The 72,089-nt window shown below is 38.6% G+C and overlaps 2 protein-coding genes across 2 annotated transcripts; both read left to right on the forward strand.

Annotated features, from left to right (window-relative positions):
- Positions 1 to 19,372: 19,372 nt before the first annotated feature.
- Positions 19,373 to 21,812, forward strand: LOC110900653. The gene is made up of 4 exons (XM_022147533.1): positions 19,373 to 19,403; positions 19,485 to 19,568; positions 20,957 to 21,379; positions 21,454 to 21,812. The coding sequence occupies exons 1-4, from the start codon at positions 19,373 to 19,375 to the stop codon at positions 21,810 to 21,812; spliced, it is 897 nt and encodes a 298-aa protein (XP_022003225.1).
- Positions 21,813 to 28,421: 6,609 nt separating this feature from the next.
- Positions 28,422 to 31,325, forward strand: LOC110897619 (transcription factor MYB58). Its single transcript, XM_022144382.2, has 3 exons — positions 28,422 to 28,639; positions 28,747 to 28,876; positions 30,394 to 31,325. Exons 1-3 carry the CDS (start codon positions 28,507 to 28,509, stop codon positions 31,214 to 31,216), a joined length of 1,086 nt encoding a protein of 361 aa, XP_022000074.1. The 5' UTR covers positions 28,422 to 28,506; the 3' UTR covers positions 31,217 to 31,325.
- Positions 31,326 to 72,089: the final 40,764 nt, after the last annotated feature.

Consider the following 72,089-nt stretch of genomic DNA (forward strand, 5'->3'; position numbering starts at 1 on the left):
AAGTTTTGGCTTAGATTTTCCGATAATCAGAGACTGCAAAAGTGGGGTTGCAGGTTCAAAACCCTACCCTCCGCCATCCTTGCCGCGCCATCGTCAGTTTTTTTTTTTTTTTTTTTTTTTTTTTTTGCGTCATCACAGCCGATTCAAAAAGGCACCAGATTCAACCGATTCAAATATTCAAAACCCACATATCAAAACCCACAAATCAAACATTCAAAACCCACAGATCAAACATTCAAAACCCACAGATCAAGAACACAGGCCAAGATTCAACCGATTCAAACATTCAAAACCTAGAAAAATCAAGAACACATACCAAAAATTCAACAGATCAAGAACACAGGCCAAGATTCAACAGATCAACACCTACAAATCAAACATTCAAAACCCAGATTCAACCGATTCAAACATTCAAAACCCACAGATCAAACATTCAAAACCCACAGATCAAGAACACATATCAAGAACACATGCCAAGAAATTACTAGAAAAATCAAAGTAAACCCAGAAAAATCAAGAAAACCCGAAAAAATCAAGAACACATACCAAAAATACCATCGGTATCAGCATCATTCATTCAAGAACACATATCAAAAATACCAGCCACTACCCACTGTTAGAACCACCGCCGCCGACCAACCACCACCGTAACCGTATAACCCACAAGACAAACCCACAAGATTCAAAACCCCCGTAACCGTATAACCCACAACCACCACCGTTAGAACCATCGCTGCCGCCGACCACAACCACCGTCGCCATCAAACCCACCACCACCGACATCAAATGTGGAGAGAGAAAGGGACGTTGGAGTCTGCATCTTCAGCGGTGGTGGTGTTTACCGGAGTAGGAGTCTGCATCTTGTCGGAAAAAACCCCACCCCCACAGCCATCGCGACACGACGGTTTGAGGGTTGTTATCCGGAGTTGGAGTCTGCATCTTCAGCGGTGGCGGCGGTGAAAGGGACGTTGGGTGTCGGCTTGTTTGTCGGAGGAGGGTGTGATACTGAGAGATTAGGTGTTGAACGATTTTAGAGAGAGAGAGAGAGAGAGAGAGATATTAAGGGGTGAAGGTTATTTAAGAGAGAAAGATGAGAGATCACAAAGGTTTTGCTTTTGATAGAGGATGAAGATGGCTTCATCAAAATCTTCATCAGGGGTGAGTTTCAAAGAATGAGGAGAGAGAGACAAAAATGGGTTTTAATAAAAGGGGTCTGACAATTTAAAAAGCTGGTTGTATTTAATTTGGAGAGAGATAAGATTTAACAATTGGGGTAATTGACCAAATTACCCTTTTTGTTGGCATAATATGATTGGTGGATAGTGGTTCTCACGGTTCTTACAACTGGGAGTGGTTTTCATTTTAGCGGCTCCCTATGTATGTATGTATATATATATATATATTGTAAAACCCGTGAGGATCTCTTACATTCTCCAGTTCTTTAGTCACCTCACACAATTTTTCTTTGACTATCATGAGTTGGGCTGTAGCTACACTGACATCGTCCTTGAGTTGAACAATGTCCTTACGCTGAGCTTCGATTTTCTCTTTGAAAAGTTTTTCATTTTTAGTTAAAGTGAAATTTTTCCGTTTAATTTCATTATAATCTTCGATTAGCTCAGCGTTGTGAATTCTATAAGCCTCAACTCGTTCCCTACATTCAGGAGTGCAGAAAACTGAAATTACCTCTTCTTTGGTGAGACCTTTGACAGGTGCTGACAGAATTTGAGTCATGAAAGCAAAATTGTTAGCTGCAGTCTCTTCCTCTGGCTTAGGGTCATGCTCGCTTGAGGTCATGAAAGCAATGTTAGAAGTAGCAGTTTGATTCTCTGGAGCTGATATGTTCAGACGCTCAATTTCCGAAGACCAATCAAAGTTGACGTTGGGCTGCACCACCAGTGCTTGTGCTAATCCTTGCGGCTGTGGACTTCCATAAGCGGCAGCATCTGCTATACTTGTAGTGGTCACAAGAGCCCTTTCTCGATTAGGAGTAGCTGGTTGAGCAGGAGTTGCAGGAGTTTGATCTCTGTTCACAAGTGGCTTCGGGCAGTTTCGAGCATAGTGTCCTTCCTCATGACAGTTGAAACATCGAAGATTGAAGGGCACTTTAGCAGCTCCATTCCAAGAATTACCCCACCTGTTTTTACCTGTTCTCTTCACAAACTTTTGGGCTCTGAATGCCGCCATTGCCATCTGCCAGGTAATGTCCATTTCTTCAACATCGTCTTGATGAATCTGTGACAGATCATCAGGACTCCACTTTGGTGGATCAAGCTTCCCTGCAATAAAAGCATTCAAACAGTTGATCACTGAAGCTGCTATGTCTAGCTTTTCCTTTGACTGATTTGCGAAGAAAGCCATCATTTCATTGTTTGTAGAGTGGGCGGAAGCAGGAGCAACAGTAGAGACGTTTCCAGCATTTTGAACTGAAGCAGGAGAAGCTGGAGAGACGATTTGATTTGAGGATCCAGATGCGTGCACCTTTCCTGAAGTTTGAGAGACGGAGGAAGTATTGCGAAACATCTGAAAACCTCCTTGTGACAGAAGAGCTGTGTTACTGTCGCTAGATGTGGTGGGAGCAATTGAGAAACCTGCAGCCAGCATGCTATTCTTGTAGTTAGTCTCTCTCTGCTTATCATCCAATTCACAAGCTTTGATATGTGAGATCATCTCTGACAGGGTACATCTTGCAAGATCTTTGGTTTTCTTGATCATGGCTACATGATGATCCCAACTCTTGGGCAGTGCATTAAGGAGTTGTCTGTTGGTGGATGCGTTTGTGGTATGAATTTCTTCCATTTGCATTTGAGTCACCAGTTTGACAAACCTTTGAATCTGATTATCTACCGTTTCACCATAAATATGGTTGAAATTGTTGAAGTTTTGTTGCAGCAAATTCCTTCGGCTCTCTTTCATATCTTCGTTTCCTTCATATACTTCGACCAGAGAATCCCACAATTCTTTGGCAGATTTGCAGGTGCGAAAACCAATAGCAATATTAGGACCCAAACCCATGGTCAAGTAGGAAAGAGCTCGATCATCTTCTTCAACAATGAGCACATCATCTTCAGTATACAGTTCTCGAGGCTTCTTTATTTTGACATCTGGTTCTGTAGGGCTTTCCATCATAATCTCCCTAGGTCCTCTCAAGATGCTGCGCCATAGCTTGTAATCTTTAACCTTCAGATGCTGTTCAAAGCGCCACTTCCACTCGGGAAAGTCATTAGCATCAGTTAACCTCGGAATACGTGTTGTGGTTCCAAGCTTTAAGTCCAGTTCTTGTTGTTGAGTTAGGGCAGACAGTTCACTGTTGTTCGATGACATGGTTAATTAATCAGTTAATTAATTAATTAATTTTATTAAGTCCAAAGTCAACAGTCCAAAAGTCCGTAAAACAATGTCGTTGCGAGTCGAAACTGATGAGGTTGCGAGTCAAATCTTCAGTGATTACGAGTCGTAACTGGAAAGGTTGCGAGTCGTAACAAAACAGAATAAGCCGAAACCAAGGTTGCGAGTCGTAATGTCTTTGATTGCGAGTGGAGACCAATCTTCTGGTTGCGAGTCGCAATTGAAGCAGGATGAACCGAAACCAAGGATGGTTGCGAGTCGTAACTGGAGCGTGATGAGCCGCAACTGGATGATTGCGAGTCGTGACCTGCAAAACAATAAGTGATAAGATCTGTTTACTCGCAATCCCGACTTTTCAGCAATTTCCAAAATTCAAAGATATTGTAATCTTTGAATCTGTTGACCACCAATTTCCCGAAAATTCAGCAAACACCAAAGACTGAAATCAACAAACCAAAATCAGTGTTTTTTCGATGATTCTGTCAAGAACAGATGATAAATATTTCTGCAAAACACTCAACAAAAACGGATCAGTAGCATATGAAAATTCTTGAATCCGAATGATATCAAAACCGAGCCCTTGAATGGCTTCAATGGCTCTGATACCAATTGTAAGTCCCGTTTAACCGGATCTTTCAATGATATCAAACAACACCAAGTTTGTGCGGAATCCAAACTTGATGTGATTCAAGAACAAATCGAAAAATATGAAAATACGAACCGAAGATATGGAAACGAAGAACAAACCGAATCACCTTCAAACTTGCACACGATTCTATTACTTTGACAAGCAAAATCGTCTGGTACAAGTTCACCACCAATTGCCTCTCTCTAACTAGAGAAATTGTAACTATTAATGTCCAACCCTAAAACAAGTAGAAAACTTGTTTATATACTAACTTAAGCCCAAGTCCCTACATGGGCTCCCCTTGGGCCTGCTTGGCCCACATGGCCTAAAGCTTGGCCCAAGTGACCTATAAAGGTCCACAACCTAATATAAACTAACCCGGTAAAGCCCAGTTCGTAACCATAGCCCGTTGGATTAATTTGATGCGTCAGTCTCACACTTTAGGGCCTAACATATATATATATATATATATATATATATATAGAAACGAGATCAGGATAAAACGCTCAAAAGTGTGAGAACGGTGAGAACGCATCCTGGCCCAACACGTGGCGCGCGATATAATTAGGGCTATGGTTTTTTTGTTGTCATTTTATCTTCTGCTTTTCCAGTTCCGCTTTTCACAGTATTGTTTTATTTTTGCGGTTTAAGATTTTTGGCGTTAACCAAATTCAATAATTAATGGCGTTTAATGGTTTCATTGTATTAACATTTTGGCGTTTATGGCATTTTTCAAATCGTATGCCGTTGGAACCCCAGGGGTCAGGAAATCTATCTGAATGGCGTTTTTCAAGGCGTTTTAAACAAGATGGCCCATTGCTCTATTATTTTTATATACATTTTGGCGTTTGTGGTATCTTGGCGTTTTATAATTGTAAAAATTATATTACAACCACAGGGAAAAAAATAGAAGCGAAGAAAATAAATTAAAAATCCTAATCGGATCTCTCCTCACAATCTACACTGTCATCAATCTCTCTCTTCTTTAATAGTACAAGAACTGTCACCAAATATATGGGGTTTTATGTAAAACTTAACAAACCCATCAGTTTGATTATTTTTCCTGCTCGTCTGCTAAAGTGGCTTTTTGTGTATGTTTGGGGACATAGATATATGGCGTGTGGGTGGGTTTTTCGCTTTTTCTTCATCTTGATCTTCATCTTTATAATCATCCCACTCTTCAGTGTCATTGATATCTTCTCCTCATCCAAGCCTTATTCAAGAACAAAGAAGACAAAATGACATTCGATTGTCATCAGTATCTTTTTCTTGAAGATTTGTCCATCTCATGCAGCAAAATCTTACTGAGTTACTCCCCTCACCTAACAATCTATTCAGTGAAACTTCACGAAAAACAATACTAAATTTCCAAGAAAGCATATTAGCTATCTTAGATTTTTTTTATTTTTTGGCGTTTTACAGTTAGTGGTATTTAGTAGTATTGGCGTTTGTTTATTTGGTTTGATTAAATGGAAGTTGCTGAGAGGTATTATTTTATAGGATTTCTTTTGGCGGCGTAGGTTAGGCGGTGCATTATTATAATAAACTATTCGTCGTTTCAGTTACTTTATAATTATTGTTTTTGATAAGCTTTTATCTCTGAAGTCTGTAGCACGTCCCGTCTTTCAAGTTTGGCGTTTTAGATTCTAATATAATAAATTTTCCGTCTCTTCATTTTTACTGTTTTGTAGTTACTGTTTCTAGTTACATTTTCAAGTTTGGTTTTTATTTTTTTTATTTTTTGGGTTTTTTATAATACTTTTCCAAAGTAATTTTATTATAGTTTGGGAGTTTTTTGGGCGTTTTACGACATGATAGCGTTTTAACAAGCATTTGGCTGTCTGGCGTTTTTACTATATATGGCATTTTTTATTATATAACAATCAACTGAAAAAGAAAATTAAAAAAAAAAGAATATATAAACAATTGATCTTCCAAATATTCACTGAAAAAGAAAATTAAACAATTGATCTTCCAAATATTCACTGGCGTTTTTACTATATATGGCATTTTTTATTATATAACAATCAACTGAAAAAGAAAATTAAATGGCTAGTATATATATATATATATATATATATATATATATATATATATATATATATATATATATATATATATATATATATATATAGGGCTGCTAGAATGAAAACCACCTCGATTTGTAAGAACCGCGAGAACTACACCCCACGGGTGGGCGTTCACCACGATTTTTTTTACAACTAGATGTGTAAATTATAAACACAGCCGTAAAAAAAAATTTTAAACGCCGTGGCCGAGGGGGTAGTTTTTTACACCACAAGTTTGGTGTTTTTAATTTTTTTTTTCTTTTTTTTTCACCAAACTTGTGGTGTAAAAAACTACCCCCCCGGCCGCGGCGTTTAAAATTTTTTTTTACGGCTGTGTTTATAATTTACACATCTAGTTGTAAAAAAAAATCATGGTGAACGTCCACCCGTGGGGTGTAGTTCTCGCGGTTCTTACAACTCGAGGTGATTTTCATTCTAGCGGCTCCCTATATATATATATATATATATATATATATATATATATATATATATATATATATATATATATATATATATATATATATATATAGGGGTTGGTTTAAATGAGAACACTAAATATCGCGAGAACCGTGAGAACGAATGAAAAAACCACAAAACCTTGGTAAAAAACATTTCAAATTCAAAATTTCTTTTTATACTTATCATTATTATTCGAATACAATGTTAGAAATTTAATTAACACATTTAAATTTACATGTATTCGTAAATATTGAAAATTAACACGTGTAAAAAATATAATAAGAGTGATTTTGAGAGAATAAATAAATAATTTGATGTTGTCACTTCTTTTTTTAATGTTGTATCTTAATTACAATGGGTTTTGTATTAAAAAAAATGGTTTTGATTGGTTTTCTTATTCGTTCTCACGGTTCTCGCAATATTTAGCGTTTCTCAATATAACCCTCCCGTATATATATATATATATATATATATATATATATGGGGATCGCTAAAATGAAAACCACCTCTAGTTGTAAGAACCATGAGAACCACTTTCTGGCCCTTAGATCAACTAGATGGATGGATGTGATTAAAAGTAGTTAATATTAATATTAAAAGTTTTTTGCCTTATTATCTCTTTAATATTATAATCCAAAAGGGTATTTAAGTAAAATCACTCTATTTTGTCTTTTTATGTATATTAATTTTAAATTACCTTTTTTTGTCCTATTCATTAATTAGTTTTTGACTTAATTATTTTTTATTTATAAACATATTTTTTTTTTGTAAAACAATTTTTTGAAATCAACTTTTTATTATAATTTTTTTTAATTTTTAAGATTTTTACGCCCGGCCTTTTCACGCCTCGTTTTTTGACCCGTCGTTTTTTCGCCCGGCTTTTTCACGCGTCGTTTTTTCAACACCCCGTTTTTACGTTTTACGCCCCGGTTTTTTACGTTAACGTTTTTTACACGCGCCGGTTTTTTACGTTAACGTCATTTACGTTTTACGCGCCGGTTTTTTGCGTTTTACGTCCCGTTTTTTACGTCAACGTTTTTTTACGTTTTACGCGCCGGTTTTTTATGTTAACGTTTTTTTACGTTTTACGCGCCGGTTTTTTACGTTAACGTTATTTACGTTTTACGCGCCGGTTTTTTACGTTTAACGCCCCAGTTTTTACGTTACCGTTCTTTTACGTTTTACGCGCCGGTTTTTTGCGTTTACCACCCCGGTTTTTTACGTTGCCGTTTTTTACGTTTTACGCGCCGGTTTTTTACGTTAATATTTTTTTACGTTTTACGCGCCGGCTTTTTACGTTAACGTTATTTACGTTTTACACGCCGGTTTTTTTCGTTTAACGCCCCAGTTTTTTACGTTACCGTTTTTGTACGTTTTACGCGCCGGTTTTTTGCCTTTAATGCCCCAGTTTTTACGTTACCGTTTTTTTACGTTTTACGCGCCGGTTTTTTTACGTTAACTTTTTTACATTTTACTAAAAAAATTTACGTTTTACGATTTACCTAAAAACTTTTAACGTTTCACGGAAAACTTTTTACGCTTTACGTAAAAACTTTTTTATTTTACATTTTTACGTTAAAAAGTTTACGGTTTAACTTTTTTTTTTACAAAAACGTTTTTACGCAAAAACTAACGCACCCAAAAAATCACACACTCGGGATGTGTCTCAGATATATTGTTATCATCATCGACGCCTAAAATTAAAAAAAAAACCCAACAAACAAAAATCAAAAGAACGAGTGGATTCTAGAAAAAAAAAACAAAGTTTTGGCTTAGATTTTCCGATAATCAGAGACTGCAAAAGTGGGGTTGCAGGTTCAAAACCCTACCCTCCGCCATCCTTGCCGCGCCATCGTCAGTTTTTTTTTTTTTTTTTTTTTTTTTTTGCGTCATCACAGCCGATTCAAAAAGGCACCAGATTCAACCGATTCAAATATTCAAAACCCACATATCAAAACCCACAAATCAAACATTCAAAACCCACAGATCAAACATTCAAAACCCACAGATCAAGAACACAGGCCAAGATTCAACCGATTCAAACATTCAAAACCTAGAAAAATCAAGAACACATACCAAAAATTCAACAGATCAAGAACACAGGCCAAGATTCAACAGATCAACACCTACAAATCAAACATTCAAAACCCAGATTCAACCGATTCAAACATTCAAAACCCACAGATCAAACATTCAAAACCCACAGATCAAGAACACATATCAAGAACACATGCCAAGAAATTACTAGAAAAATCAAAGTAAACCCAGAAAAATCAAGAAAACCCGAAAAAATCAAGAACACATACCAAAAATACCATCGGTATCAGCATCATTCATTCAAGAACACATATCAAAAATACCAGCCACTACCCACTGTTAGAACCACCGCCGCCGACCAACCACCACCGTAACCGTATAACCCACAAGACAAACCCACAAGATTCAAAACCCCCGTAACCGTATAACCCACAACCACCACCGTTAGAACCATCGCCGCCGCCGACCACAACCACCGTCGCCATCAAACCCACCACCACCGACATCAAATGTGGAGAGAGAAAGGGACGTTGGAGTCTGCATCTTCAGCGGTGGTGGTGTTTACCGGAGTAGGAGTCTGCATCTTGTCGGAAAAAACCCCACCCCCACAGCCATCGCGACACGACGGTTTGAGGGTTGTTATCCGGAGTTGGAGTCTGCATCTTCAGCGGTGGCGGCGGCGAAAGGGACGTTGGGTGTCGGCTTGTTTGTCGGAGGAGGGTGTGATACTGAGAGATTAGGTGTTGAACGATTTTAGAGAGAGAGAGAGAGAGAGATATTAAGGGGTGAAGGTTATTTAAGAGAGAAAGATGAGAGATCACAAAGGTTTTGCTTTTGATAGAGGATGAAGATGGCTTCATCAAAATCTTCATCAGGGGTGAGTTTCAAAGAATGAGGAGAGAGAGACAAAAATGGGTTTTAATAAAAGGGGTCTGACAATTTAAAAAGCTGGTTGTATTTAATTTGGAGAGAGATAAGATTTAACAATTGGGGTAATTGACCAAATTACCCTTTTTGTTGGCATAATATGATTGGTGGATAGTGGTTCTCACGGTTCTTACAACTGGGAGTGGTTTTCATTTTAGCGGCTCCCTATGTATGTATGTATATATATATATATATATATTGTAAAACCCGTGAGGATCTCTTACATTCTCCAGTTCTTTAGTCACCTCACACAATTTTTCTTTGACTATCATGAGTTGGGCTGTAGCTACACTGACATCGTCCTTGAGTTGAACAATGTCCTTACGCTGAGCTTCGATTTTCTCTTTGAAAAGTTTTTCATTTTTAGTTAAAGTGAAATTTTTCCGTTTAATTTCATTATAATCTTCGATTAGCTCAGCGTTGTGAATTCTATAAGCCTCAACTCGTTCCCTACATTCAGGAGTGCAGAAAACTGAAATTACCTCTTCTTTGGTGAGACCTTTGACAGGTGCTGACAGAATTTGAGTCATGAAAGCAAAATTGTTAGCTGCAGTCTCTTCCTCTGGCTTAGGGTCATGCTCGCTTGAGGTCATGAAAGCAATGTTAGAAGTAGCAGTTTGATTCTCTGGAGCTGATATGTTCAGACGCTCAATTTCCGAAGACCAATCAAAGTTGACGTTGGGCTGCACCACCAGTGCTTGTGCTAATCCTTGCGGCTGTGGACTTCCATAAGCGGCAGCATCTGCTATACTTGTAGTGGTCACAAGAGCCCTTTCTCGATTAGGAGTAGCTGGTTGAGCAGGAGTTGCAGGAGTTTGATCTCTGTTCACAAGTGGCTTCGGGCAGTTTCGAGCATAGTGTCCTTCCTCATGACAGTTGAAACATCGAAGATTGAAGGGCACTTTAGCAGCTCCATTCCAAGAATTACCCCACCTGTTTTTACCTGTTCTCTTCACAAACTTTTGGGCTCTGAATGCCGCCATTGCCATCTGCCAGGTAATGTCCATTTCTTCAACATCGTCTTGATGAATCTGTGACAGATCATCAGGACTCCACTTTGGTGGATCAAGCTTCCCTGCAATAAAAGCATTCAAACAGTTGATCACTGAAGCTGCTATGTCTAGCTTTTCCTTTGACTGATTTGCGAAGAAAGCCATCATTTCATTGTTTGTAGAGTGGGCGGAAGCAGGAGCAACAGTAGAGACGTTTCCAGCATTTTGAACTGAAGCAGGAGAAGCTGGAGAGACGATTTGATTTGAGGATCCAGATGCGTGCACCTTTCCTGAAGTTTGAGAGACGGAGGAAGTATTGCGAAACATCTGAAAACCTCCTTGTGACAGAAGAGCTGTGTTACTATCGCTAGATGTGGTGGGAGCAATTGAGAAACCTGCAGCCAGCATGCTATTCTTGTAGTTAGTCTCTCTCTGCTTATCATCCAATTCACAAGCTTTGATATGTGAGATCATCTCTGACAGGGTACATCTTGCAAGATCTTTGGTTTTCTTGATCATGGCTACATGATGATCCCAACTCTTGGGCAGTGCATTAAGGAGTTGTCTGTTGGTGGATGCGTTTGTGGTATGAATTTCTTCCATTTGCATTTGAGTCACCAGTTTGACAAACCTTTGAATCTGATTATCTACCGTTTCACCATAAATATGGTTGAAATTGTTGAAGTTTTGTTGCAGCAAATTCCTTCGGCTCTCTTTCATATCTTCGTTTCCTTCATATACTTCGACCAGAGAATCCCACAATTCTTTGGCAGATTTGCAGGTGCGAAAACCAATAGCAATATTAGGACCCAAACCCATGGTCAAGTAGGAAAGAGCTCGATCATCTTCTTCAACAATGAGCACATCATCTTCAGTATACAGTTCTCGAGGCTTCTTTATTTTGACATCTGGTTCTGTAGGGCTTTCCATCATAATCTCCCTAGGTCCTCTCAAGATGCTGCGCCATAGCTTGTAATCTTTAACCTTCAGATGCTGTTCAAAGCGCCACTTCCACTCGGGAAAGTCATTAGCATCAGTTAACCTCGGAATACGTGTTGTGGTTCCAAGCTTTGAGTCCAGTTCTTGTTGTTGAGTTAGGGCAGACAGTTCACTGTTGTTCGATGACATGGTTAATTAATCAGTTAATTAATTAATTAATTTTATTAAGTCCAAAGTCAACAGTCCAAAAGTCCGTAAAACAATGTCGTTGCGAGTCGAAACTGATGAGGTTGCGAGTCAAATCTTCAGTGATTACGAGTCGTAACTGGAAAGGTTGCGAGTCGTAACAAAACAGAATAAGCCGAAACCAAGGTTGCGAGTCGTAATGTCTTTGATTGCGAGTGGAGACCAATCTTCTGGTTGCGAGTCGCAATTGAAGCAGGATGAACCGAAACCAAGGATGGTTGCGAGTCGTAACTGGAGCGTGATGAGCCGCAACTGGATGATTGCGAGTCGTGACCTGCAAAACAATAAGTGATAAGATCTGTTTACTCGCAATCCCGACTTTTCAGCAATTTCCAAAATTCAAAGATATTGTAATCTTTGAATCTGTTGACCACCAATTTCCCGAAAATTCAGCAAACACCAAAGACTGAAATCAACAAACCAAAATCAGTGTTTTTTCGATGATTCTGTCAAGAACAGATGATAAATATTTCTGCAAAACACTCAACAAAAACGGATCAGTAGCATATGAAAATTCTTGAATCCGAATGATATCAAAACCGAGCCCTTGAATGGCTTCAATGGCTCTGATACCAATTGTAAGTCCCGTTTAACCGGATCTTTCAATGATATCAAACAACACCAAGTTTGTGCGGAATCCAAACTTGATGTGATTCAAGAACAAATCGAAAAATATGAAAATACGAACCGAAGATATGGAAACGAAGAACAAACCGAATCACCTTCAAACTTGCACACGATTCTATTACTTTGACAAGCAAAATCGTCTGGTACAAGTTCACCACCAATTGCCTCTCTCTAACTAGAGAAATTGTAACTATTAATGTCCAACCCTAAAACAAGTAGAAAACTTGTTTATATACTAACTTAAGCCCAAGTCCCTACATGGGCTCCCCTTGGGCCTGCTTGGCCCACATGGCCTAAAGCTTGGCCCAAGTGACCTATAAAGGTCCACAACCTAATATAAACTAACCCGGTAAAGCCCAGTTCGTAACCATAGCCCGTTGGATTAATTTGATGCGTCAGTCTCACACTTTAGGGCCTAACATATATATATATATATATATATATATATATATATATATATATATATATATATAGAAACGAGATCAGGATAAAACGCTCAAAAGTGTGAGAACGGTGAGAACGCATCCTGGCCCAACACGTGGCGCGCGATATAATTAGGGCTATGGTTTTTTTGTTGTCATTTTATCTTCTGCTTTTCCAGTTCCGCTTTTCACAGTATTGTTTTATTTTTGCGGTTTAAGATTTTTGGCGTTAACCAAATTCAATAATTAATGGCGTTTAATGGTTTCATTGTATTAACATTTTGGCGTTTATGGCATTTTTCAAATCGTATGCCGTTGGAACCCCAGGGGTCAGGAAATCTATCTGAATGGCGTTTTTCAAGGCGTTTTAAACAAGATGGCCCATTGCTCTATTATTTTTATATACATTTTGGCGTTTGTGGTATCTTGGCGTTTTATAATTGTAAAAATTATATTACAACCACAGGGAAAAAAATAGAAGCGAAGAAAATAAATTAAAAATCCTAATCGGATCTCTCCTCACAATCTACACTGTCATCAATCTCTCTCTTCTTTAATAGTACAAGAACTGTCACCAAATATATGGGGTTTTATGTAAAACTTAACAAACCCATCAGTTTGATTATTTTTCCTGCTCGTCTGCTAAAGTGGCTTTTTGTGTATGTTTGGGGACATAGATATATGGCGTGTGGGTGGGTTTTTCGCTTTTTCTTCATCTTGATCTTCATCTTTATAATCATCCCACTCTTCAGTGTCATTGATATCTTCTCCTCATCCAAGCCTTATTCAAGAACAAAGAAGACAAAATGACATTCGATTGTCATCAGTATCTTTTTCTTGAAGATTTGTCCATCTCATGCAGCAAAATCTTACTGAGTTACTCCCCTCACCTAACAATCTATTCAGTGAAACTTCACGAAAAACAATACTAAATTTCCAAGAAAGCATATTAGCTATCTTAGATTTTTTTTTTATTTTTTGGCGTTTTACAGTTAGTGGTATTTAGTAGTATTGGCGTTTGTTTATTTGGTTTGATTAAATGGAAGTTGCTGAGAGGTATTATTTTATAGGATTTCTTTTGGCGGCGTAGGTTAGGCGGTGCATTATTATAATAAACTATTCGTCGTTTCAGTTACTTTATAATTATTGTTTTTGATAAGCTTTTATCTCTGAAGTCTGTAGCACGTCCCGTCTTTCAAGTTTGGCGTTTTAGATTCTAATATAATAAATTTTCCGTCTCTTCATTTTTACTGTTTTGTAGTTACTGTTTCTAGTTACATTTTCAAGTTTGGTTTTTATTTTTTTTATTTTTTGGGTTTTTTATAATACTTTTCCAAAGTAATTTTATTATAGTTTGGGAGTTTTTTGGGCGTTTTACGACATGATAGCGTTTTAACAAGCATTTGGCTGTCTGGCGTTTTTACTATATATGGCATTTTTTATTATATAACAATCAACTGAAAAAGAAAATTAAAAAAAAAAGAATATATAAACAATTGATCTTCCAAATATTCACTGTCACCGGTCTCTTTCTTCTTTTTTGAATCATCTTAACTGGCTGTTTCGAATTTCATATGATTCATTTTGTTTTTTGTTTATTTTTCAAGTAGTTTTTTTGTCGCTGTTTGGATGCACAAAGTCTGATATCAGCATCTTTTTCTTGAAGATTTGTCAATCTCATGCAATAAAATGTTATTAAGTTTACACCCTTCAGCCAACAATCTTGAATTTTCCAATGAACGATGTTTGATTTTTTAATTTTGGCGTTTTACCGATAAAAAGAACGCCATTAAATAAAAGCACCTTAAACCTCAAAATTTGATCATGCTAAAATCCATAATGTTTTGCTGTATGAGATGGACAACATTGTTAATCCTCGGTTAAGAAAGATATCTGACAATGTTGTCCACCCCATACAGCTAAACTTTATTGACAACAAACCTCAATAATGCTTTTGTATGTTTTGGCGTTATAAATTGGATGGAAGTTGAGGATAAAGTCAATAAGATTTTACTCAATGAAATGGACAATATCCTCACTTAAGGATTTTTGTCCATTACATTGAGTGAAACCTTATAGACAACCAAACTGAATTTCGAATAAACGTTTTGGTTTAGAAGATATTTGGTGTTTGGGTTTTTTGGCGTTTCTAAGACGAATGGTATATATTAAATATGGCGTTTGGGGTTTTGTGTGTTTTTTAATTGAAGGTCTGAGATGTTGTATATATAGGATTTTTTTGGCGGCTTTTTAGGCGGGATTTTATTATAATTAAGTTTGGCATTTTATATCTAATGGCGTTTTAGTTAGAATGGTGTGTGCTATTTGTTTGGTGTTTTATTTCATGAGATGGCGTTTTGTGTGGAGAAGTCAAAAGACTTTTTTACCCTTAATGAAGCGCGTCCACGTAATAAAATTGATGTTATTTACGAAAACGCCACCGCGCCAATCTAGTCCATAGATTGTTTTGATCGGACGATTCATAAGTGTTCTCAACGTTCTCACACTTTCCACCATTTTCTCTAAATCCTGACTCTGTGTATATATATATATATATATATATATATATATATATATATATATATATATATATATATATAGGAGAAGGATCCGTTAGGAACCACACTTTATTGCGAGAACCAATGTGAACACAACAAAAAAATACCTAAAAAACACCCAATTTTTTTTTTTACTATTTTTTTTTTGGAAAAATCGCTATATTTCGTCAATAATAAATTTTTTTTTCGAGTAACAGTTATCCATGCACATGTGCATTTGTATCATTTTTTTGACAAATTCCGTAATTCATTACAAATATCAGACAATTGCACTTTTATTAACACTACCATTCATAATACACTACGTTTTACATTAACAATAATAGAAATGCACATGTGCATCTATATGTATGAACTTGTTATAACATTAACAACACTAGAAATGCACACATGCATCTATATATATAAAGATGTTATAACGTGTTTTAGTACACCACTTTGAATACACATTCTCTTTCATCTATCATACCATTCATACTACACTACCATTACCTCATACCATCCATAATGCAATACCATTGCTTTTGACCATCTATAATACAATATTATTACCAATATTTCACTTTATTATATGTACATCAACACCCTTTATACCATCCAAACAACATATTACAACATAAAGTGACAAATATAATCAAACCATCAACCACTAGATATAACTAACCAAAACACATGTATATGGGCCAACTTCATCATTTAAAATCACAAACTTTTTGTACGAAAACACCTTATTTCATATTGATACATATAGATGCACATGTACATTTCTAATATTGGTAATATAAAAACTAGTGTATTACACATGGTAGTGTAAATGAAAGTGCACTTTTCTACTACTGGTAATATATTATGGACTTTGTCCAAGAAATGATACATATGCACATGGTGCATCCATAACTGTTACTTGAAAAAAAAAATGTTTTTTTTGTAACAAAATATAGCGATTTTTATTACAAAAATATTAAAAAAAAATTTGTAGGTTTTTTGGATTTTTTTAGTTTTTTTTTTGTGTTCACATTGGTTCTCGCGGTTCTCGCAATAAGGGTGGTTCTCAAATGAACCTTACCCTCTATATATATATATATGTATATATATATATATATATATATTATTTGAGTATGACCAGTCATAAGAATATTATATTATATATACAAATATTTATCATCCTGCTTTTACATAAACAAATATCCCATCAAGTTCTTCTTTTCTTACAAACATATGATCACTTCTCACTCATCAAGTTAATTTATAAAAATGTCTTTTACCATAAACATTTATAATTTATGATAGTTCTTACAAATTATTATTAACTGAAGTTAAAATACAAACATGCATACGGTATTATCCACAAATATCATAGTAAATAGCCAAATATGATAAAATTAATAATGTTAGAGATCACACGTACAAAATTAAATTTAATGATTATTCATAACTAATATAGATTAATTCAAATCTTTCAAATATATCAAATATATTTTGTATAAATGATATTATAATAATAATCTTTTGTATATATGATATTATAATAATAACTAACCTATAATATTTTAAAATATTTTGTGGGCTTTTCTGGTCTAATAAAAAGAATCAACAAATCAATTTGTAAGCTAAAATATATCATGAATAATAGTTTCGTCTTCATGCGATATTCAAGATTTTGATCTTTCAATTTTCTCAATGTCACTCTACTTGTAATATTTTAATAACATATACTCGTTTATAACTTTCAAATAAAGAATTACAATAATTTATTATTTCTGTTTCACATATACAATATATCGAGTAGGTTCTGTTAGTTAGCAACGATATCTTTTCCCCCACATACATTTCATATATTCAGATCTTATACATTCATTTATTATTATAAAACACAATAACATATGCAAATAGCATAGTAAATAAAATATGATAATATCAATTAATTTAGAACCAATTTATAGATCTTGCTATAACCGATCAGTGGATGCATTAATTATATTAACATCACAAGACTCGCATCACTTTATATAAAATACACTATCAGATATAACTTTATCAGTTTATCATACATTATTATATTATATCATTAATATATATCATATATTACCCCATACCATACACAGGAACGAAGTCCCTAGAAAACACCACACGTGATGCTTAAATATGCTTTTATCTTGAAATAATTAAAAAGAAAACGAAGCTCCAATTTATTTATTTATGTTTGTACCACTTTAGAGAAAGAAGTTTGCATAGAAACAAAGTGATGGTTTAAATAATTCTAAAGAAAACGAAGCTCCAAATTATTTAATTATGTTGGTACCACTTTAGAGGAAGAAGTTTGCATACAAACAAAGTGGTGGTAGGTGGATATCAAGAATAAAATGTTATTGATATTAGTCTTCAGTTTTGATCAAAAATGGATTTCTTTTATGATATACAAAAGCTTGTGTTCAGTACCAATAAATTATAAAAGAGTAATAAACAATAGATCTTATAACATAAAATAGAAATTACTTGTAGGAACGTGTGATTGAACATACTTCGATGAAACAACTACAAATCACTGGTGAGAACGATAAATCACGGAAGGCGACTAGGGTTTTGGTGAGAACACTTTCTTGCCGATAACGTGCTGTGAAACTAGCCTAATAGCACAATTATAAGAGAAGAACAATAGAGAGAAACTATAATATTTCATTGAATGAGATGTATATTACAAGAAATACAAAAGACTATATATAACTGAGGAAAACTTGTGGAACAAGCCTAATCTATTTTAGGTGTCAATAACCACACTAATAAACAACAACAATAATAATAACAAGGGGAGGCTCTAAGGAGGGGCAATGTCGACCGGGGCACGTTTTCTTCAAGGGGCACAAGAATTTTAAAAAAATCTGGTTATATATAGATGCGAATAATCATTTGTTAAAACTTAGACGGTTTTCTTTTGTGTCTAACGTGTTCAAAGTGAAAAAGATATATAAAAATAAGATAGGTTGATTCTTGATTTACAGTGACATATATGATAGGTTGGATTTCGACTAGCTATTAGCCTATTATGGTATGTCAAACACTCATTCTAATATCATGATTTTGCTAATTTCTATGTTTAACTTTAATGGTCGTTTAAAAAAATAGTTTAGATTATTTAATTTGTTAAGGCCTTAGGGTAATGGTCATATTTTTTTTATATCAACAGGAGCACCTAAATCCTCAGGACTGTCTCTGATGATGATGATGATGATGATGATGATGATGATGATGATGATGATGATGATGATGATGATGATAATAATAATAATTATAATAATAACTGTTTAAGTTTGCAAGTGCTTTATTGTATTATAACATAATTTATAGAGTACCTTTTGGGTTGAAATAATATGCTTCGTGTCTCCATAAACTCCACAAGATTGTATTATAATATAATTTATAGAGTACTTTTGAATTGTAAAAAGGGTTAAAATAAGGGTTGTATTATTTGCACACTTTGCAAAATTAAATCGACACCACCAATACGGGTCGTATAGGCCTATACGACCCGTATTAGGGTAAATTCAATTTTCAAGGTCTGTCAAAGGCTGACGCTGTCTTCACATTCCTACCTAATACGCATCGTATAGGCATATACGATGCGTACTGTAAAAGGTTGTCTATCAACTCTGATAGATAGGGTTCACATGCAAACCCTACTCGTATTGATATGTGAATTTGCATCTTGTTTAGCCTTTATAAATGAGGAAGACGAAGGCGATTCGCATTCTCTTCGTTTTTTCTTTATATTCGATTCCACCATGTCTTGGTTCAACCGTAATTATATTTTTGGCAAGTCGTCCAACACAAACACGAGCACATTTATTTCGGAAAGCAGTATGGTATAGCATTTTTTAACTTTTTTTTTGTTTATTAAATACTTAGCACACCGTTTGTATTAGGAAGAGCCTATTGTCCTTGATTCTTAAAATGGGTGAGGAAATGATGATCACGTAGACGAGGTCGTGTCCGGCTTCCGTCCCTATCATAATGAATCGTTGTTGCCAGACCTCAACGAGGTAAGTATTTATTTACTTTTTTTCTATTTAGCGTTAAATTTACCATTACCTTTTACCCATTGGCTTTTTTAGTTTCTTGAGCCATGCCAACCGTTGTTGCCAGATCTGAACGAGGTAAAAGTATATTTACTCATTATTAAGAAGGCTTTTAGATGCGCCGTTATCATTTAACCATTGAGTGTCTGAATTATGAAGCCGGTTACGGTGCCTCGTACGTTCAAGAAGAATATGACAATAACTTTTTCAATAGTGGTGCCTCGGGCGTACAACAAGACGTTGGTGAGCCTTCTTACGCGCAAGAGTCATTGGGGTGACGAGCAACCCATTTACCCTGAAGTTTCGTACAAAATGATCAGGTATGAATGATATATATTTTGTTAAAAATATTACTATAAACGCTATATATTTTAAAAATTTATTATGAATATTATATTTTTCTGTTAAAAAATTATTATAAATGTTATATATTTTTTAAAATGTATTATAAATGTTATATATTTTTTTTGTTAAAAAAATATTATAAATGTTATATATATTTTTCACTTAGGATTTTATATCCCGCAATGAGTTGGAAGGTTGCGTAAAAAGAAGGGGTTTAGCCAACGAATACGTTATTGTTATTAGACGGTCCAAGGATCACTGGACATGGCTCCAATGTTGTCATAGTGGTGAGCATGAGGGTAAGGCCACGGTTAGGAAAACCAGCAGCAAAATGCCCTTTTATGGTGATAGGTCGTCTCGACCAAAGTCGTCGAACTTAGCGGATAGATTATCTGCAAAAAAAAAAAAATTATCGAGAAGCATAACCACGGCCCTGCTGAACATCTGGAAGGTTACGCATATGCCAAGAGACTTATTCCTAATGAGTTTAGACTGGTGCAAGAGCTGACAAATCAAGACATACAGCCCCATACAATCTGGAAAGCCGTAACCGAACAGAACCCTGAAAACAAATGTGTTCCGAAGGATATACACAACGCTCGCCAAAAGATTTGGGCCCACAAAGTTCGATAAAAAACGACTCCCATGCAGAGATTGGAACAAATACTCCAGGAAAAAAGATGACCTATTACATACAAGCGGAACCTTTCACCAATGTCTTTCAGAATATATTTTTCTATCACAACAAGTCCTTTGAAACGTGGCAGGCATTCCCGCATGTGCTTATGGTCGACGCGACCTACAAAACTAACATGTACAATCTTCCATTTTTGCAAGTTTTGGGTATTACGCCGACAAACAAAACCTTTTGTGTTGCGCATGCGTTTCTTTCAAACGAGCAGGAGGTAACGTACGCCTGGGTCCTAGAGAGGATCAGGTCCATGCTGCATGAGTGCCTGGAGCTGTGTGTAATTCTTACGGACAGAGACCAAGCACTGATAAACGTGTGTAAAAAATATTCCCTGCCACACACAGATATCTTTGCAGGTTCCACATCTTACAAAATATTGTAAAGCATTGCAAGAATTCATTACTCCACCTTATTGGGAGGACTTTGTTCTTCAATGGAAAACAGTGTGTGATTCTGCTAACGAGGAGTTATACAATTATAACCTCACCAACCTTCATAGACACCTTCTCAGTCAACAAAGCAAACGTACGGTTTCTCTTAAGTTAATACATTCATTGAAATAGATATATAATTTGAATACGTTTATATTTTTCAGATGTTTTTAATTATCCGTGGGATAACTGGTTAAACACATCCCGCTATAAATTTGTATCTGCATGGACCAATCAAACAAATAAAACTGAAGGCGCACATGCTGCATTAAAGAAACAGCTCAACACACCAAAATGCAGTCTAGAAACCCTGGAGAAGAAGGTGGACACCTTGGTACTAAAACAATATATGCAAATAAAGAAATGTTTGGAAGAAAGTCACACCAAGCGAATGAACAGCCACCTTGAGATTCCTTTGTTTCGCAACCTACTTTGTAAAGTTTCCATCCATGCTCTTAACCTACTAGAAAACGAGCTAACACGGAGACTATCAACGTTGCGGTCATTTGGATCAACATGTGGCTGCCAGCTGTACACGGGTTGTAGGTTGTTATGTGCCTGTTGTTTGGAGAGATTGCAAAATACAGGTACTTATAGACTTATAAAAATTGTTTATTGTATTAATTTAATATGCTTGTGTAATGCTTCTTTTGTTTTGCAGAACATATTCAGCTTGATGGTATAGACATTTTCTGGAGAAAACTTGACCTGAATCCACCAACTTTTGATGATGAAGAGATTGATGTAGAAAAAGAATTCGAAGATGTGAGACAGAAAATGTGTACCAAACCCCCGCAAGTGAAGAAAAGCATCATATCGAATATCAATGCGGTGTTAAACCCATTTATGAGCGACAAAAAACCGCATGTCGTACAAGAAAACACTCACGGTTGGCCAACGTCCAAGGTCCAACAACAAAGAAGAGAACAACCTGCGAAACTCGCTCAGTTAGGCCTTTCGAACAAAATAGGTGTGACCATCCTCGACACAGCTCTTATGTACAGTTGCAAGATTCTCTAATACCATCTACATCTGCAATGTCTCAAAAGTCTCAAAGGTCGTAAATGGGATGCAATCGTTCAACGGCTTCACAGAAAAAAGAGCCTTGCGAGTACCATGGGTTTCCGTTGATCACTGATGATCTAATGCTTGAATATGTTCTTAGATTCAAAAATCAAATTCCAAAAGTGTTTCACCCCCACATTTCAAGAATAAAAGATGTCAAGCCGGATGGCCATTGTGGGTTCCGGGCTATGGCTGTGGGTTTAGGGTTGGAACAAGACTACTTTGGGTTTATTTGGAGCCAACTAGTTGAAGAGTTGATGGGTGCGAACAAAGATATGTGGAAGTACATTTTAGACAATGATTTAGCGGGAGACTACGCCACACAACTAAAGAGAATAAATTTTACTGGAGTTGGGAGAGCACCTACGGAGCATTATACCTCAGGCAGGACTCCTTCTTGCCCATAGGTTTGGTGTGATTATTCACATATTAGACATGAGAGGCTGTTCGACTTTATTCCCCTTTCTATCATCCAAAGCACGGACGTGTCCGCCATCAAGACAATGGTCATTTCATCCATGTCAAACTTTAAGGGGACTATCCAATGCCGTCACCAAACTATCTATGGGTAAGACACCGAGGCGAAGAAGCATCACTTTGGACGCAAGACTACACGGAACGCATATCGTGGTATGAAATGATAACGAAGCCTAATATTGACAAGATAGTGCATTATCTTGATTAATTTGTAATTTTAAAGAATAATTTATTTGTATAATGTATTCCATTTGTTTTAATTTTGTTTAACGGAGCCTAACATACGTCAAAATACGCTAAAATGCGTCAAAATACGCTAAAATAATCTAAAATACTTCAAAATACGCCAAAATACGTCAAAACAAGCTAAAATACGCTAAAATACGTCAAAATACGCTAAAATTCGCTAAAATATGTTAGAATACACTAAAATACGTCGGAATACGCTAAAATGAGTTAGAATACGCTAAAATGTGTCAGAATACGCTAAAATACGTCAGCATACGCTAAAATACGTCAAAATATGCTAAAATACATCAAAATACGCTAAAACACATCAAAATACGCTAAAATACGTCAAAATACACTTAAATACGCTAAAATGCGTCAAATACGCTATAATGCGTCAAAACACGCTAAAATACGTCAAAATGCGCTAAAATACGCCAAACTACGCAAGTAATGATATTCTAAGACACGTATACATATAACACGACCCTTTACAATACAAGTGGATTACAAACAAAATTATACATAATCATAGAATACGATAATCACACGCAAACGAACATCACCGAAACAATGCATATTGATGGTATACTTCATAAAATAAAAAAATACGCCAAAATTCGTCAAAATACGAGACGTATACGCGTCGAACCGAGGAAAACACGATAAATTTTTTTTTTTTGGTATTATGCCTAAACTTTGTCGTATTGCTGGTTAATACGCATTGTATAGGCCTAAATGATGCGTATTACCCCTCTGATTTCTAAAAAAAACAGGGGGTCATTTGAAAATTCGGGGGGGGGGGGGGAATACGTATCGTATAGGTCTTATCCCCCTACATTTTCAAAAAAAAACAGGGGGTTAATACGTATCGTATAGGCCTATACGATGTGTATTAAAGGCCAAAGCAATATAACCCCCTGATTAACAGGGTGTTTGTATTTCAATACGATCCAAATACACACACATACGGTGAAGAACATATGGTCAAGATACGGTTAGGATTCAAGTTCAAAGGCAAGTAAGGTATTTATCTCCGAACCCTCATCATTTATACGTATTAAATTTTTGATTTTGACCATATAATTGTGTCAATTTTGGGTTTTTTTCGTTGACCGATGAAGCAATACGATGTTATAGGCCTATACGCATCGTATTGCTTCAAAAACTCTTGTTTTTTTAAACTTATGGGCTTATCTGATACGTATGGGCCAATACGATGCGTATAGGCCCAAAAACACTTATTTTTCTCTTTTATGTTTTTTAAAGAGTTAAATGTCCAGATAGTCCCTGTGGTTTGCCCTTTCTTCACCTTTAGTCCCTAACTTTCTAAAATTACAGCTATAGTCCCCAACTTTTCAATTTTTGTTCCCGGATAGCCCCTGTGCCTAACATTAGTTAGTTTTCTCAGTTAAAAGGGTGTGAAATGACAAAAATACCTTTTCCTTAAAAAGGGTAAACCACAGGGACTATTCGGGAATTAAATAATAAAAAAATAAAAATCTAATTAACAAGTCTAATTTCAAGTGGGCTCCACAACCTACCCACCCTCACCCTGCCCCTTTTCATCATCTTCTTCTTTTCCACATCCAAGTTGGTTAAATTTCAGCAGAAGTAGAAGAAGGATTGGACTTGTCTCTTTCTTGAGATGCCTCAATGGCTCGCTCGCTCGATCGATCTCAAATGCAATCAATCACAGACAGACAGACAGACAGACAGATAGATAGATATGATTTATTCAATACACAATATCCTTCGATCGATCTCACAACACAACTATCATCAGGATCCTTCCTTCCATCACACTCTAATTTGGTTTTGGCTAGATCTCGCTAAAACTGGATGCGTATGTATCTTTGATGATGCTCACACTTCACACCCTTCTTCTTTATCTGTCATCACAAGTACCCCAACTTTTAGTTTTTTTTAAAGGAATTTCTTTCCAAACAAATATTTCTTATGATTTTTAAAATCAAATCACTTATCGTTTGTTGTAGGAGGCAACGATGGTAAGTGGTGGTTAGAAGTGTATTTGTAACGCTCTAACTTCTCATCTAAGAGATTTTATCATATGTAAACATGTAAATGTGAAGATTCATACTGTAAAAGCAACTCTGTGAATTTATTACACCAAGTTGGATACATGGAGGACCTTATTGTAAATTTCTCTCAAAAATCGCATTAGTAAAAACAAGTGTGAGACCATTGGTCGTGGTGGTGGTGATGGTCGCCGTGATTTGCAGGTGGTAGGGGTTGGTTTAATCTGATTTGCACGTGGGTGATGGATGTGGAGAAGAAGATGATAGGGGGTAGGGTGAGGGTAGGGTAGGTTGTGGGACCCACTTGAAATTTGACTTATTAATGAGAATTTTTTTTGTTAAATGCCCGGATAGTCCCTGTGGTTTGCCCTTTTTAAGAATTGGTAGTTTTGTCATTTCACACCCTCTTAAATGAGAAAACTAACTGATTTTAGGCACATGGACTATCTGGGAACGGAAATTGAAAAGTTGGGGACTATAGATGTAATTTTAGAAAGTTAGGGACTAAAGGTGAAAAAGGACAAACCACAGGGACAATCTGGGCATTTAACTCTTTTTAAAATATAAAAATATGTTTAAAATCTTAGTTTTTTCGTAAAAATGTTATATCTTTAAATAGAAATTGATGTTATATTTTTTCAAAAATACATTAAAAATGTTATATTTAAAAAAAATGAAAAAAATGTTATATTTAATATTAAAAATTAAAAATTATTGTTACATTGTTTAAAAAAATATTAAAAATTGTTATACTTTTTAAATATTATAAAAAGGATATATTTAATATTAAAAATTGTTATATTTTTAAAAACTAAATTAAAAATGTTATAAAAAAATATTAAAAATTGTTATATTTTTTAGATTGATATGCCTGACATTATCGGGCGAGAGAGGGACCGGGGTGGTTGAGGTGGCGGTGGAGGTGGAGGTAGCTGTAGAGGTGTCGGACGTGGTAGAAGTGGAGGTGGAGGTAGAAGAGGAGAGCGGGGGCCGGTGGACGTTAGCGTGGGGGCGGTGGCCCAGATATTGACCCGTTTCTAGATAATCCTTATCTACTGTTCGAGGATAGGTCTAAGGATTTTCACATATGTGAAAAGCTTCGGCGGATGGAGATCGGTGGCCATGCGGCCGTAGATTGGACGACTCTTGAGGAGGTGGACGAGGCGACGAGAGCCCGAGATTAAATTGGACATAATACTCTGTGGGACAGGTATACTATTTGTTACTGTTTTTTCTTTGTTTTGTATATGAAATGGATATTAACCACACTGTGTGACAGGTTGTTTCAGCTGGCATACTTGCCGTCGTATCGGGTCATGGTCTGCGAGTTCTTGGCATCGTTCGAGTTCGCTCCCAGGCATGCAAACCAGCCAGAGGAGCTTGACGACCCCAATGATCTGTGGGTTGAGGTTAGTTTTCGTTAGGGGGTCAGCGACATGAGATGTCGTTGAGAGACTTTACCGTGCACAGCGACCTTTATTTGATGGAGGAGACAGACACCCCTCTACACCGAGGGCGTCCATGTGTTACCCCGTTCGACACTTGTCAGGATATCGCAAGTAATCGGTTGGGGTCGCTTTGGTCGCTCGAAGTCGAGGGTTTCACGTATCGGAGACCCCTGTTCTGTTACCTGCACATGCTTATTGCCACATCTATTGCACTACGCGAGCAGAGTCGCGAGTGTTTCAATTAGGGATCTGTTTTATCTGTTTTGTCTTATATGGGGGGAGACGTGTGCCCTCCGTCGCTGCGTTGGGCCTTGTTCCCCATCAGGACCCACAGTTCACCGAAGGGCACGGTTGAGCCAACCAGGTTGACACGGCAGACGCTGGTCGACATACATATCATGCGTGACTTACCTGGGCTTGGACTTCAGTTTATAGGAACGGACGAGCAACTATTTGTCCCCGCCAACCCCCCAGCCAAGTTACAAGAGGAGCTGCCAGAGCCGGCAGGTGGTGATGTCGACGACGATGACGATGACGCCGATGGTGACCACGCTCAACCACCACCTCCGCCATCGCTATCGCGGCCGCAGCCACAAGGGGTGCCTCAGTACCCCGAGCATGTTCTGTACGGTCAGCTCCCACCAGCTGTGGCGCTTGCGTTACAACAGATGGAGGGCCGACTGCAGGCGCGGATAGACGTCCATCATTCCCGTACTGAGGCCCTTCTCATGCAGGCGATCCAAGGTGATATACAGGCGGCTATCGAGCGTGGTCAGACACCATTGCCGATATCGACGTTGTCGCCTCGCCTTGGACAAGATCCGGGGTCGTCAGGCGCGACTCAGGGGGTGGGGCCCTCAGGCAAGACTCATGAGGGTTAGGATGCGGATCCAACGGTTTAGGATTGTTGTACTTCTTTTTTTTTTTTTTTTTTTTTGTATTTTGACTATGTATGTATTTTGGACAATGTCATGTATATATACAAACTTATTATGTAATTAAATTTGCAGTTTCAGTTTATTTTTTTTTTTTGAACAACCAATTTCTTAAATCTTCTGTCGTTTGTAGGATTTGAACCCAAGACCTCCCCCTTCCTAATCTAGGTGTTTTTAAAGGCTTTGCCTTTGCCAATGGACCACCACCCCATTGGTTACACTTTCAGTTTGTTTGTATTTGTGATTGTTTATTTTAACTGTTTAGATTGGTTTACTTGGTTACGTATAATGTATAATATCACACGTCGTGAATATCTCAACATACAAAATAATACAAAATAAAACTGTGATACAACACGATACGGTACATGGATGATACAATATCATACGACACGTCACGATAAAATATTAAGAAGTTAAAAATATGATACATATGACATGATACGCTATAATATGATACACAACGATAAAAAAATAAAGATTTTAAAATTCATTAAAACAAAAATAACCAATGATAAACACCATTAACCAAACCCAAAACACAAAAAACCAAATACAACACACCAAAATTCAAACATAAAAAAATCAGGGCCTTAATACGGATCGTATAGCCCTATACGATTCGTATAAGCCAGCCGTCATATATTCCCTGCACTTGTCAGTCTGCCATATCTTAACTTTATGCAATATGGATCGTAGACCTATACGATCCGTATTGAATTGTCAAAATTTGTAAATAGAATGACCGGTGTACCAATAGAATCTCTCTAAAATAATATGCTTTGCGTCTCCGTAAACTCTACGATCTAGTCTTACGTTAAGTAATGTGAAAATGAGAAAAAAAGTTCGTTTGACAAGATGTGTGTAAGATTAAGGTCATAGTTATAGTTAAAATAATATACTTCACTACCAAGGTTTTAGTTTTTTTTTTAATTTATTTTCCATTTAACTACATTTTTGAGGCCAATTCTTTTGTTTTTTCATCCAAAGCCTAAATTTTTTAATAGTTTTTGGGACGGCTTCGGATAGAAGCTTATGTACAGTTATAGTTAATGTTCGAGTAGCTAGTAGATACCATGTTCTTTAGAGTACATTAGACGAATAAGAAAACATGGATTAAAATCTTAGTTATTTATCTCACTTCACTTGATTATAATTGAAGTAAAATAGTGTTGTTAATTGTTATTCTTATGTGAACATATATATGTGACCTGTAGCATCATTATTTAAAATTATAGAACGTGATGAATATGTTTCATAAAAATTTATAATATAAGTAATGCTAAATGTATTGTTATATGTGATGTTAGCAATGCAATATGTGACGAGTACCACTCTAGAACTCTACCTTACATGATTGAAAACCATTTCATTTCTTTGCACGGCTATAAATATCTTATCATAGCAACCAAAACCTTTATACTATCACACTCTATCTCCCCTCCACCTCTTCTTCACACACACATTTCTTACTTACTAGGCATATACAAAACTTGTTCTATTTCTTAATAACATAACGAAAATGGGAAGATCAACTTGCTGCGAAAAGATAGGGCTCAAGAGTGGGAAATGGACAGTCGAAGAAGATGAAAAATTGGTTAAGTACATTCAATCCAATGGGGAAGGTTCTTGGAAATCTTTACCTAAAAATGCAGGTACCATTTATACATTTGAAAAACATTTTAATTTTTAAATTACTCATATTCATAAACCTAAAGTGGATATCTTAATATTGTTGGGTTACCCAAAATATTTTATTAAGGTTTACTGAGATGCGGAAAAAGTTGTAGACTGCGATGGATAAACTACTTAAGGGGAGACTTGAAAAGAGGCCATTTCAGCGTCAAAGAGGATGAAATGATCGTAATGTTACATAAATCATTTGGAAACAGGTTTGTTAAAAGCACCATTCCCTAGCATGCATGTGCCTTCTTTTATGCCTTCTCTTATTAGGGGCCAAGCTCAAATTTAAAAAAATATACATCTAAACTCTACATGAGCGGATATCAGATTGAGATAGGCTAATCTACATTCCTACCCTCTTATAGATTTCAATTAAAGTATAATAAGAAAAAACCATCTTAAACTTTTTTAATAACATTTAGTATTTTAAAAATAATGATAATATTATATTTTTATTTAATTTATTAGAATGTAGACACAACATTGAATGTTTTAGTTCTCTCACGCCATATAATAACAAGTACTAAAACTTATTAATTAAAAATTAAAATGTATTTGTTTATTTATTAAATTATTTTTTCTCAGGTAACTTTTGTATGTTAGCCCCTTCCAAATTTTAAACGTACATTCGCATTTAATTTATTTTATCAGCATTTCTTATATAAATTTTATTAAATATAGAGTTGCATTCAAAATAAAATATATTTCTAGCCCTCGTAATCGAATTTCCCACATAATTGTGTTGGTTACTTCGGTGAAACTTGATTACTGTTTGACTACCTGACAACGTTAAAGAGTATATATTTAATATTTTTATATTCTAGGTTTACTATTATTCGCATATGTTTGGATGGGTAACTTCGGATGAATATAAGTATGCATTTCAACTGCCTAAACTCGATGAAGAGTAGATATAAAATAATTTATTTTACATTTATGTTTAGTACAATAAAGTTTTTTTGTACTGTTTTTGCATTTCTTTAGATTGGTAACTTCTTATAATTACGTTGTTTAACTACCCGACTACTATACATATTTAATGATTTTTTTCATCTATATTTCTTAGATACTTAGATATATAAGCTGTAAGGTCACTTAACCTCTAACAGTCAGGATCGAATACAAACACAAAACTTAGATATGATGTGCAGAATCCATCATACGAACACTATAAGCAATAGAAGGTGTAGAAAACAGAGAAATCAACACACATATCGCATTTCTATTCACGCCAATGATAACACATAGTTAGAATGGTTACAAAGCTCAAAAATCTGACAAGTCTACCTACAGACACATATATATAGGCTAGACATCATTTCCGGACGCACAAACCATGTCCGGAAATATACTCACTAATACGGACCATACATGATCAGGGAATAAACATAATACACACATAAGCTAATATTTTCGGACCTTCATTAGGGAAACATAACATTCCCTAATGTTACAATGTGATCTGGAAATAACAAACATTTCTTGACCTATTTGACACTCAGACAAATCTTCGATGCGTTCATAAGGTAATATAAATGTTTGTGAACGCATCGCATGAATAAAACTTTCTTTTTGTGATAGGTTAGATTGTAAATGTACATTAGCAAGAATAAATGTAATATTTATATCTAATGTAATTTTTATTCCGACCTATATATTGAGTTTGAACGAGAACTACATATGTAAGTTCATGTTAATTGCTAAAGAGTTCCTTAAATGTTTGTAGGTGGTCTATGATTGCTAGTCATCTACCCGGCCGAACAGATAACGAGATTAAAAACCACTGGAACTCTCGTCTAAGTCGCCAGAGTTATCGTTTCTTGAAGAATGCATCATTAGACGTATCCACTCTAGTTAACCAAAAGAAACGAAGACTTGGTCGTGTTAGCCGTAGTGTCGCAAAAAAGTATAACCAGAATATGTTTTCCAGGAATAACAACTCACCTTCTTTACCAAAGGTGATGGAGAAACAAGTCCATGAGAACTTGGAGAATTGTTCAAATGTTCTTACAACATATGTCAAAGATAATCAAGTTCATGATAATGTTATTAGTGGCGACTTGGAGTCGAAACAGTTCGAGTTTGAAGATGATGAAGTGTTCAACATCCACTATTTTTTGGAGGGTGAAGCTATGGATTCAAGTGGAGTTTTAAGCATGCCTGATGAATATCAGATAGAACAATGGTTGAGAGAAATTGAAGATGAAAATGTTGGCAAGAATGAAAGGAATGTTGATGAGAGAGAAGATGAAAGCTTGAGCTTTTATTTGGAGGGTGAAGCTATGGATTCAAGTGGAGTTTTAAGCATGCCTGATGAATATCAGATAGAACAATGGATGAGAGAAATTGAAGATGAAAATGGTGGCAAGAATGAAAGGAATGTTGATGAGAGAGAAGATGAAAGCTTGAGCTTAGATTCATTAAAAACAATGGGGGTATCATGGTACGATGAGACTGAATGTGATATTGACTTCGGGTTTACAGGGTTGAATATGTGTGATGAAGAAGATGACATGTTGCATTGGCTTTGGGAAGGTGGCAACCATTAAGCACATCAATTATTTGGAAGTTAATAATGGAAAATGTGTTTTTTTTTTCATGTGAGATTTAAAAGTTTAAGTCCAGAATTTATCATTTGAATATAACGAGTTATGAAAATGTGTCAGCTATAGTAAATTCTATTCTCATATTCGATGGTAATATTACCTTAAACTCGACTCATTACTCATCGGTTATTTATCGGGTACCCGTTAGGTATCCGGCATACCTGTAGGTATTGGGTGTACCTGTTCGGATTTTCCAAAATATATATACATATCTTACTTTCTTATGTAATTTTTTGTTTATAAAATCTATACAATATATTAAATTACCATTAACTAGTCTTAAGCCTCCACGTTGCGGGACGGAGACGTGAAATCGTGCTAAATAGCAACCAAACGACGATCAAAACTCGGAAAAAGCGGTAAACAAAAACACGAATTTCTAACACCAAGTGACTCACATGACATAAAACGTAAACAAAGTCGAATTTATTTTGACATGGTTGGAAAGTCGAGGTGATCAAAGTGATATTGTACATAGTTTTTACAAAGGCGGCGTCGCTAAAGAAATTCAGTTTGTGCTGGTTCGGTTCATTACTGTATTGATGCATGCTATAGCAACCAGAAATTCAATATGTACATGTTTTGGGTTCATTACAAACACTCGACTGTGCACATCGAAAGATAAATAAAAGAGTTAAATGCCATTTTAGTCCTTGTGGTTTGGGTCATTTTGCCAGTTTAGTCCAAAGGTTTCATTTTTAACCTGTGGGTCCAAAAAGGTTTCACAGTTGCCATTTTAGTCCACTGGGTTAACTTCATCTATTTTTTCTGTTAACGAGAAGACCAATTCGGTCATTTTGTATGTAATTCTGTTAACTAACAGGGCAATTCAGCCATATAAAATGACCGAATTGGCCTTCTCGTTAACAGAAAAAATGGATGAAGTTAACCTATTGGACTAAAATGGCAACTGTGAAACCTTTTTGAACACACAGGTTAAAAATGAAACCTTTGGACTAAACTGGTAAAATGACCCAAACCACAGGGACTAAAATGGCATTTAACTCTAAATAAAAAACACACATTATATCGTAAATTAGAATAATCGCAATATAAAATTGTGTAAAACACCTGAAAACGCACATAAAACTAAACACAAGAACATATTATATTTGGCATGACTCATTTTCTAAAGAAGTTTGCGTTGGATCGTAAACTAACTTGAATTTATACTGATACGATAAAAATTACATTAAAAGGTAGAGTCGTAGACCAACTTAAAAGGTACATATAAAAATAAGCATGAGAACGTATTATAACTTATCCGACCGATTTCTTGAAAAAGTTTAAGTCAGACCGTACTTCAAATTGAATTTATACTGACGGGTACATTAAAAGTAGCAACGTAAAACTTGAGGGACGAATATAACACTTAACAAAAATTTTAGAAAGTTGAAGGGGTGTTGATATCAATATTGAAAGTTGTGAGGATTAGTTATAAAAAATGAAAAGAAAAGCAAAGTACATAAAAATGTATACAAAAAATGTTTTTTGTTTAAAAATAAAAGAACTCTTATATTAAACTTTGTTAAAAACTATAATTAAATGTATACAAAAATTTGTGAAAAAAATGTAGTATATAATACGCTTATAACATGGATATTATAGTATAATAAATATTTACCAAACCTATACTACATGATAAATTTTTAAAAATGTTTTTTGTTTAAAAAATAAAAGAATTCTTATATTAAACTTTGTTAAAAACAATAATTAAATGTATACAAAAATTTATAAAAAAGTGTAGTATATAATACGCTTATAACATAGATATTATAATATAATAAACATGTACCAAATCTATACTATAAAATAAATTTTTAAAAATGTTTCTTGTTTAAAAAATAAAAGAATTCCTTTATTAAACTTTGTTAAAAACTACAATTAAACTAGGAATAAGACTCGCCCGCGTTGCCGGGCGGGTACATCGTAAACATTGAATGGATTAGTCCAAACGTTATATGACGCATTATCCATATGAAAACACATATTTCGACGTATCTAGTTGAACTCGATGTAACCTGTATAAGCATTGTGATTGGATCAAACGTAAAGTAAATCAAATTCATATCGAACAATCATAACGTATTATATGTGACCCAACTCATTCATAGAAAACGTAACGTGTATGAAGGAAAATCTGCACATGTAATCGAAAGAGATTAATTAGATCTTTTGAAAAAAGGGAAGAAAAAGAAACCATAATCTGACTCCACTCGGTTCGAAACAAACTTTACGAAACATACATAAAATAAACACGAAAAAATATTATATTTGACCTGAAACATTTCCCAAAAAAGTTTACGTCGAAACGTAGAACAACTTGAATTTATATAGAAACGTACATAAAATATGCACGTAAAAATGGTTACTTTAAACGAAAACGTATTATATTTGACCTGACTTGTCTATAAAAAAAGTTTACGTCGGAATGTAGAACAAATCATATTTATACCTACCCGTAAATAAAATATGCACGTAAAAATAGTTTTTAAGTAAAGGAAGTATAGGGGTAAACCAAAACAAAATATTAGTAAAAAAATTAATAGGTTAAAAACATTCGTAAAACCGTGCATAGTAGCACCAATGCCACAACGACATCGACTCTCAACATCTTAAAAATAAAATAGATAAAATGGGAAAAATTACATTGAACGAAAAACAGACTTAAAATCATTGAACCACGCACACCCGTTACAGTGTGTTAATGCGAAGAAATTAACCTGAAACGTAAAACGTAGAAAATAATAACTTAGTTGATCTAGGAGCCGCCCGTTGCGGCGAACTTGTCAAAAGGGAAAAAATGGACACGTTGTGACGGGTCTGTCAAATATGAAAAAATAGAGCAAAAAACATTGAACCTCACATGCACGCTACGACATGTTAACTCGCAAAATTTAGAACGAAACGTAAAGAAAAACTTGCGAAAGATAAAAAGTATGGGGGACCAAAATTGTAAATAATAAAGTGTTGTATTAAATTATAAAAGATGGAAAACTTTGGGTTAAAAGTAAAAAAATTATAGAGATTAAAATACAAAATATGAAAATGTTTGGGTTAAAAGTGGAAAATCAAAGTTTTCTTTTTTTTTTTGAAACACTTCCCAAGCTTGGGGTACAACACACAATGCAACACAAAGTTGCTAACTTATAATATATAATGTATACAAAAAATTGTAAAAAAAGTGTAGTATATAATACGCTTATAATAAACATGTACCAAACCTATACTACATGATAAATTTTTAAAAATGTTTTTTGTTTAAAAAATAAAAGAATTCTTATATTAAACTTTGTTAAAAACTATAACTAAATGTATACAAAAATTTGTAAAAAAAATGTGTAGTATATAATACGCTTATAACATGGATGTTATAGTAGAATAAACATGTACAAAACCTATACTACATGATGAATTTTTAAAAATGTTTCTTGTTTAAAAAATAAAAGAATTCTTTTATTAAACTTTGTTAAAACTATGACTAAATGTATACAAAAAATTGTAAAAAAAAAAACAATGCAATACGACCCGTATAGGCCTATACGACCCATATTGGTCCAGCCAGCAGCCAGCAGCCAGTGACACTTGCAAATTTGACTTTTGACTTTTGAACATATACGACCCGTATTGAAAAAGCAAAGTGTGCGGATAGATTGGCTGGTGTGCCAATAGATTTCCTCAAAAATCAGGGGCGGACCTACAGTGTGTGATGGGGTGACAGGCGCACCCCTTAAAAAATAGTGTTAAAAATGCGAGAAAATCCCGAACGCACCGTATGAAATTTTGGAATCACACCCCTTGAAATTTAGAAACCAACATTAAAGGAAGAAGAAGAGACATATATATCAATATTTTTTCCGCTGACTTGCGTTATATAACTTTCCTGCTATAGTCCTTCCCTTAGAAATAAAGAAGACAACGCTAGGCGATAAAAGAACTAATAAAAGTAACAGAGTTTTAAGAGTAAACTGCCATTTTTGTCCCTGTGTTTTGGCCAGTTTTGTCACTTTAGTCCAAATCTCAAAGTTTTTGTATCTGGGTCCCTGTGGTTTCATTTTTGTTGTCATTTTGGTCTAAAAGTGAAATCATGCCATTTTGGCTAATAAAACCATGCTATTTTGTCCTTTTCCTCAGGGGCAAAATGGTCATTTTAATTTTTATTATAACAGATATAAATTAAAATAATTAAATTAACAAAACCATTTAACCTTATTTGTAGGCTTTTAGAAGAAGCCTTATCTGTCCATATTCTCTCATCTTCAATCCTTCTCTTTACACATCACAGGTCTCTGCTCTCGACTCTTTTCCGGCAACTGTGTCGTTCCCATGGCTGGGATTAAGAAAGAGACAGAGAGAAACACGGGTTTGGTTGGTTGTTGCCGGTGGCTCCGGCCGCCATGGCGGCGTCGGATTTACTACCGTCGTTGTCGGCGGCTCCGACCATCTATGGTGGCGACAGAAGGTGATGATGATGACTTGGGCTCATCTGAACCCCAATGGTTGCCACTGTGTTGTTTTTGAACAAAGGCCCTACCAGCAGCAGCTGGGGTTCACACAGAAACGACGATATCTTCACTTTCACCGACGATAATGATAATAATACCGTTGCTGCCTCTGGATCACCGTCCTTCTCCTCGTTCTAATCCACTGCGCGTTCTACGTACCCACCACCACCGTCCCCCTTCCACCACTGTACACCCACACCACCGGCGGCACGTTCTATGGAGTGTTTGGAGAAGAGTTGGGTTTGGGGTTGGGAAAGAGGGTGAGCTGAGAGAGAGAGATTAATAGAAAGGGTTTGGGAGGGTTTGGGTTTGGAGAAGATGATGGGTTTGGGGGAAGATGAAGTTATATATGTGCTTTTATGGGTGGTGGCGACGGTTGGGTGATGGTGGTGGTGGTGGCGAACGGCTGGGTGATGGTGGCGGTAGGTGGGTGGTGGTGGTAGGTGGTTTTAGAGAGAGAGCTGAGAAAGTGGGGTTGTGCATACATATATATATTTTACTTTTTTAAATAAATGAGAAAAGAGAGTGGGTAGATGTTTTTTTATTTGATGACCAAAATGCTCTTGAGGAAAAGGACAAAAACCAGGTTTTTTTTTTTTAAATCTGACCTGATTTTAGATTTGAACCAAAATGGCAATAAAAATGAAACCACAAGGACACAGATACAAAAACTTTGAAATTTGAACTAATGTGACAAAATTGGCCAAACCACATACACCAAAATGACAGTTTACTCTAGTTTTAACATAAAATAATCTAAAGCCTGACTTCTGAAATTTTCTCAAAAGTACCATAAAAAAGTAACACTAATAATTTATTACTTTTTAGTTAAAAAATTAGAAAAATAACCCGCCGTGAAGTGGCAGATGCTAGAGTTATATTTATATTAAGCTAGTTGTTATTTAGTTAGATCCATTAGGTTAGATACATCAACTGCAACCAAGAGTTTGTGGCTAGGTTTGTATATGTGTTATGGCCGCAACTTAGGTTACTAACACTAAGCATGTTAGTTACATAAGTTGCGTAAAAGACGTTTTCCTTGACGACGTGGCTTGCTGAACTAGGCCTATAGTTGCGATTTTTTCCTACTTTGTAGCGGCCAATTTTTTTGCTACTTTGAAGTTGTACAAAAGGTGTTCGACATCCCTATCATTCCCCGCGTCCCTTATTTGAAGTATTGCTGGTATCTGGGATAGTAAAGAGCTTAGTTAGTGAGGTTTGTGTGATAAGATATATGATTATTTATTTAGTGAAGCAATGTTGCTGTCTATCATAAGGTGCCTAAAGTATTCGCATTAGTGTATGGTAGAGTTACAAATCTAAAGGACTATGGACTGAGATTGAAGATAACAGACTTGTAAATAACTGAAACTGACCTTTTTGTTGATCTGACACATAAATTTCACAATGATTTTGATAAAGTAGATCATGTAAGATAAAGTACAAAACCTGATTATACTTATGTAAAAAGTCTAAGATTGGTGTGTGTTGTTCTCGTCAACATCAAGTGGTGTTGAGTTTGTTATGTTTACCTGGCAATTCGTGTTGCGGGCGCTTTTGTTGGTTAAGCTTGCGGTTGGGTGTTTTTGGAGGAGGAGCACCCATGTGCTATTGCTGAATGTTTTCACTTGATGTTTGCATAAAAGGAGGATTCGAAACACTAGTACCTTCTATCCTTGTCGCTACATTATGTTATCACATATTAGTATAAATAAATAGTTAGTTGTTGTATTGATTAATCATCAAAATCAAAATCAAGGTGAGATATCCACGTAGAAAAGTGTGGTGATATTCTTGTTACACTAAATGCCTTTTTCATTTTAAATGTAGGCCAAGAATCTTATCCAGTTGTAAAGTCGATTGTCAAGAGTCTTAAATTTATGTGGAATTAAAATTTATCATACTATACTTACTTTTGATCAATGTTATATATTTGTAAAGAAGTGTATGACAGGACTATGAGATTTCTTTATTTAAATCAGATATATTTTTTGAACAACCTGTTTTTTTACCCGAATTTGTTCTTACGTGAACCAAAATAATCTATTTTTGAAACGACTCGTCCTAAGCCGAACCCATCACCCAACCCGTCCATTTTCTCGGCTATAATGGATATATAACTGTTACAATCATTCTTTCATAAAAACTTCTTTAAACAAACCCAACCCGACCCGAACCCACCCTGACCCGAACCAAAACAACCCGTTTTCGAATTGGACCTTTTTGACCCGTACCCGTTTTGATCCAAAACCATTTTGACCCGCCACCCGACCCGTCCCAACCGTTTTTCCAGGTATACGCGTAGGCGAGGTTCAAGCGAGCGCTTTGGACACCTGATGAAACAGTAGTTAACCAAGAGAGGTTAAATCACTGGTCTCGTCAAGTAGGGTTAATCCCTTCTTTCCGAGGATCGGTGGCTGGACCGTCAGCTGGGCTGTCTCCTGCACAAGAAAAAGACACCGTGACTCGTAACAAGGAGGAAGGGGTGGGGGTGCTCCTTGTTACCACTCTCCGGCGTGAGAATTAGTAATTTGCTTGAGAAGCAAAGTGTGTGAAGTAGTAGTAGTGAGAGAGTTGAGAAGCGATACCTCAAACCTGGTTTGGGATGGATATTTATAGCCAAGGAGTGAAGGAGGGTGGTTGAGTTGACAGACTGACGACCCGCCGCACTTATGCAGGTGTGTCAGGCTTGTCGGCTGTAGAGGTGAAGCCATGTCCTACTGCGGTGTCAAAGTCTGTTGCTTACGTATGGGCTGACAGGCGACTATCATTGGTGCCACTTGCACTGCAGTGTCAGTCCCACTTGCCTCGTGGGCAGGATGCAGTGCCGTGCCTCATCGCTGCCTGTGGTAACCGCTGTTGTTTCCGCGTTCCCACTCTGGCGAAGACTGCAGGATGCGGTGCTAGGCCGCATCGCCACTTATGGTGACTGTTACTGTTGTCCAGATCCCTTGTCGTGATGAAAGTGTTCATATGATGCGGTGCTAGGCCGCATCGCTATGCGTACACCCATTTTCATACATAAGGTAAGTCTCCTTCCATCACTTGACCAATTGGATTCGACAGCTGTGTTCGTGCGTGCCCGCATGGACACAGATAAGTTCTTGCCGGTGGGGGTTTTTGATAAGGGTAATGGTCACTCGCGGTCGTGCTGACGCGAGAGCTGGGACCATACCCCTTCAAGTCCCCCCAGTCTAGTGTTGCTTCCGCATGCAAGTTGCATGTGGAAGGAGTACTGGACTATGGTGTCTAGAAGGTAGTTTGTAGTCTGGGGAAGATTCTAGGCCATGTAGATGGCTCCTGCTTCAAGTAAATCAAGCTGGGGATCTGGTAGAGTCGTGTGACGTCTCTTCTGTACCGGTGAGCAAGTATCGTCTGATGCGAAATTCTCAGCCTAGGGTTTTGATCCAGTAGTATGGTCTATCTTTTTCTGATGTCATCAGGGTTGGGTGCCACCTGTTAGTGTGTCGAACCAACCTCTGAGATCATGACTGAAGATGTCAGTAGGGTTCGAACCAACCTTTGAGACGGTGACAGAAGATTTCCGTTATCGCAACTCTAGCTGTAACCTCTGCGATAGCTGATGTAATGCTGTAAGTGCCTTGCTCAAACTCTATGCTCAGCAACTGGACATGCAACGATGATCCCTACTTTATGGGGTGTTCATGTTCTTCCAGTTAGCTCTTAAGTAACCACTATCGACACTCAAGCCTGTTCATCCTGCTTTCTTTCCTTTATAAGACTGGAAGAGATAGAAGGCGTCCTTTGCGGTTACCTCGTTCCTTTACATTGTCACCCATGTTTGGTCGAACAATGTGGGGTACTTGCATCATTGTTGGCCGTGTTTGGTCGAACAATGTGAATCTGGATAAAAGTCAAATAAACATGGTCATAGGCATGGTTGTGCCCACCATTGTTTATTCTATGCGGCTCATAGGTGGGTAAACAAAGTCATAAGCGGACTTGTTACCACTGTTCCTTGGCTTGTTGCTCAAGGAGATCCCCTTAGACGATTGGGAATCTGGGTGAAACTCGTCCGCATTCGTTCTGTAGCCACTTTCCTTCACGCTTAGTTGGAAAGCAGTTTTCCTGGAAGTAGCTTTGCTCAACCACGTGATGGCTTAGTTGTGGCTCTTCCATAGCTACCGTTCGCGTAGTTGCGTTCCACCGCAGCTACTCATGAGTGTCTACGGTTTGCAGCAGAACACTCGCTTTAAAAGAGGAACTCTCTTTGATGTGGCTCTTGAAGGATCAGGAGTCAAGGTTGTTGATGTGCGGTCGCGCATCATACTTATCCTTTTCCCTAACGAGAAGCTGTTTGTATACCCTATGTGTTTGTGAACCGGTCACGAGGGATTTGAAGCTTGAAGAACTTCAAGGTGATGCGGTTTTGTTGTTCCTGGGAAGCGGTTTTCGCAGTCCAAAGAACAACGCTGGTTCTGAGTATCTGACACACCTGTACGGGCTCGTGTGTGTCATCTCTGCATATTCCACGTGTGCTCGTGGGTTCATGCGGATATTGATTTATCCCATTTACATAGTGTAAATATATTTTTTCTATTTTTTGAGGGGATGTAAAAAACGACATGCGGTCTAGGTTATGGTTTGAGAAACCATAAAAACCGCATGCCGCGTACATGAGAGTTATCTTCATTTGTAGCTTTTTGCAAACGTTGTAGACCGCACGTGCGAGTTAGTGGAAGTTGGTGGGATTTGCCTGACATGTGCTGAAATGAAAGGAAGTTTGCACTGCTCGAGACAATCGTTGCACTGTAGCAGGAGTGTAAAAGTCTCTTTTGTCAGGCGCGTGGGAGGCCACTCGCGCGTGGTAACCGTCAGCGGAACCGTCGCTGTACACGTGTCGCTGCATGGTTCGTTCCTTTTACCCACGACGTTTCGGTAACTGCTCCACATTAATTGCGATGGGTATATAAGGGGAAACCGTTTGGGGTTTCCCCTCACTTGTTCGAAATTTCAAAAAAAATCCGGTGAGAGAAAAAGAGATTTCTTCGTCTTCTCCGATCATTTGTTTGACTCTCCGGTGAGGTTTCTGAGTTTCTTGAACTCGTTCTACATTTTCTTTCTTCTTCATTACGATGGCTGAACCATCTAATCCCCATGCTACTGAGGGTGAAAACCCTGACCCTTCGCCGGCGGCGGTGGCGGATGAGGAGGAAGGTGGTGGTGCCCCCGGTGGAGGTTTACCGGTGTTGAAATGGATGAAGGCTCAGTTCGATACTCTGATGACCGCCGTTCAGATGCCCCAGGAGTATGGGGCTGTTTATCCACACGAGGGTGACACTGGTGCCGATGCTCCAGCGGGTTACGTCACTATGTGGGCTGACTTTTTTGGTGATGGCAACCTCCGACTGCCGTTAACAGTATTCGTCGCCGAAGTTTTGGATTGGTACAAGATCCACATTTCCCAACTGAGCCCGTTCGGGATGATTCGGGTTCGAAACTTTGAATACACTTTTCGTGCTTTTGGTATGGAACCTGCCGTCGAAGATTTTCGGCGGTTTTATCAGTTGACAGTGCACATTGGGTTCTTTTCTTTCGGCCAACGGCATGGGAGCCCTAAGTTGATGACCCCTCCCAAGGGTATCACGAAGTGGAAGACAAAATTCTTCTACATCAAAGTTGCCGCGGTCGTTGCCAAGATGACCTTTCGGATGTAACCGATACGATCATAACGGAGGCCCTTGCTGTCCCCCAGGCTAATACAGTGGACTAGTTCCCAAGGTTGCGGGCCATTGAGTTTAAAAAGCTGGACAAGTCGCAGTTGTGGGTGCTGCGGATGATGCTGACCAGGATGAGTAGGAAAGCAAGGCCCGTTGTGTGGGAGAAAAGTGGTGGTAAGTACTTTTCTTCTTTTGCGGTCTTCTTACTTCCTTATCTGTGTTACTAATTTGTAAGTTTACTATCAGAGGATGCTGCCCTGTGGACGATATTTGATCTGGACTTCAAGGGCAAGGTGGAGGTACTTGCGTGTGCGGAGGGTGAAGAAGGGTTTAACTTCACCATTCGCGACAACTTCCGCATCCCCGATCGCGAGGCGATGAAGGCACATGCCGCAAGGCAAAGGTATAGTAGATAATTTCATTACTTGTTTTTGTGAAGAACGTGGCCTTGCTGATCTGCTTGATTGAAACATAGGTGATCTTGGGGCCTTGGGAGACCTTGAGGCGAAGGGTGTTCCTAAAAACCAGGTGGCAAAAGTTGTGCGGTTTCGCTAGAAGAAAAGGCATGAACCTGTTGTTATTCCCCCTTTGGTGCCACATGTGGCAGGTATCTCTCGTTCTCGTTTCCGCAAATACACCGATTACGTGGTAGTGTCTGACACCCTTGAGGGTTTGGGTGTTACAGGTGGTGGTGCGGCTGCAGGTGGATCCTTTGCGGGTTCCAAACCTGCTGATGAGAAGAAGAAGAGGAAGGTAGAGGAGAAGGCCGCTGGTGCTGGTTAGCAGAAACGTCCGAGGTTGAGAATGACTCGGACAACTGCTGTTACGCAGCCGAAGCCTTCGGTTGTGACTGGTAAGTTGACCATATCTTCACAAGTGTTCCTCTTATAACTTGTACTTTATAGTTGTTTTTCTTTGCTGTAGAACCGCAAGGGGGAAGTTTTTCCTTGTTTGACGCTCCTACTTCTCCCACGCATGACGCGGCTGCGGATGTTAATAAGGAGTTTACTAGAAGCCCCTCTATTGAAGTGGTTACTGAACCTTCTATACAGGCAGAGGATACCAGGAAGAAGACCGCAGATCAAATTTTTGATACGGTGGATTCTTCTGACAATTTGATCCCCCTGCGGGATATTGAAAATCTGAAGTTTGCTGATGCTGAAAAGCAAAAATCTCCTATTGCCGAGAAGGCTTCTGGTTTTGCCTCTAGGGATACGGGTTCAGAAGAACCATCCTTTCAGCCTGGTGAGTCTGAATTGGAGTTCTATTACCGTACCTATACGGAAAACCGGAGCGTGGATTATCATCGGCCCCCTTGGAATGTTGTGCAAGGGGATGATATTTCCACTGATCCCTCTGCGTGCAGGGATATCTTGAGTGGTTTGGGCACTCATTTTGAGGTTTTTTGCGCCCGCGGTCTACCTCGTGAAAACCGGATAAACCAACTCTCATCTATGCTTGTTGGGAGTTCCATAATGGCGAATGCCATTATAGAAGACTACAAGATTCTGGGACGTAAGGCGGAGGAAAATGCTCACTTGCGGGCTGAGGCTGAGGCGTTGATTAAAGCTGCTCGGGAGGGTGCGGAGCAGCTTGAAAGAGAGAAGGCTTCTTTTGAGAAGCACAAACAGAATGAGGAGTGGGCTGCAACTGCTGGCCTTAAACAGGTTTGTACTCTTGCAAAATTGCTTTCTGATGAGAGCAAGAGTTGGAAAGAATCTTGGGCAAAACAAAATGAAAAGCTGTTTCGTGTTCGTCAGGAGCTGACTAATCTCAAGGCGGCGAATGCTTCTTTGGTAAAGGAGAAGTCCGCAGCTGAGGCGGTTGCCAAAGAGGCCAAGGAGGCGGAGGCTCGCACTGCCAAGGCTCTTGAAGAGGCGAATGCTGACCGCAACCATTTGAACAAGGTTGTTGAGGGTCTTAAGGTATGAACCCTGATTCAACTTGAGTCTGCTTCCTTTTCTCTTTAAAATACAACTGATTGCCTTCCTGTACTTGTATATTCTTATTTGTTGATAGGTTGAAATGCAGAACTGGGTGACCATTATTGAGGAGGTCACTGCTCGCGTGACTGAAGCTGAAGTGCGGGCAAGGGAGGCTGCTGAGGCCAGAGATAGCCTGATGTCCTCATTGGATCAGCTTAAGGCCGACCGTGACTAGATGTGTTATCACGGTATCGGGCATGTAAGTATCCGTTCCCTTTGCTATCTTTAGGTTTGCCTTTGCTAACCTTATTACTTGTGTTTTGCAGATTATTGGAACCATTCTTGACGCCCCTGAGAACGCAACTGTTGTTAATGAGCTGAAGGAGCGTGCGCGGGAAGCAGGATTCAAGGCTGGTTACAATCGATGCATTAGCCATATGAACCCTTTGTACCAAAGTAAATTTACTGATGAAAAGTCTGGGTTCCAAGGCGTAGATACTGAAGCGCGGTATGCCGCAGCTATTGAGGCTTACAACAACCTGTCCATTTCCGCCGTTAATGATATTGAGAACTGCTTGGAGGCGGAGGATTATGTGGACCGCTTGCGGTTGTTGTATGGTGATCCTTAAGAGGAAAAGGATGAAGAGACCGCTGGCAATGGCAAGGGTGATGCGGGTACCAGCGGTACAAAGAAGGACTAAGTTGGCCTGCGTGCCCTTTTTGATTTCCTCTTTGATGTAAATGTTAGAAAACTTTATGTAAATTTCTTGTGCACCGCGTAGGTGTAGAAATTTTTTTTAATACAAAGTTTAATCGTTTTGTTCAATTTGTACAAGTGTTTTTTACTACTTGCATGCTTGAACGTGTATTAGTTAATGTTATTGTGAATAACATTAAGTCTGAATTTGCCTTTTGCATATCTAGGTGATATGCAAGTATGTGTGGCTCAAAGTGTGTAAAGTTTACTTTGTCTTTGCGTGAGTGCGTATATGGATAACTCTGTTGGTTGTACAGCGCAGTTGAGTATACTCTATACCTTTGTCGTATGAGCATCAGTCACTTCCTGTTTTTATCCCGTTAAGGTTTAGGAATTGTGCAAGTTTGTAGAAAAAACCATATGTGTGTATCCAGCCGGATAAACATTGATATTTTGCCTTTGATGGCCTATTACAATATTTGTGTGTGGTTACCACTTTGTGTGGGTATTGCGAATGAAGATTTTGCCAATCTGTTTTTGCATATACCGTGAAGCGGAACACGCATTTGTAATAGAAGGAAACAAACAATATTGCATTGAATCGTTCATTTATTTATTTGCAAATGGCCTGCGGCCCGATAGGTTACATGGAAAATGTACAACATGGCTTACATGTAACAGCGTCGCAGTTGCTGTGCATTCCATGTATGCGCGATTACTTCGCCTTCTAATGTTTGTGATTTATACGCGCCTTTGCCCGGGACCTCTTGGATGAGGTAGGGTCCTTCCCACTTGGGGGCGAGTTTCCCTGGGCGTTCTGCGTTAGACGCCTCATTGTCGCGAAGGACGTAGTCTCCTGGATTGAATGTACAGACGCGAACGTGTGCATTGTAGTACTTTTCAAGCTTGGTTTTGTACTTGGCCTCATTGATTGCTGCGTTTTCACGCCTTTCCTCTAGGAGGTCCAAGTCACACCTGCGCTCATCATTGTTGTCTAACTTGCTGATAGCCAACATTCGAGGTGAAGGGAGACCTACTTCAGCGGGGATCACCGCCTTAGAGCCATAGACCAGGCTGAAGGGTGTTTCACCGTTACTTGTCTTTGGGCTAGTCCTGTGAGCCCATAAGATACTAGGGAGTTCATCGACCCAGTCGCGTTTGGCTATTCCTGAACGTGCCTTTATGCCTTCGACTAAACTTTTATTGATGCGCTCGACCTGGCTATTCCCTTGCGGATGTGCCACGGAGGAGAAGATGTGTTCAATGTTTAGTTCGTTTAGCTATTTTTGGAAATCTTCGGCTACGAAGTTGGTGCCGTTGTCGGTTACTATGCACATTGGTAGACCGAAACGGTAGATGATGTGTTCCCAGACAAATTTCCTAGTTATCATAGCGGTGGTAGAGGCTAGCGGTTTTGCTTCTACCCATTTGGTGAAGTAGTCAACAGCCACTATGATAAACTTCACCACACCTGGTGCGTCTGGAAATGGCCCCACCACATCGATTGCCCATTTTTGAAATGGCCATGCGGTGGTGACGGGGATCAGGTTGTTCTTGGGGCGCAAGGTTTTGGGAGCATGTCGCTGACAGTTGAAACACTTGCGCAAGACCTTGACCGCGTCCAGGTGTATGTCGGGCCAGTAGTACCCGACATTCATGATTTTGGCCACCACCATGTGTGGGCCTGCGTGTATGCCACATATTCCCTCCTGTATCTCTCTGATTAGATACGCGGCATCTTGGGGTCGATGCATCGTAGAAGTGGCCCCAGGTATGATTTGCGGTATAAAATACCGTCTCCCATCTGATAATGGCAAGCTTTGTATTGCAATTTGCGTGCCTCTGCTTTGCTTTCGGGAGTAACACCTGATTGCAAGTATGCAATGATTGGTGTCATCCAGGATGTGGTACCGTACTTGATGTCGTTGACTTGGCGTAGGGGTACCAAGGGATTTTGCAGAATCTCAATGCGTATCTCCTTTGCCAGGTGTTGGAAGCTGGTGGACGCGAGTTTTGAAAGTGCATCCGTGGGTTTGTTTTCACTCCTGTTGATATGGCGAATATTGAAGGAAGTGAACTTTGATTTCAGTTGCAGGGCTTGTTCGAGGTAGAGGATCATGATATCCCCTTTTGCGGCATAATCGTCGCGCACTTGCCCTGCAACCAGTAGTGAGTCGACGTGTGCTTCCAAGTGTTGGACGCCGAGTTTGACTGCTAGACGCAGCCCTGCCAGTAGAGCCTCATACTCTGCCTCGTTATTTGTGCTTTTGAAATCGAGGCGGATTGCATAGGTGAGCTCTTGACCATCGGGGCTGACGAGTCACAGACCCGCACCATCCTCGTTGGATGCACCATCGGTATATAGTGCCCATGTATCTGAGGAGGATGGTGGTGGTGTAGGGTTTTGTTCTTCTTCACATTCTTGGATGCGATTTGCTGGTACCTCGGCAACGAAATCAGGTAGAACCTGGCCTTTGATCGCGGGGCGCGGTTTGTAGATCAATGTGTGTGCGCCTAGTTCAATGGCCCATTTTGCTAATCTCGCAGAGATGTCGGGTTTGGAGAGGATCGGCCCGATCCTGTAATTGGTTAATACGGTGATGGCGTGATTTGCAAAGTAACGTCGTAACCGTCTTGATACGTGCACGAGTGCAAGTACCAATTTCTCCATGATAGAGTATCTTGTCTCTGGGTCGTTGAGCATTTTGTTGATGTAGTAAATGGGTGTTTGAACTCCCTCCCGCTCTACGATGAGTAATGCGCCTACCGCGTTGTCTGCGGCAGATAGGTATAAGATAAATGGTTCTTTCTTGCGTGGCGCGGTGAGAGTTGGGAGTTGTATCAAACACTCTTTCATCTCCCGGAAAGCGTTTTCAGCTTCTGCGGTCCACTAGAATTGTTCCTTTTTTAAGCAGTTCCGTAGAGTCATGATGATAGGATAAGATTTAGCTGTATGATTGGCTAAGAATCTGTTCAGTGCGGCTAGCCTGCCAGCTAGTCGTTGCATTTCTTTCATCGTGGAAGGCGATGGCATGCGCTCGATCGCCTGAACTTTTTCCAGGTTCACCTTGAATCCATCTTTGGTGACGATGAATCCAAGGAACTTGCCTTCTTCCATTCCAAACGAGCATTTCCCTGGATTGAGCTTCATGTTGACGCTACGCAGAGTCTGGAATGTTCTCTCAATATCGTTGAGCATGGTATCCTCCTCCATGCTCATGACGACTAGGTCGTCCATGTAGATTTCGACACTTTTGCTGATTTGATCACCAAAAGTGTCATTCATCAATTTTTGATAAGTTGCGCCCGCGTTGCGTAACCCAAACGACATTTTTGTATAACAGTAATTTCCGGTAGGTGTGCGGAATGTCGTTATATCTTCGTCCTCGATTGCCATCTGTACTTGATGATAGCCTTTGTAGCAATCGAGGAAGCACTTCCATCGAAACGGGGCGAGGTTATCGACTTTCTCATCGATCTCTGTAAGCGCGTAACAATCCTTGGGGCAAGCTTTGTTGAGATCTTTATAGTCGACGCACATGCGCCAGCCCCTGGTTGGTTTTTCTATCATGACTGGGTTGGATAACCAAGTCTGGTATTTGACTTCCCACGGGATGCCTGCGGAAAGCAGTTCTTTGACCTGCTCATGCATCGCCTCGTTCTTTGCGTACCCAAGGTGGCGTTAGCCTTGGATCACTGGCTTGATACCTGGCAAGGTATTCAAGAATTGTTGCGCGACTTCTCGTGGTACCCCTGTCATGTCTGCGGGTGTCCATGCGAAAATATCTTGGTTCCTGAAGAGGAGCTTGATGTGCACAAAATGCAACATATAAATTACATCAATTGTGGCATAAAACTAACCCTTTTTAGTACTAATGTTGAAAAAAGTGTGTTTTTGTCTTGCTTTTGTATTTTCAGGATTAAATGAGCTCAAATAAACAAAAGAAGCAAGAAGGCAACAAAATCTAACATAAATACAAGAAAAGGAACAAACGTGGCATACCCGACCCCCTCGACAGCATCTTCCCAAGCAAAATCAAGAAGACAGAAGGCTGAACACGCCCCGTGCTCAGTGAGCATGGGGGCGTGCCCAAGTGTCAGCAGAAAAGAGAAAGTTGTAGAAGCTTCTATCGCCCACCACGGGGCCGTGCTTAGCGGACACGGGGCCGTGGTCAACTATAAGATTCGCATAATCCAGGCAAATCTTGATAATCTCTTAAAATGTGCAAAAGTGCGGAAATAATCAAAGGTTACACTATACACGAGTCGGAGCCAAGTGATTCATCTTGTTTATCTGTTTTTACTTTTATTTTATTTTTCAGCATTTTAGTTAGTTTTTATTTTTCTAGTTTAAAACCTTTTTCTAAATTTTTTATTTGATTAGACGTTGAGGATAAACCGGTACTAAAAGCTCTTGTGTCCTTGGACGACCTCGGTATCTTGCCAACACTATACTACGCTCACGATGGGTGCACTTGCCCATATGTGTGTTTGGTGTTAGTAAAATATTGTGTTTTATAAATTTAAAACTTGACTAACGTGTAAAAAGGGCTTAAAATATACTTAATTCCATATACACACCAATCCGCATCAAGTTTTTGGCGCCGTTGCCGGGGACACAAGGATTTTAAGAAAGCTTAAAATCGACGGCCTAATCAGTTTTTCAAAACTTTTTCAAAACGCATGCACATTTTTTCTGCATTTTAGTTTAGTTTGCATTTACAGTAGCCTGAACACGGGGCCGTGTTCACTGAACACGGGGCCGTGCTGCATATTTTTCATAAAAACACCCAGATACAGAGTCTGAACACGGGGTCGTGTCCACTGAACACGCCCCCGTGCTCAACAAGACCAGTAACTTTTATTCAAACGCCCAGATACAGACCCTTAACACGGGCCGTGTCCACTGAACATGGGGCCGTGTCCAGCTTCTGTTTCCGTTTTTATTTTTGTTTCTGGTCCCGAGACTCTGTTGTGGTCTGCTGAGTGATTCTTATGGATCAATACTCAGGAGGCTACAACTACACCTATGAGGAGGATGATTATAGGAGAGACTATTGCACTAATTGTGGTAACCCGCACTCGGTTCAATATTAAAACTCATCTCAACCATCCACTTCATACAACTATTATGAGGAGCCTAGGTACGAGCCATCGACTTCATACACATCTTATGAAGACCAAAGGAATGAACCTTCTCCCTCATACTCATATTTTGATGAATCAAGGTATGAGCCTTCATACTCATACTTTGAGGAACCAAGATATGAGCCACCACCTTCATATGCTTATTATGAGGAACCATGGCGTGAACAACCCACCTCATATGAGTACTATGAAGAACAAAATTACGACCCTTGTCGATCATATACTTACAATGAAGAACAATGGTGTGAACCATCTACTTCATATGAGTACTATGAGGAACCAAGAATCGAACAACCGGATTCAAGCTTTGAAAATCCCAATCATTTCTCTATCACCGAAGTAACCGAAAAGATACTAGGACACCTTAAAACTATTGAACGTTATATAAAAGAGTCTCGCGCAAGGGAAGAGGAGTCCCGCGCAAGAGAAGAATTAACTTGTAATAATAACGAAGAAATAGTTGAAGAGGTAAAAATGGAAGAACAAATAAGTGAGGAACCGACACATGAGTTAAACAACGAAAAAGGTGAGTCCGACAACGTTAAAATCCAAGAAGAGTCTAATTTTGAAGAAATTAACCTCTTGTCACCTTCTTTCGAAAATCACTGTTTAGTACCCACTCATGCTAAGTTTTTAAAAGAGTTAAACACTAGCACTAAAATTGACGAAATGGTAAGTATTAAGTTAACTAATGATCAAACTTCACTAATAAAAGAAGACCCTTTTGAAATCAACATTACACTTGTTCCATTTTTTTTTCAAAACTCATTTATTAGTAATGTCACTATTGATAAAGATCTTTGTGTTAACATAATGCCTAATTACATTTTCGAAAAATTAAGTATTAGTGATTTTTCTCCACTTTAAATACCCATTTTTCTATCCAATCGGAAAATAATAAAATCAATCGGTATAGTTGAGGATGTCTTGGTTCAAACAAATCAATCAGTAATCCCAACCGGCTTTGTCATCCTTGATGACGCACCTTTAGTGTTGGGACGACCTTTTGTAAAAACTCATGAAGCTTTGAAAAACCGGAAGTACAACAATCTACCTCTTCAATTAGGGGCATTCAAAAGAAGCATAGATCTTAAGCGCTCAATGAAATATCCTTTTGGCAATAATGACCCCCTAATTGAAGATGAAGATGAGCCACCCGATACAAGTGAAAAGATGGACCACTTTGTTTAAGAAGAGGTCGCCATAGAACAAACTTTTAAAGTTCTTAATCAAAACGAGCAACCAAATAAGGAGTCTCCTAAAGACCCACCTCTTGAGCTCAAAGAACTTTCGAAAGGTTTGGAATATGCTTTTCTAGACAAGGATGGTAAATCACCTGTAATTATTTCGTCTAAATTAAGTAGTATAGAAAGAGAAAAATTAATTAAACTTTTGAAAAAACACAAAAATGCGATCGCTTGGAAGCTTGTAGATATTAAAGGAATAAGTCCTTCCATGTGCACGCACAAAATTTTAATGAATGATGACTACAAATCAGTAATTCAACCACAACGTAGAGTAAATCCAAATGTCCAAGAAGTGGTTAAAAACGAGGTCATCAAATTACTTGACGCCAGACTTATTTATCCTATCTCCGATAGTCCTTGGGTAAGTCCCGTTCAAGTAGTTCCAAAGAAAGGAGATATGATGGTAATAACTAATGAAAAGAATGAATTAATACCAACGAGAACCATCACAGGATGGAGGGTATGTATAGACTATAGACGGTTAAATGAAGCAACAAGGAAAGATCACTTTCCTTTGCCCTTTATTTACCAAATGATAGAAAGATTATCCGGTCATAAATTTTATTGTTTTTTGGATGGTTTTTCAGGTTACTTTCAAATCCCGATAGCACCCGAAGACTAAGAAAAGACAACATTCACATGTCCCTATGGAACTTTTGCTTATCGACGCATGCCATTCGGTCTATGTAATGCCCCCGCAACATTCCAACGTTGCATGGTGGCCATCTTCCATGACATGATATAAAATACAATGGAAGTCTTCATGAACGACTTTTCTATCTTTGGAGATTTATACGACCAATGCCTCGATAACCTCGAACGAATGCTATCCCGATGTGAGGAAACTAACCTCGCCCTTAATTGGGAAAAATTCCATTTCATGGTAACGGAGGGAATAGTACTCGGTCACAAAATCTCAAGCGAAGGAATGGAAGTTGATCTAGCCAAAATAGACACTATTTCTCGATTACCTCCACCGTCCTCCGTTAGAGCAATCAGAAGTTTCTTAGGGCTTGCCGGATCCTATAGACGGTTTATCAAGGACTTTTCAAAAATTTCAAGACCTCTAACAAAATTATTTGAAAAAGATGCCCCTTTCATCTTTGACAAGGATTGCAATCAAGCATTTCTAACGCTCAAGGAAATGCTAGTCAATGCACCTATCATGATAGCGCCTGATTGGAAACTACCTTATGTAATCATGTGTGATGCAAGTGACTTTGCAGTTGGAGCAGTCTTGGGACAAAGAAAAGAAAAGCATTTTCACCCAATTTATTATGCTAGTAAAACACTTAATGATGCACAAGAAAATTACACAACAACTGAAAAAGAATTACTAGTTGTGGTATTTGCTTTTAATAAATTTTGTTCTTATCTTGTTCTTTCTAAAACAATAGTCTATACAGATCATGCAGCCATTCGATACCTTTTCAAGAAACAGGATGCTAAACCCCGTTTGATTCGGTGGATTCTACTCCTCCAAGAATTTGATATTGAAATCAAAGACAAAAGAGGAGCAGAAAACACCGCAGCAGATCATCTTTCACGCCTAGAAGACCCAGCTTTGGAGGTAACTAGGGACGAGCAAATCAACAAAAATTTCCAACGGAGTCCCTGGAAATGGTGGAATATAGACAAGAACCATGGTATGCCGACTATGCTAACTACTTAGCTAGCGGTATAAATTCTTTGCTGACGTAAAGCATTACTTTTGGGAAGATCCTTATCTTTTCAAAATGTGTGCCGACCAACTCATCCGACGGTGCGTACATGGTAGTGAAGCAAGAAGAATTCTCCGCCATTGTCATGAAGGTCCATACGAAGGACATCATGGTGCCGCTAGTACTGCACAAAAGGTATTTGATTCAGGATTACTGGCCTTCCATTTACAAAGACGCCCAAAGTCTTGTCAAGACATGTGATGCTTGCCAAAGATCAGGTAATATTTCTTCCAAAAACGAAATGCTACAAAATGGCATTCTTGTTTGTGAAATTTTTGATGTGTGGGGACTCGACTTCATGGGACCTTTCCCACTGTCAAAAGGAAACAAATATATACTTGTGGCGGTCGATTACTTGTCTAAATGGGCCGAGGCCAAGGCACTTCCAACAAATGATGGAAGAGTTGTGGTAAGATTTCTGAAAAAAATTATTTTCTCGTTTTGGAACACCTAAAGCATTAATAAGTGATAGAGGCACCCATTTTTGTAATCATCAACTTGAAAAAATCTTAACAAGATATGGGGTCTATCACCGGGTCTCAACAGCATATCACCCTCAAACAAACGGATAAGCCGAAGTGACTAATAGAGGTTTAAAACGAATACTTGAAAAAGCCGTAGGGTTAAATAAAAGGGAATGAGCTGATAAATTAGATGACGCTTTATGGGCCTTTCGAACTGCTTATAAAACAACAATAGGTACAATCCCATATAAGCTTGTCTATGGAAAAAGCTGTCACTTGCCAGTAGAAATAGCTCACAAGGCCTACTGGGCAATTAAAAATGTAAACTTAGATTTAGAATTTGCAGGTAAAAATCGATTTTGTCAATTAAATGAATTAGACGAATTAAGGAATTATGCACACTCTAACTCTGAAATTTATAAGGAAAGATTGAAAAACTTGCATGGTAAACATATTAAACCTAATGAATTTCGAGTAGGGGATCAAGTTCTTTTGGTTAATTCACGACTTCGATTATTTCCTGGAAAATTAAAGTCTAGGTGGTCAGGACCTTTTTCTATCACCCATATTTTCCCACACGGTGCAGTAGAAATTAAATCTCGGAATGGAATTCCATTCAAAGTTAATGGTCAACGGCTGAAACTCTACCAAGGATTCATTGAGGAGGAGGAAGAAGAAATCTCGCTTCAAACGGTCGAAGAGTAAAAGCATCAACATCATACCTAGTGAGTTACGAACAAGCGGATAAACATCGAAACCGGTAAGTCTTCTAACCAAGTTTTGGGAAAACAGGGCACTCACACGAGCACAAAAAAAAAAAACTTTGCTCGGCACGGGGTCGTGTCCACTAGACACGGGGCCGTGTCCGCGCAACTGTCGGGATAAAACCCCTTTTCAAAACAGTTTCTTCATTTCAACACGCCCCGTTTCCCCACAAAACGCTATGGTCCAGGCGATTTTCCGCAGAAATTCGACATCTCCTCTCACTCTAACAACATCAAGGTATGATTCTATCACCATTAGTAGTTAGATTAGTTACTTGCATGTAGTTAAAACATCAAAAATTTGGGGAAAAATCTAGGGTTCTTGAAGTTCATCCGGATCAAACCTCAAATTTTTGCATAAATCTATTGGCATTAGTTTAGATTAGTGTTATGGGAAGTAAACCCACTTGTATTGTTCATAGATTTGCCCGATTTTAACCATTGGGTGTCAGCCCAATGGCCACCAGCCCGCATTCTAACCCGCAGGTGGCGGGTTCGAGTCTTGCTCATTCCCAATGCCCCTACGGTAGCGGATTTACCCCCAGACTCAGGCTTGCTGGGTGGCGGTCTGCGAGGTGGGATCACCTCGGCGGTTGGGAGGACCGTGGAATATCCCCCCCCCCCCCCGATTTGCCCGATTTCTCACAAAAACCCCAAACCCTTGTTTTTGAACCGAAAAAGATAAAATTGAAGGGGTAAACGGTTTGTTTTGGGAAAAACGGCACTTGGGGTTTCATTTTCGAGGGAAACCGCACCTACTTGACCAAAAATTTTCAAGTTTTCAGGACTGGGTCGAAAAATGAAAATTTTGAGTAACAAACGCCTGGACACGGGGTCGTGCCTGCTGAGCACGGGGCCGTGTCCAGCCTACTGTTTTCAGTTTTCTCCGGAAAGTCCATTATTTTGTGCTAACTTTTGGTGTATTCTTTCAGATGTCGAAGAAATTCACAAGGTTCAACACAAGTGAGCTCGATGCCAAGGCAAGATATGATTCACTTCGAACAAGACCGGAAGAATACCCAAGACAAGTGTGTTCGGATCTTTTGGGATTAGTAAACCAATGGGACCGCTTCAACCATCTAGTCACCGGGCCGCTGAGAGTCGCCCTTACTACTCGCCTTCGTTCGGTTCCCGAATACACTTTGGAATTCTATAGCACATTTGTGTTCAACTCAAGGTGCGAGCCATTTGACAATAATGGTGTGGAGTTCCGATGTGGGGGAACCAAGTACTCAATTTCAATGGCGCAGTTTGGGTCAATGGTGGGGTTGTATGAGGAGGAAGACGCGGGCAATGAAAAAAACACTGGCGGGTTACACGAACTTGATGAAAACGAACGCCAAGCTGCATGGGCACAAATTGGAGATGGGCACTACAACCCAAGCAGCACTAAGAGTACTAGGTTTAGGGACCCTCTTTACCGTTACATCCATCGGGTCCTCACCTACTCTCTTAGTCAAAGGCACGATAGCAGTGGCGTCGGTGGGCTGCGAGATCTGATAGTTCTTCACTGCATCCATACCCGCAAACCTCTCGATGTTCCTTTCCTCCGACACCGAAACATGGACTGGAACCGACTTGCTACTCCACCAACCCTTATCTTCTTCGGGGGTTGGATATACCGTCTCTTCAAGCGCTTCGTGAACATGCCTCGATCTTTTGAAAGGAGTCCATGGTAGGGGAGAGTGGATATACACATCTGCCGCTCCATGAACTTAATCTATGAAGCCGAAGATGGGTGAGTTAGCTTCCAGAGAATGCAGGGGCATGCTTGGAACCCGCAAGAGGCGCTAGTCCTCCACGCTCCACAGTTTCAACAACCTCCCCATTACCAATACCAGCCTCACGGTGATCCGGGCCAATCCTCCTCACAAGGAGGTGGTTTTCCTAACTTCCAAAGTTTACATGATTTGTTGCAGGAAAACCTTATGTGCACTAGGAACACCTACAACCTCGCCAACAACACGTACAACCGGGTCGGAGCCATTGAAAGAAACATCTCCGATATTCAAGATGACATCGGGAACATCCGGGAGTACATGGCGGGGCATGGAGGAGGAGGTGATAACGAGGATGAGGACATGGACTAGGCGGGTGGAGTAGGAGCAGGAGCAGCTGATTGGTGATCCCACAGGTTAACCCCCTTTTCTATCGAACAATTTCCGGCCTGCGTGCCGAGTGTTGAACAATTTACTTTCCCTTTTACTCTTTTTATTTTCTGCTTTTGTTTTTATTTTTAACTTTGTGGTTTGGATGTTGAACTTGGTAATCTAGGATGTTTACTATGGTTTGGTGTGGTGTTTATTGATAAAACAGGTACATATGAGGCTTAGAGTACTAAATATTAGTATTACTAAAGCCAGGACAGGAAAACCGAAGCCAGAAACCTCTTTTTCACCATTGCAGATTGTCTACACGGGGTAGTGTCCGGCCGACACGCCCCAGTGCCCACCTCCCAGATCTGCTATTTGTTTAAATTCTGCAGATTTTTGCCAGACACGGGGTTGTGCCCAGCCAACACGCTCCCGTGTCCACCTTCTGTAAGTTTTCATTACTGGCACTCTGAACACGTGGCCGTGTTCACCCGACACGGGGCTGTGTCCAGACCACCAGTAACACAAATTTTTGTTTTTCACACCTTTTTATACATTCAATCAACCTAAAAACTTATTTTTGGGACACATTGAGGACAATGTTTAATTTAAGTGTGGGGGGGATGCTAAAACCTTGAACCTTGCAAGTCCTAATTAATAAGCCTTACACAAAACTCTATTAGAACCGCTAATCACCCCAAATTTTTTCAAAAATTTTCTTTTTTTTTTACTTGTCTAAGTTTAAGTTGGGAATTTCAAAATTCTAAAAAGGTTATATTTTTACAAATTTACAACCGATAGCGTCGTGATAAAAAGAACCAACATAAGAAAATTATGAAACGGCATGACAAACTTAGTTAAAATTTGATTATATATACTTGATCACATAAAAACCCATTCCCACAAAAGTGAGTTTTGAGCCTTTATTGAGCATACAAATACATATCTTTAAACTAAATACTCATTTTTCGTTTCTTGTGTGAATAGCCGCTTGGTTCTTACAACTCTAAAACTTGCCACGACGATACATTCCCGGTCCTTACCAACTTAAACTCAAGTAAGTAAATGATGGAGGCATTAGGACTAACACTTTTCTTATTTCTACACCATTATTTTTCTTTTTTTTACCACCTACCCAAAAATCCCCCTAGTTAACCCCTTTGAGCCCAAACCTTTTCGTTTCTTAACCCAATTCAAACACCCTTTTACCCACCTAAACCTTTTTCCTTTTAAACCATTTATTTTAGTAACAAAGCTCGGTTTTTCTTATGACTTGATTAAAAAAAATATGAGGATGAAGCCAAAGAAATAAATAAACAAGTTTATCAAAAATAACTTTGTTTGAAATGCTTCATCAAAAATAAAAAAAATTATGAAAAATATCAAGTCTTATGAAAACCGACGCTTTTTACGCTTTTCGCCCTTTTACTAACCACTAACCCAACCACCCACCTTTAGCCCAAGCCTAACCCTTTAAACAAAAAGTCCTCCTGATATTTACAAAGGTGTATAGTTAAAAAGGAGGAGGATTGATTGCTTGGCAAGCTTATGGTAGAAGTAAGTTTCATGCCGCTCTCGAATGATTCACTAAAAATACACCTTCGGCCGAGTGTTGAGTGATCCCCCGTGAGGTATGTGAACTTGTATATAAATGGAATTTTAAAAAAGGCATGTTATGCCCTAATAAGTAATTTATCTTATGAAACGTTTTTAATAAATCATGACGAATAGGATTTTAAATAAATAAAAATAAAACTTAATAACGAATCTTGGAAATCCCGACACTCTATGACAAACCCAAAAACCTTCTCTTCTACCCATTCCATTTGGGAGTGTAAAGCCACATTATAAAGAGTTTTGCTTGAGGACAAGCAAAGATTCAAGTGTGTGGGTATTTGATGTACACAAAATGCAACATATAAATTACATCAATTGTGGCATAAAACTAACCCTTTTTTAGTACTAATGTTGGAAAAAGTGTGTTTTTGTCTTCCTTATGTATTTTCAGGATTAAATGAGTTCAAATAAACAAAAGAAGCAAAAAGGCAACGAAGTCTAACATAAATACAAGAAAAGGAACAAACGTGGCATGCCCGACCCCCGACAGCATCTTCCCAAGCAAAATCAAGAAGACAGAAGGCTGAACACGCCCCGTGCTGAGTGAGCACGGGGGCGTGCCCAAGTGTCAGCAGAAAAGACAAAGTTGTAGAAGCTTCTATCGCCCACCACGGGGCCGTGCTCAGCGGACACGGGGCTATGGTACACTATAAGATTCGCAGAATCCAGGCAAATCTTGATAGTACAAATATGCTTCTGCACACGGGGTCGTGCTCAGCGGACACGGGGGCGTGGTCAACTAATGCAGACAAACTGCAATTAATGAAGAAAGAGAAGAGGATGGACACGGGACCATGCCCGAGCTTCTGTTCAGCCTATAAATAGGAGTGCTTGGATCACTTGCAACTCATCCCTTGGCACACCACCTCTCTCACACTTCACCCACCACCCACCACCATCACAACACCATCATCCACCACCATCATCCATTGTCCATCATAGAGTGTGTGAGTCATCTCGGGATCCAAGATTGATCGTAAGAGTTCTTGACAATCAAAGGTCATGTTTGCCTAAGTCTCTTACATCACTTGGTGAAGACAAGTGTCTAGTGTAATACTTTTATTTTTAATCTTTTCGCACTTTTTACTTGGTTATGTATTAATGACTTTAATAACTAGTTTCTTATGTTGAAGGTGATTCTTCCTTATCGTTTGTCCGTGGTGTCTTGCCATTATTTTACTGTCTATATAAAATAAAAGATTTTCACCATTCATATCTCCACAGTCTATATGGAGGTATGTTGGCTACCTGGTCGGGGGTTAAGGGAACGGTTTGGTAAGAGTCTTGCCATTGTTCAGTGTATAGATCCTGCAAAGGACCTGGGTCAAATTTAGTAGGACCTCCTTCAATACCCACCGGTATTGGATGGCGGGGGTCCAAACTCTTTGTAGGATCGTGTGCTGACCCAACCGAGTCGTTCAGAGATTTGCTCTTGCGTTTCAGATGCGGAATTATAAGAAAAGCAAGTAGAAATAGCACGATCTTTCTTCTAACTCTCTTTTGTATTGAATATAAACGTTTTACAGCTCAAACGTCACACCGGCAGAGCTTCGGCGTGGAAATCAAGACCTCTACAAACGGAATCGCTCATAGGCTATTTATAGGAGTCTGGGGCCGCTCATATGGTCACATGACATATGAGCGGTCCAGCATCGTCCATAAAAGCGATTCATGAAGTACCTTAAAAGCGATCCACATACTCTAAGACTATATAAGCGATCCTAAGATTTAAAACCTATACAGACTTCCGTTTTCTCGTATTACGAGCCCTATGCTATACAATTATGATGTAAAACTTGATCCTAGACACCTAGACGGAATCAACAGATGCAGTGCACTAACAGACTCCCCCTCAGATGTTGATGGAGTCGTCATCACACTCTGAATTTAACGCTGTATCTTCACCTCGTCAGGCTAGATCAGTCTCTGGGCTTTCTCATTCTTTCTATCTTCAGACTCCCCCTCTCGATTTACTGGTATTCTTTTGTTCTTCAGTAACATCTTCAGGATCGTTGTCTGATCTACACAAGCCTTCGGAATCAAATAACCTAGCTCTAAAAACGCTTTAATTCTCTTGATCAGATCTCTTGATTCCTGCACAATCTTAACCCAGAAATAAATTACCTAGATTCATCACATATCAACAACCTGTGCATCAACCCATGACTCTCTCTTACCAAACTATGATGAACCACTTGAAGTAGGTTAGATTTAATGAAAACAGTTAGATGTACACAAACACTCACCCTCAAATACTGCTCATCATGTTTAGCACACGGAATTTTGAAAATCAGTTTTCCAATATCAGTTGTCGAAAATCTTTTTGACTTTTTCAAAATTATGCTAAAACACACACAAAATCTTTTTGGATTTTTCAAAGAGAGAAAATAAAATGCAGAAATAAACTATTTACAAACAATATTTTTGTGAGTTCGTGCAAGAGGATCATATCACTTTATGAGACAAATCAACAACACCGTTAAGCTAGATTTCATTTTAAGCTTTAAACAATTTACTTAGATTGTCAGTATGTTTGTCCTCTTAAATTCTCAACACAAATTTCAATCGATTCGAGATACGATATTAATGTTTTAGAGACTTAAACTTAATTGTGTATCACTCCACTTGAATATACTCCCGTATCCAGATCCCAAATATTCAGTCTTACAGGTGAGTATACCACAGATGATATCTGTAAAGGGTAGATGCGAAACCATGAGAGCTCAGGTCAGAACTTCCGTTCAGCAGAGAGATGACGGCTCGACTTTTGGTGGGTCCCCTTTAGAGGATCTTTTTGCATTTCAACAGCAGCGACTATCAATTTTATTGTTTCATCAGCATGCTGAGGGCGAAGCTTATGTTTCAAAGCTTTAGCAGAAAGTATTATTGTTAATGCACGGAATGTCTGTTGACTACGTCTACTTGAAGTCTGAAGTCAAGAATGGTCTATAGGGGGTCAAAGTGTAAATATTGTGTAATATAGACTGAGGACCGCTTATGTGTCAATGTTGTAAGGTGAACCGCTTTTGTGTCATGAAGCCTGGACCGCTTTTAGGACATTAGAGTGTGGATCGCTTATGTGACATTGGTGCTGGATCGCTTATTTGGACTGTCACATAAGCGACCCAGGTTGTATATAAATAGGGTTGAGCGGTTCATAATGTGTAACAGTGTATGTATGTGCTGAGGTGCCGAAACTCTGCTGAAATTTTATCAGAAAGCAATACAAACACAAGGAATTGAAAGGATTAGCTGTTGTTACTTTACTTACGTTGATTCCGCCTTCGTATGTGAAGATGAACTACTTCGACTGACTTTTCGGGTCATAGAACGGTCCAACAAGTGGTATCAGAGCACAGGACGAGGAGTTCATACTACGACAGCACAAATCTGCAGAAATCTCTCTTTTCTACTCACTTTCTCTCACATTTTTTCAGTTTCCAGTGGTTCCAACAGTCAAAATGATCTGAATTTCAAGTATAACGTGTAAAATACACTATTAACAAATCCTAGAAAGAATCAGGTGAAAATACGAACTAAAAATGGTTAAAACAGGCTAAAAAGTGTGATTCACTTTTTCGAACATTGAGGACCGCTCGAAATCAAGTCTTGAATCGCTCGAAATTACCTTTCAGGACCGCTCTTCTGAACATTCTGAACCGCTTTTTCAAACATTTTGACTGCTAGGATCGCTCGAACGGACGTATCTTGGACCGCTCGAACGATCATATTGTGAATCGCTCGAAAGATCACACTTTGGATCGCTCATTTGACATATACTGAACCGCTCGAACGGACACATTCTGGTCCGCTCGAACAAACAAGTTGTGACTCGCTTTTCTGGACATTTTCTGGATCGCTTTTCTGAAAATACTCTGGACCGCTTTTGTGGTTCTGATAATTTTCAAAATCAAAAATTTTGCTAAGTGTTGTTTGATTGTGCAGGTACGTTCACAATGGATGATATTTTCTTAAATCCGTTCAGCGATATGTACGCATTCTCGGGTAGTACGGATAACAACGATACGTCATCAAGCAATAAAGATAAAAGTCCGCCGAAAGAAAGAAAGAAAGAAGCATGGGAGTCCGAGAGCGCATTCGGAACATTCAACAAACCCCCAAAGCTTATGGCTATAGAGGATTATAGTAGATGGGCAACAAAGTTTGAAGATTGGATGATGGCATTTGCATTTCCAAGCTGGAAAAGCATGAAAAATGGCTATGCAAATGGCAAGAAGAATGGTGAAGCTTTGAGATCAACTGAAGAAATTGATGCTTTTGTGGCAGAACAAAAGTGTGTAGCATTGCTTTTCCAATCCGTCCGAGAAGACATCATTTCCTTGATCGATTACACAAATGCACAAGATTTGTGGAATAAACTAAAAGCAAAATGTATAGGAAGCGAGGAAATTGTAAAGAATAAGAAGAAACTTCTTCGGAAAGAATTTGATATGTTTGGGTGTATGAAAAATGAATCAGTGGGTAAAATGATTGAACGGTTTGGTCATCTTAAGCTGGAACTTGTTCGACATGAGATCAATTATCCTGATGATGAGATAGTTGATAAATTGTTTGATTCACTACCTGATGAGATGGATTGGAGATATTATGCATTGATGTTAAAGAACACTATTGCTCCTGACAAATTGAAACCAGATTTGGTGATTGAGAAACTTGAAAGTCATGAGCTAGAGTTGAAGAAAACATACAAAGTTAATCACTCATCCTATCAGCAGAATCTGGATCTGTATTATCCAAAAAGCTTGATGCCGAAAGCTTCTTCTCCGAAAACGGCATTTTCTGCTGAGAATGTTTCTTCAACAAACAAAGAAAGTCAAAGCAGTTCAAGCAGTGGAAGTCACAGTGGGTATCACAGTGGATCTACGTCTTCTACAAATCGTTCTGATGCGAAGTTTTCGTGCAACATTGCAATCGATTTGAAGAATGCACAAAACTTTGACGAAGAATCGGCCAAGCAACAGATGGTTTTTCTAGCGTCTGTTTTGGAGTCCTATGAAGGTTTGGTAGCCGGGAAGATCGGAAATACAAATCTGACCAAAGAAGACTACGATCAGATAGATCCCGAGGAAATGGAGCTTATTGACATTCGTTGGGCAATGGCAAGTGTTGTTCGACGTGCGCAACGTTTTATGGAAATTACCGGGAGAAAATCAATTGGTGGTCCGTCAACAAAGCTTGGGTTCGATAAGTCAAAAGTGACGTGTTTTAAATGCAAACAAAAGGGCCATTTCAAGCGAGAATGTCGGAATGCATACGTTGATGAATCTGAAAATCCATTTCGTGATGATTATTACAAGAAGGCAATCTACCATCAAAATAAATCGGAGCCGCCCAGACTAAAGCAGGCTGAAGAGCAAAGAGAAAAGTCAAGGGCTTTAGCTGTGATCTATGATGATGAGGGTTACGATTGGAGCAAAGAGGTTTTGCCGGAAGATGATGCCATTGGTTATGCTTTCATGGCAAGTCATGATGAACCGATTCCTTGGAAGGATGATCGTACAAAGGAACAGAAGTACCAATACAGGAAGTTGATTGCTGAAACAAAGATTATCAGACTTTCTGGTGTGTACTTGGAAGCAAGAAGAGCAAATCGTTGGGATCCAGACAGAGAGTGCTATCTTGATCGGTATGGCAATGTGGCGGTTGATGACAAAACGCTAGATATTGAAGCCATCATTCAGGAATACAAAGAAGATGATGAATACTGGCAGCATAAGTGGTGGGGAACACCAACTTCGAAGATGATTGAGGAGGAGAAAGAAAAAGAGAGAAAGGAAAAAGAAGAGAGAGAGAAGAAAGAAAACGCAGAGACTGAGAGATCAAAGATGGTTGATACGGAGAATTCAGAGAAAATGGCTGACCAAGTGCTAGCTGCGAAAGCACTTGAGGTAGATTCTATTTCTGTCTCTGAGTCAAAAGAGAAGGTCAGTCAAAGTGTGTCAACATCCAGGTCAGGTAATAAAGTCGATGGAAATGTTGACTGCAAAAATTGCAACAAACAATGCAATTTTTGTAGTACTGTCACGTATTTGAATGATGAGAAATTGAAAAATCTGAAATCAAAAGTTAAAACTTTTGAAGATCAGATTCTCGATCGTGACACAGAGTTAAAAGTTTCAACTGAACGGTTTAATGAATTAACCACTAAATGTGACAAAATTACAACTGAAAATGAAAAGTTAATTCTGGAAAACCGTCAGATCTCCGAAAAATTTGAGAAACTTAAAAGTGTTGTGAAAGACAGTGATGATCGAAACGGAAAAACATTCAAAGAAAACGAACATCTAAGAGCTGTGTTGCAATTAAAAGAAAAATCAATTAATGAACATCTGGATGAGATTGCAAATTTAAAACTTAAGGTTAAAGAAATTGAGATTGAAAATGAAAGAATTCAGTTGAAATTAAACAGTTATAGCTCAGCTAGCTTTGTTTTGCAGCACATCGTTCCCAAACCTATAGGAAAAAACAAAGCTGGTGAGGACGTGTTTTCTGATGGAACGGGTGTAGGGTTTCACAAAGTTCCACCGCCAATTTTAGACAACTACACGAAAAAGCAGTCTAGTTTGGTGGAAATTGAGGAAGAAAGTGATGTTACACTTCCTGAGAACATTGATGTCACGTTCACGTCTTCCAATGAAGAGGGTGTCCAAAATGATGTGGTGAAAAGTGTGATAGACAAAGTGCTTAAGCCGGATTGTGACACTTCTGAGGAGGATGGGTGTTTTCTAGATAAATACATTCCGAAGCAAAAGCCCAAAAACAACTTATATGATGAATCTGATCTTGTCATGTACAAGATGTCGGGATCGGATAAGTTGTTTTCGGATTCTGAGTTTCCATTAGAGAATGTTAATCTGAACAAATTGACAAATGTTTTCAAACTGGTCGAAGTCGAGTTGTCAGCAGTGAACAATCTGAGTCGAAAGAAAGAGAGGGTTTACAACAAGAAAGCTGTTTATCCACCACGTTTTTACAATAACAACAGGAACAATTGGTCAGGTGGTTATCAGGGGGGTAAACTATTTCATAAAAGAAATGTTTTAAACAAGAGGTATGTCGAAAAGAAAAAGTTTGTGAATAGTTCAAGTTCACTTGCTGATGAAGAAAAAGAAATTTTTACAAAATCAAACAAAGAATTTTTTGAGAAGAGAGCTTCACAGGCTCAGTCTGAAGGCACGAGTAGGGTAGTTGATACTCGTACTTGTTTTAGATGTGACCAGGTTGGTCATATTGCACGAAAGTGTACATATGTGAAGCCTAAGACTGAAGCTGTGAAGGTTCAACAAAAGAAAGTTGATGTGAAGGGTAAAACACCGATGTATGTTGAGAAGAAAGTTGTTGGGAAGAAAAACGTTAAAATTGACAACGTAAAAGCAAAAACTGAACCCGTAAATAAGTTGGTAACTCAAAATGATAAATTTGATAAAAGGGTTGCAGTAACTCAACAGGTGTGGAAACCAAAAATTGAATCAAAAGTTGAGAAGAAAGTTTCAAAGTCTGAGGAGAAAAAGGCTGAAGAGCCAATTATTGTTGATTATGATGCAAATTTTCCGCCTCTCAAGGCTGAAAATTTCAAAATTCAAATTGCAAGAGTCAAGGTTGCACCTAAGGCTGATGAGGCCTGGGTGGATTCTATGTTTGACTAAACAGTTTGAATTGCCGGAGCTTCCTGGTTTGCGAAGCATGAATCGGCATCTTTCTTGAAGTTGTTTAAATGATGATTTGTTATGTGCAGGATCTTCCAAAACTTGTATCCAGGTGGATAATGGATAGTGGAGCTTCAAGGCATATGACAGGGAAGACCGCATTGCTGTATGATGTGAATGACATTAATGGTGGTTATGTGGGTTTTGCGGGTAATCAAGGAGGCAGGATCATAGGTGAAGGAACATTATCAAATGGCATTATCACGTTTGAGAGAGTAAACTACATCGCTGAGCTGGAGAACAACCTGCTGAGTATCTCCCAGATCTGTGACAGGATGTATACTACTCATTTCACCGACAAAGAATGTTTGATCTTGAAACTGGGATTTGTGATACCTGAAGAGTGGATCATCATGAGGGCACCAAGAGTCAATGATCTGTACGTGTTGGACATGAGTGTTGCTACTACAACCACGGGTCAGGCTCATTGTTTTGTGTCCAGAGCAATGGAGAAGGAGTCAAGGTTATGGCACAGAAAGATGGGGCATATTCATCTAAGGAAAATGAATCACTTAGTGCATAACGACTTGGTCACCGGAGTGAATATTAAAGGTTTTCATCTGGAAGGGGAGTGCATAAGCTGTGTCAGAGGCAAACAGAAGAAAAAGTCACACCCTACAAAACAAGTCAATTCAGTTTCGAGACCTTTGGAAAGACTTCACATGGATTTGTTCGGTCCAGTGAATGTTAAGAGTATAACAGGAGATTCCTACTGTTTGGTCGTGACTGATGACTACTCCAGATTCTCGTGGGTCATGTTCTTGAAAACGAAAGACGAAACTTTTGATAGTTTGGTAGTTTTGTTTAAGAAAATTGAGAATCTATACCAGAGACCAATTTGTAGAATTCGAAGTGATAATGGTACTGAATTCAAAAACAGTAAGATGGAGGAATACTGTGATGAAAGAGGTATACTGCATGAGTTTAGTGCTCCGTACACTCCTCAGCAAAATGGAGTTGCAGAACGCAAGAACCGGACGCTAATCGAGACAGCCAGAACAATGCTTGCAGATTCCAAGTTACCAATCAATTTTTGGGCTGAAGCTGTTTCTGCTGCATGCTATACTCTCAACAGAGTTCTTACTGTGAAGAAGTTCAACAAGACGTGTTTTGAGCTAATCAATAAACGCAAGCCAAATTTGAAGTATCTAGAACCGTTTGGGTCACCCTGTACGGTAATAGAGCCGAATGGCAAGTTTGGTTCAAAGAACTTTGAAGGAATATTTGTTGGATATTCAGGTCCTACACGGCGTGTCTTTGTTCCAAGCGAAAAGCGTATTATTGAAGCAGCAAATGTTGAATGTCAGGGTTATACTATGCCGCCTCAGAATCCTGGTGATTCATGGCGTTTTAATTATGACAAACTTTGGGAATCGTTTGACATGAGAGAAGAATCAGAGGAAGAGGAAGATTTTTTTGATGAGCTGGATATTTTACGAGAATATGAATCGTCGCTCAGGTTTCCAGCAGAGTATTCTAGCAGACCTCGGGAGACTTCAAATGATGATGAATCAGGTCCTAGTAACGCTGGTGAACATGATGATGAAGTTGCTCCTGGTAATCAGTCGGAGGTGAATGATGATCAAGAAGCTGAAAACATGCCAGTTTTTGACCATGGTGATTCAGATCTTGAGGGGGAGCAGATCCAGTTGTCAAGTCAAACAAACCAAGTTGGTGAACAAGATGCAGAGCAGAATGTTACTAATCTGGAGGGAAATGTAGAAGTTCCAAGCGAAGTGATGCCGCGAACTCTTTCTTATCATCCAGAGGAGGTGATAATAGGAGAATTGCAATCGGGCGTTCGGACGAGACGTCAAATTGACCAGGGCTTAACATGTTTTTATTCTACAGTAGCACCTTTACAAACTGAATTTTCATTAAGTTGTTTTATCTCGTAGGTCGAACCGCGGACTTACAAAGAGGCGCTTACTGAAGACTCTTGGGTCATAGCGATGCAAGAAGAATTAAGTCAGTTTGAGAAGTTAGGTGTGTGGAAGTTGGTTGATTTACCGGACGGTCAAAGAAAAATTAATACAAAATGGGTTTTCAAATGTAAGAGGGACGACAGAGGAGTGGTTGTAAGGAATAAAGCTCGACTCGTTGTTCAGGGCTTTAGTCAACAGGAGGGGATTGATTTTACCGAAGTCTATGCTCCTGTCGCACGACTAGAGGCTATCAGAATTTTCCTAGCATTTGCGTCTTGGAAGAATTTCAAAGTATTCCAGTTAGATGTTAAATCAGCGTTTCTTTATGGGAAGGTCAAAGAGGAGGTTTATGTTGGTCAGCCGCCGGGCTTTACTGACCCAATCCACAAGAACAAAGTTTATCTGCTGGATAAAGCGTTGTACGGTCTACATCAGGCGCCGAGAGCCTGGTACGAGACTTTGTCTCAACATCTACTCGCTAACCAGTTCATACGTGGAAAAGTGGATGCCACTCTCTTCACTAAAGTCGTTGATGGTCATCTTCTGATAGTACAAATTTATGTAGACGATATAATTTTTGGGTCGACAAATGAGAAATTATGCAAAGATTTCGAACAGGTGATGAAGCAGAAATTTGAAATGTCTTCAATGGGGGAGATGAAATTCTTTCTGGGACTACAAGTTGAACAACTTCCTGAAGGGATTTTCATTCATCAAACGAAGTACGTGCATGATATTCTGGAGAAATTTGGAATGTCAAGTTCTACTCCAGCTGCTACCCCACTTGCGACAAATCATGGTATTCACCCAGATCTCACCGGAGACAGGGTTGATGAGACACTTTATCGATCCATGATAGGTTCTTTGATGTACCTAACTGCTTCACGGCCTGACATCATGTACCCAACGTGCCTCGCAGCAAGATTTCAGTCTAACCCGAGAGAATCGCACATGATTATTGTGAAGAGGATTTTACGTTACTTGAAAGGCACACCCACATTGGGGTTGTGGTATCCTCGCAATGGCGATTTTACACTCGAAGGGTTTTCCGATTCAGATTTCGGATGCTGCAAAGTTAATGCGAAATCAACAACTGCAGGATGCCAGTTTTTTGGTCCGAGATTGGTTACTTGGCAGTGTAAGAAACAAACATCTGTGGCGCTATCTACATGTGAAGCAGAGTATGTTTCTGCTAGCAGTTGCTGCTCTCAGATCCTGTGGATACAGCAACAGATGCGCGACTACGGTTTGCAGTTTCTTAACACACCTCTGTTTGTTGATAATGAGGCCGCGATTAATATAACTAAAAATCCAGTACATCACGCTAAAACTAAACATATTGAGATTCGTCATCACTTTATTCGCGATTGCTTCGAGAAAAAGTTGATACGAATTGAGAAAATCCACACTGACGAACAAAAAGCTGATTTGCATACCAAAGCTTTTGATAAAAATCGATTTCAATATTTGTTAAAACTTAATGGTATGAAATTGCTTTCGGTGTCGGATGGGGTTGTGAGCGTTGATGAGACTACCGTTGAGGATGAAGATGAGAAACAATCTGCGATGGTTTGTCGATTTTTTACGTGTTTTGGTATTTAGGGGGAGATAGATAGTTGTACATATTTTATTTTCAGAAAAATACAAAAACAGTAAAAAATGAAAAAAATCCAAAAACATGATAAAATTGAAAAAGAGCTTGTGTATATAGGGAAAATGATAGTACATCAGCTAGACAATTACGGTATGCTAAAGATTTGGAAAGATAAAATGAGTTAAATAGTCTCACTAATGATGTGTCGATAGGTTTTTGTACATTTAGTAGATTTATTCGGGATATAAATCTAAAATTTCAAACTGGTGAAATTCGTGGGGAACACTACTTGGATATATAGGTAACCCCTGAAATCTCGTTTGAAAGGTCTCGTATTCTGATATACTAGGCGGTTATACTCTATGATGTCTGGGGTATTATTCCGGGACTTCTGCTGAACGGTAGTTCTGACCTAGTCCCTGGCTAATACTTTCACCAAAGTGCTTGAAACATAGCATAAAGCCCTCAGCTGATTAGACGATAAAATTGATAATCAGTTGTTGTAGCTAAAAGATTCTCTAAAGGGAACACATTGCAAAGTCGAAGCTGATATCTCTCTGCTGAACGGAAGTTCTGACCTGAGATCCCTCAGTTCTCGCATACCCTAATTTATGTACAGACATCATTGTAGTATCTTTGCCTGTAAGACTGAATATTGGGATTCTGGATACGGGAGTATATTCAAGAGGTGGGACACATGAATCGATCTATGTTCTTAAAACACTTAAACAGTATCCTGAATAGATTGAAGTTTGTATGAGAATTTAAGATGGATCAGTATATCGACAATCGAGGTGAATTGTTTAAATCTGAGTATGTAATATAGCTTAACGGTACTTGTAATCTGTCTGAAAAGCTGATATGATTCCCTGACATGCTCGCCAAAAACAAATTTGTAAATAGTTTGTTTTCTGCAATTTAAGTTTTCTGTTATTTCATTTCTTAGTTTAGATCATCCTAAAATCCAAAAAGATTTTATTTCTGCTTTATTTTTAGACAAACCAGAGTGGAAAGTTGATTGTCGGATTCTAGCAAATTGAAGCAGATGCAGGAGATTCTGAGCTGAAGATCGAGGAGAGCTTACATTGTTGGAAAATGTTTGTTTTCAAAGTTTTAAACAAGTTCATTAAGTTGATACTTGTTATTTTTTTTAGAAAATTGAAAAATTGTTTTACTAAATCAGTTTGTTTCGTCAAAAGATCAACCAGGGTCATTAAGTTGAACTTGGTAGATTAATCAAGTATTCAGGGTCATTAATTTGAACTTGAAAACTTGGGTGGATTTCTAAAACTGATTATATTAGTGTTTATTGTTTGACAAGATAGAATGTAATGTTATCGGTTGAGTAACAGGTTTGGACGATAATTCCCAACGGAGGCAAATTGCAAAAGCTTGAACCAGATATCTCAAGATTCCAGCATAATGAGAGGGGGAGTCAGTGAGAGGGGGAGTCTGGATCAAGAGCTAATGGGAAGCTTGTAGATAAAGCTAGAAATCAGTCCGGGAACCTGAGTAGAATGCTTAAAAATAGACAGAGTTGGTAAAAAGACAAAGACTAAAGACTACGGATCTGAAGATGCTAAAAAGACTACGTCAACATCCAAGGGGGAGTCTGTTAATGCACGGAATGTCTGTTGACTACGTCTACTTGAAGTCTGAAGTCAAGAATGGTCTATAGGGGGTCAAAGTGTAAATATTGTGTAATATAGACTTAGGACCGCTTATGTGTCAATGTTGTAAGGTGAACCGCTTTTGTGTCATGAAGCCTGGACCGCTTTTAGGACATTAGAGTGTGGATCGCTTATGTGACATTGGTGCTGGATCGCTTATTTGGACTGTCACATAAGCGACCCAGGTTGTATATAAATAGGGTTGAGCGGTTCATAATGTGTAACAGTGTATGTATGTGCTGAGGTGCCGAAACTCTGCTGAAATTTTATCAGAAAGCAATACAAACACAAGGAATTGAAAGGATTAGCTGTTGTTACTTTACTTACGTTGATTCCGCCTTCGTATGTGAAGATGAACTACTTCGACTGACTTTTCGGGTCATAGAACGGTCCAACAATTATCCGGGGACTAGGTCAGTACTTCCATACAGCAGAAGTCCCGGGATAATACCCCAGATATCACTGAGTATAAAGACCTAGTATCTCAGAATACGGGACCTTTCAAACAAGATTTCGGGGGTTACCCATATATCCAAGAATAGTTACCCACGAATTAAGCAAGTTTGATTTAGGTTTATATCTCGTTTCAATTTACTAAATGTGCGAAAATCTACTGACACATCCGCAGTAAGATTATTTAACACTTTTTAACTTTACATTTCTTTAGCGTGCCGTGATAGTCCACTGATGTACTATCATTTCCTCTTTTTCGCAACAAAACTCATTTTTGAATTTTATCATGTTTTTTGGTTTTTTAAATTTTCAAATGTTTTTGGATTTTCTGAAATTTCCCTACTCCCCCTAAAATGCAAACACATTTTAAAGAAAATTTGAAAACTTCTAGACTTTTGACTTACTAGAAACATAAAAAGTAAAACAAACTATACAGAAACTTGACAACCGACACTGAATCACATCAAATCGCCATTCACTAGGCATAAACAATCAGAACTCCCCCTATCACAAATCATTTTCTCATTTAGATTTCAAAACACTTAAGTTTGTTTTAATCAAAATGATTTTCCGGAAAATGAATTTGTGTTGTTAACAACCACTTGTAGGTTTATCAATTTTAAAAACGGGGATGTGGTTCATCATCTTGTCTATCTTTTCTCATGAATAGTAAATCAAGTACAAATTAATGTCCCTGATTTACCATTTGCATTCAATAGTTTCCTGTACCACTTGTAAATGTAATCACTTCACAGTATCCAAGCATCTCAAAAATTTAACCACAAATACCACTTGTGGGATCAAGATTACCACTTGTAGATACCCAACAACTACCACGTGTAGAAATATTACGTCTACATCACCATTTTTCAACCAGAATGCCGATTCCTGCTTCACACTAACCATCTTGGAAGCTCCGGCATATTCCTTCAACCTGTAAACAAAAACATTTAAGCATTAAACACAAACATTCAAACTTCTCAAATACTAGAAGGATGCCGATTCATGATCCACGATATAAACTTGGGATCTCCGGCGTAGTCCTTAGACTATCATGGAAAACAAACATCCATCCAAGTCTTCTCAGACTTGATGGATTTCAACTCCTGAGCAGTCGGGTTATATGTAGCCTTTTTCGTAGCGTAAAAATCTTTGACCCCCTTTGCTCTTCCACTCAACATTTTCCCAAATATCTTTTTAACATTCCCGTTGAATGTTTTCTCGACATCAAAATCATTCTTTTCTTTGTAGAACTGATTCGAAATCTCAGTTTTTCCCACTTTCTTCTTTACTTCCTCAAACTTCAATGATGGAAACTCCTCATCATTCACTAAGATCTTTTTCTCAACCTGTGGCTCTTCTGGCTTTGTGGAACCAGATTCATCGCCAACAATCACATCATCTTTCTTCGCAACCCACATCTGGTTGTCTTTTCCTTTCTTCTCATACTTGTTCTTTTGTGAACATTCACCAACCTCGAATTTTGAATTCTCAAACATTCTAAGTTTTTCAGTCGGTGGTTCAACATCAACCACTTTCTCTTTCAACTTCTGAGAAACTCCCTGTTTTGCTTTGGCATTCTGTG

Source organism: Helianthus annuus, chromosome 13 (genome assembly GCF_002127325.2).
Source record: "Helianthus annuus cultivar XRQ/B chromosome 13, HanXRQr2.0-SUNRISE, whole genome shotgun sequence".
NCBI classification, from domain to species: domain Eukaryota; kingdom Viridiplantae; phylum Streptophyta; class Magnoliopsida; order Asterales; family Asteraceae; genus Helianthus; species Helianthus annuus.

Bases quoted from the DNA above. Each gene is read 5' to 3' on its own strand.
- LOC110897619 (XM_022144382.2), top strand. From the start codon at position 28,507: ATGGGAAGATCAACTTGCTGCGAAAAGATAGGGCTCAAGAGTGGGAAA. The intron at 28,640-28,746 runs GTACCATTTATA...TATTTTATTAAG, and splicing joins ATCTTTACCTAAAAATGCAG to GTTTACTGAGATGCGGAAAA. The intron at 28,877-30,393 runs GTTTGTTAAAAG...AAATGTTTGTAG, and splicing joins CATAAATCATTTGGAAACAG to GTGGTCTATGATTGCTAGTC.
- LOC110900653 (XM_022147533.1), top strand. From the start codon at position 19,373: ATGCCAACCGTTGTTGCCAGATCTGAACGAG. The intron at 19,404-19,484 runs GTAAAAGTATAT...TGAATTATGAAG, and splicing joins TGTTGCCAGATCTGAACGAG to CCGGTTACGGTGCCTCGTAC. The intron at 21,380-21,453 runs GTACTTATAGAC...TTTGTTTTGCAG, and splicing joins GGAGAGATTGCAAAATACAG to AACATATTCAGCTTGATGGT.